This window comes from Triticum aestivum, chromosome 4B (assembly GCF_018294505.1).
Source record: "Triticum aestivum cultivar Chinese Spring chromosome 4B, IWGSC CS RefSeq v2.1, whole genome shotgun sequence".
NCBI classification, from domain to species: Eukaryota; Viridiplantae; Streptophyta; class Magnoliopsida; order Poales; family Poaceae; genus Triticum; species Triticum aestivum.
Genome location: NC_057804.1, coordinates 427,393,728 through 427,456,985, shown reverse-complemented (window position 1 = coordinate 427,456,985; position 63,258 = coordinate 427,393,728). Strand labels below are relative to the sequence as shown.

Here is a 63,258-nt window from a genome sequence, read left to right as displayed (position 1 = left end):
TTTGTCCAGGCTTGTCCTTTGCTACAAAAAGGATTGGGCCACCTTGCTGCACTTTATTTACTTTTGTTACTTGTTGCTCGTTACAATTTATCTTATCACAAAACTATCTGTTACCACTTATTTCAGTACTTGCAGAGAATACCTTGCTGAAAACCGCTTATCATTTCCTTCTGCTCCTCGTTGGGTTCGACACTCTTACTTATCGAAAGTACTACGATAGATCCCCTATACTTGTGGGTCATCAAAACTCTTTTCTGGCGCCGTTGCCGGGGAGTGAAGCGCCTTTGGTAGGTGGAATTTGGTAAGGAAAAAATTTATTTATTGTGCTGAAATTTTCTGTCACTTGTTACTATGGAAAGTAATTGTCTGAGGGGCTTGTTCGGGGTATCTTCACCCCGTCCAGTAGAGCAAAGAGTTGCTCCTCAACCTACTCAACCTACTGAACCTATTGAAAATGAAACTCCTTTTGAGATTCCTTCGGGGTTGATGGAAAAACTGCTAGCTAACACTTTTACAGGAGATGGAACAAAGCATCCTGATGAACATCTACGCTATGTGGATGGTGTTTGTGGACTATTTAAGCCTGCAGGTATACCCGATGATGTTGTTAAGAAGAAGGCTTTCCCTTTATCTTTGAAGGGAGACGCATTGACATGGTATAGACTATGTGATGATATGAGATCATGGAACTATAAAAGATTGAAATTGGAATTTCACCAAAAGTATTACCCTATGCATCTTGTTCATCGTGATCACAATTATATATATAATTTTTGGCCTCGCAAAGGAGAAAGCATCACTCAATCTTGGGGGAGGCTTAAATCAATGTTATATTCATGCCCCAATCATGAGCTCGCAAGAGAAGTGATTACGCAAAGTTTTTATGCTCGGCTTTCTGATAACAATCGCACCATGCTCGATACTTCTTGTGCTGGCTCTTTTATGATGAAGACTATTGAATTCAGATGGAATTTATTGGATAGAAATTAATGCAACTCTGAAAATTGGGACCTCGACGAAGGTAAGGAGTCAGGTATGACACCTAAGTTTGATTGTGTTAAATCTTTTATGGATACCGATATTTTCCGTAAGTTTAGCACTAAATATGGACTTGACTCTGAGATAGTAGCTTCTTTTTGTGAATCTTTTGCTACTTATGTTGATCTCCCCAAGGAGAAGTGGTTTAAATATCATCCTCCCATAGAAGTAAAAGTAGCTGCACCTATTAAAGTTGAAGAAAAGACTGTCACGTATAATGATCCTATTGTTCCCACTTCTTATGTTGAGAAACCACCTTTCCCCGTTAGAATGAAGGATCGTGCTAAAGCTTCAACTGTTGTCCGTAAAAGCAATATTAGAACTTATACACCTCCTGAGCAAGTCAAATTAGAACCCAATATTGCTATTGTTAAAGAACTCTTGTCTGATAATATTGATGTGCATGTTATTCAATTCCAGGGTGAAACTGCTAGAATTGCTAAACCTTGTGATAGAGATAAACATAGACCTGTGGTAGGCGTGCCTGTTATTTCTGTTAAAATAGGAGATCATTGTTATCATGGCTTGTGTGATATGGGTGCTAGTGCTAGTGTTATACCCATTGACTTATACAAAGAAATTATGCATGATATTGCACCTCCTGAGTTAGAAGATAATGATGTTACAATTAAACTTGCCAATAGAGATACTATATCTGCAATGGGAATTGTTAGAGATGTTGAAGTCTTGTGTGGGAAAACCAAATATCCCGCTGATTTTCTTGTTCTTGGTTCTCCTCAAGATAGCTTTTGTCCCATTATATTTGGTAGACCCTTCTTGAATACTGTTAATGCTACGATAGGCTGCAAAAAGAATGTTGTTACTGTTGGCTTGGATGATATGGTTCATGAGTTTAATTTCTCTAAATTTAGTAAACAACATCGTGAGGAAGAATTGCCTAGTAAAGATGAGATTATTGGTCTTGCTTCTATTGTTGTACCTCCTAGTGATCCTTTAGAACAATATTTGCTAGACCATGAAAATGATATGTTCATGAATGAAAGAAGGGAAATAGATGAAGTTTTCTTTAAACAGGAACCTATTTTGCAACACAATTTGCCTGTTGAAATTCTAGGGGATCCTCCTCCACCCAAGGGTGATCCCGTGTTTGAGCTTAAACCATTGCCTGATAATCTTAAATATGCTTATCTTGATGAAAAGAAAATATATCCTGTTATTATTAGCTAACCTTTCAGAGCATGAAGAAGAAATATTATTGAAAACTGAAGAAGCACCGTGCTGCTATTGGATATACACTTGATGATCTTAAGGGCATCAGTCCCACTCTATGTCAACATAAAATAAATTTGGAAGCTGATGCCAAACCAGTTTGTGATCCTCAATGACGTTTGAATCCTAAAATGAAAGAAGTGGTAAGAAAAGAAATACTCAAGCTTCTGGACGCAGGTATAATTTATCCCGTTGCTGATAGTCAGTGGGTAAGTCCTGTCCATTGTGTCCCTAAGAAGGGAGGTATTACTGTTGTCCCTAATGATAAAGATGAATTGATTCCGCAAAGAATCATCACAGGTTATAGGATGGTAATTGATTTCCGCAAATTAAATAAGGCTACTAAGAAAGATCATTACCCCTTACCTTTTATTGATCAAATGCTAGAAATATTATGCAAACATACACACTATTGCTTTCTAGATGGTTATTCCGTTTTTTTCTCAAATACCTGTGTCGGCTAAAGATCAATCAAATACTACTTTTACATGCCCTTTTGGTACTTTTGCTTATAGACGTATGCCTTTCGGTTTATGTAATGCACCTGCTACCTTTCAAAGATGTATGATGGCTATATTCTCTGACTTTTGCGAGAAAATTTGTGAGGTTTTCATGGACGACTTTTCCGTCTATGGTTCCTCTTTTGATGATTGCTTGAGCAATCTTGCTCGAGTTTTGCAGAGATATGAAGAAACTAATCTTGTCTTGAATTGGGAAAAGTGCCACTTTATGGTTAATGAAGGTATTGTCTTGGGGCACAAAGTTTCTGAAAGAGGTATTGAAGTTGATAAAGCGAAGGTTGTTGCTATTGAAAAGATGCCATGTCCCAAGGACATCAAAGGTATAAGAAGTTTCCTTGGTCACGCCGGATTTTATAGGAGGTTCATTAAGGACTTCTCAAAAATCTCTCGGCCTCTGACTAATTTATTGCAAAAAGATGTACCATTTGTCTTTGATGATGATTGTGTAGAAGCATTTGAAATACTTAAGAAAGCATTAGTCTCTGCACCTGTTGTTCAGCCACCTGATTGGAATTTACCTTTTGAAATTATGTGTGATGCTAGTGATTATGCTGTAGGTGCTATTCTAGGGCAAAGAGTTGATAAGAAATTAAATGTTATCCATTATGGTAGTAAGACTCTAGACAGTGCCCAAAGAAATTCTGCTACTACCGAAAAGGAACTTTTAGCAGTTGTATTTGCTTGTGATAAGTTTAGACCTTATATTGTTGATTCTAAAGTAACTATTCACACTGATCATGCTGCTATTAAATATCTTATGGAAAAGAAGGATGCAAAACCTAGACTCATTAGATGGGTTCTCCTGCTGCAAGAATTTGATTTACATATTGTTGATAGAAAAGGAGCTGAGAACCCCGTTGCAGACAACTTGTCTAGGTTAGAGAATGTTCTTGATGACCCACTACCTATTGATGGTAGTTTTCCTGATGAACAATTGAATGTCATAAGCACTTCTCATAGCACTCCATGGTATGCTGATTATGCTAATTATATTGTTGCTAAATTTATACCACCTAGCTTCACATACCAACAAAAGAAAAAGTTTTTCTATGATCTTCAACATTACTTTTGGGATGACCCACATCTTTATAAAGAAGGAGTAGATGGTGTTATTAGACGTTGTGTACCTGAGCATGAACAGGAACAGATCCTACGCAAGTGTCACTCCGAAGCTTATGGAGGACACCACGCTGGAGATAGAACTGCACATAAGGTATTGCAATCCGGTTTTTATTGGCCTACTCTCTTCAAGGATGCCCATAAGTTTGTTTTGTCTTGCGATGAATGTCAAAGAATTGGTAATATTAGTAGACGTCAAGAAATGCCTATGAATTATTCACTTGTTATTGAACCATTTGATGTTTGGGGCTTTGATTATATGGGACCTTTTCCTGCCTCTAATGGATATACTCATATTTTAGTTGCTGTTGATTACGTTACTAAGTGGGTAGAAGCTATTCCAACTAGTAGTGCTGATCATAACACTTCTATTAAAATGCTTAAGGAAGTTATTTTTCCGAGGTTTGGAGTCCCTAGATATTTAATGACTGATGGTGGTTCACACTTTATTCATGGTGCTTTCCGTAAGATGCTTGCTAAATATGACGTTAATCATAGAATTGCATCTCCATATCACCCGCAGTCTAGTGGTCAGGTAGAATTGAGCAATAGAGAGCTCAAATTAATTTTGCAAAAGACTGTCAATAGGTCTAGAAAGAATTGGTCCAAGAAACTTGATGATGCATTATGGGCCTACATAACTGCATATAAAAATCCTATGGGTATGTCTCCGTATAAAATGGTTTATGGAAAAGCTTGTCACTTACCTCTCGAACTAGAACATAAGGCATACTGGGCTATTAAAGAGCTCAACTATGATTTCAAACTTGCCGGTGCGAAGAGGTTATTTGATATTAGCTCACTTGATGAATGGAGAACCCAAGCTTATGAAAATGCCAAGTTGTTTAAAGAAAAGGTTAAAAGATGGCATGACAAAAGGATACAAAAGCGTGAGTTTAATGTAGGTGATTATGTATTGCTATACAACTCTCGTTTAAGATTTTTTGCATGAAAACTTCTCTCCAAATGGGAAGGTCCCTACGTTATCGAGGAGGTCTATCGTTCCAGTGCCATAAAAATCAACAACTTCGCAGGCACAAATCCGAAGGTGGTAAACGGTCAAATGATTAAACACTATATTTCAGGTAATCCCATAAATGTTGAAACTAATATTATTGAAACCGTAACCCCGGAGGAATACATAAAGGACACTTTCCAGAACGTTCCATACTCCGAAAAGGAATAGGTATGTGGTACGGTAAGTAAACTGACTCCAAAACAATTTTTAAGGCAATATTTCTCCGTTTTAGAATATTTAGAAAAATAGAAAAATAAGTAGCAGTCCGGGGAGGACACGAGGCCTCCATGAGGGTGGAGGGTGCGCCCCCTACCTCGTGAGCACCTCGTGTGCCCTCCGGACTCCGTTTCCTTGCACTATACGTATTTTGGTCGGTAAAAATTCATTATATATGCTCCCGAAGGTTTTGACTCTCGTATCACGCAAATCTCCCCTGTTCTTGTTTCGAGCTATTTTTCTAACAAGTCTAGATCATCATGACGACCCCAAGTGCTTCCAAGGACAAGTTCTTCGAGAAGGTGATCAACCCTTACCTCGCGGAGGTGCTGCGACACCCTCAAACCATTGAGATGCGTGAGGGGTTGCTGCACATCCGTGATGTTGAGGGACCAAAGGGAATCGGAAGCGTGGAGTCGAGGCTTGAAGCAATGGAGCAACAAGTTTTCAAGTGCCAGGGGATGGTGGAGCGTGGAATCAACACTAGCCACAAGATGCTCGTAGAGTTCACCAACAACTACGAGCTGGATGCCAAGAAGACCGAGGAGGCCATCTTCAAGCTACATGAGAAGATCGATCCCCTCCAAGCCCAAATCTATGATCTGCAAAACCAAAACTGTGAGTATGAATATAGATTCAAAAGGATGAGTTTGGCTGCAGATTTGAGGATTCCGGAGACTCGATCATCCTTCTATGATGGTGAGCCTATGCCATGGAAGGTGGACGACAAGCTCGCATCATCAACAACACCTCCACCGCCAACAACAAAGAAGGAGACATAATCACATGGGTATGGGCACTCCCCTTGGCAACTGCCAAGCGTGGGGGAGGTGCCCTGGTATGGTATCACCATCACAACTCCTATCTTTACCGTTTTCTTAGTTCGATCTATTTAATAGTATCTTGATTTAGTAGAATAAAGTCATGGCATGATCTAGTTTTGAGTTTTGCTTTATGATCCTTCTTTGTAATCGAGTCCGTGAGCTATATAATAAAGATTAGTGTTGAGTCAAGGGCTTGAGTATTTTGCCATGATCTTGGGTGATTAGAAGAAAAAGAATAAAAAGCATCAAAGAGTTCATATTGATCTTAATGAGAGTAATGACTTCACATAGAAAGAGTATGATGATTAAAGGTTGTTGGGAGTTGGCAAATATAGCTTTGGTCATCGTTGCAATTAATAGGAAGTAATAAGGAAAGAGAGATTTCACATATAGATATATTATCATTGATATCTTTTATGATTGGAAGCACTCATTAAAATATGACATGCTAAAGAGTTGATGTTGGACAAGGAAGACAACATAATGAGTTATGTTTTCTTACATCTGAGATAAAGTATGTTGTTATGGATCCTCTAACGTGTTGAGCTTGCCTTTCCCCCTCATACTAGCCAAATTCTCAGCACCAAGTAGAAATACTACTTGTGCTTCCAAATACCCTTAAACCAGTTTTGCCATGAGAGTCCACCATATCTACCTATGGATTGAGTAAGATCCTTCAAGTAAGTTGTCATCGGTGCAAGCAATAAAAATTGCTCTCTAAATATGCATGACTTATTAGTGCGGAGAAAATAAACTTTGTACGAACTTGTTGTGGACGCAATAAAAGCGATAGACTGCATAATAAAGGTTCACATACAAGGGGCAATATAAAGTGACGTTCTTTTGCATTAAGATTTTGTGCATCAACCCTAAATGCGCATGACAACCTCCGCTTCCCTCTGCGAAGGGCCTATCTTTTATTATTATCCTCTACCTTATGCAAGAGTCATGGTGATCTTCACCTTTCCTTTTTCATTTTATCCTTTGGCAAGCTCAGCATGTTGGAAAGAACATGATATATATATCTAATTGGATGTGGGGGAGCATGAATTATTATTGTTGACATTACCCTTGAGGTAAAAAGTTGTGGGGCAAAATTATAAGCCCCTATCTTTCTCTGTGTCCGATTAAAACTCCGTAACCACAAGTATTGCGTGAGTGTTAGCAATTATGAAGGACTAAGTGATAGTTGAGTATGTGGACTTGCTTTTAAGCTCTGACATAGACCCTTTCCGATGTTATGATAAATTGCAATTGCTTTAATGACCGAGGTTATAATTTGTTGGTGCACAATAAGGTTTCTGATTCATGCTTTTGGCTTTGTGAAAAGATCATCACTTGAACATAAGTAATCATATGACAAAATCTTTATATGTTGCTGTTATGGAAACAATCATGATGCCTTCATGCCCGTATTTTATTTTTATTGACGCCTCTACCTCTAAACATGAGGACATATTTATTGTTATCGGCTTTTCGCTTGAGGACAAGCGAGGTCTAAGCTTGGGGGAGTTGATACGTCCATTTTGCATCATGCTTTTATATCGATATTTATTGCATTATGGGTTGTTATTTCACGTTATGTCACAATATTTATGGCTATTCTCTCTTATTTACAAGGTTTACATGAAGAGGGAGAATGCCGGCAACTGGAATTCTGGGCTGGGAAAGGAGCAAATATTGGAGGCCTATTCTACGCAACTCCAAAAGTCCTGAAACTCCACGGAATATCTTAAAATAAATAAAGAAAAATCGTCGCCAAAGATGAAGGCCAGGGGGCCCACACCCTGCTCACGAGGATGGGGGGCGCGCCCCCCCTGGGCGCGCCCCCTACCTCATGGGCCCCCTGGTGGCTCTCCGACGCCCGTCTTCTCCTATATGAAGTCTTTCGATGAGAAAAAAATAGAAGGCAACCTTTCAGGACGAATCTCCGCCGCCACGAGGCGGAACCTTGGCGGAACCAATCTAGGGCTCCGGCAGAGCTGTTCTGCCGGGGACACTTCCCTCCGGGAGGGGGAAATCATCACCACCATCATCACCAATGCTCCTCTCATCGGGAGAGGGCAATCTCCATCAACATCTTCACCAGCACCATCTCATCTCCAAACCCTAGTTCATCTCTTGTATCCAATTCTTGTCTCCAAGTCTGGGATTGGTGCTAGTAGGTTGCTAGTAGTGTTGATTACTCCTTGTAGTTGATGCTAGTTGGTTTATTTGGTGGAAGATCATATGTTCAGATCCTTTATGCACATTATTACCCCTCTGATTATGAACATGAATATGCTTTGTGAGTAGTTACGTTCGTTCCTGAGGACAAGGGAGAATTCCTGCTATTAGTAGTCATGTGAATTTGGTATTCGTTCGATATTTTGATAAGATGTAGTTGTCTAGCCTCTAGTGGTGTTATGTGAACGTCGACTACATAACACTTCACCATTATTTGGGCCTAGAGGAAGGCATTGGGAAGTAATGAGTAGATGATGGGTTGCTAGAGTGACAGAAGCTTAAACCCTAGTTTATGCGTTGCTTCGTAAGGGGCTGATTTGGATCCATATGTTTCATGCTATGGTTAGGTTTACCTTAATACTTTTGTTGTAGTTGCGGATGCTTGCAATAGAGGTTAATCATAAGTGGGATTCTTGTTCAAGTAAGAACAACACCCAAGCACCGATCCACCCACATATCAAATTATCAAAGTACCGAACGCGAATCATATGAGCGTGATGAAAACTAGCTTGACGATATTCCCATGTGTCCTCGGGAGCGCTTTTCCTATTATAAGAGTTTGTCCAGGCTTGTCCTTTGCTACAAAAAGGATTGGGCCACCTTGCTGCACTTTATTTACTTTTGTTACTTGTTGCTTGTTACAATTTATCTTATCACAAAACTATTTGTTACCACTTATTTCAGTACTTGCAGAGAATACCTTACTGAAAACCGCTTATCATTTCCTTCTGCTCCTCGTTGGGTTCGACACTCTTACTTATCGAAAGTACTACGATAGATCCCCTATACTTGTGGGTCATCAGTCACCGATCCTTCTATCCCGCAGGGAGTTGAGGAGAAGCCCAAATGACCCTGGAAGAGAAAAATTTACCCTACGTCAGCGGTACGCAGAAGTGCCAGAGTTAAACATAAAAAAATCATGATGACTTATGAAAGGAATTTTTTGGAATAGCAGAGGTCTAGCAAACTTGGCTAGACAACGATTCTTAGCAGAAACAATGATAGAACAACAATTAGACTTTACCGCACTTTTGGAGACCGGACGAGATAATTTCACATCACAATATCTTCAAACTCTCTCCAGCGGTATTGATTTTGATTGGCACATCTTACCTCCTAGAGGTCGATCCGGTGGGATTTTACTAGGTGTACGGTGTGAGACTTTAGAGGTGCTCAATGCAGTTCATGGAGATTTTTCGGTCAAATTCAGGGTGCGATCAAAACTAGACGGGTTTCGATGGTCCCTAGTAGCAGTCTATGGGGCAGCACAACCTGAACTCAAGCCTGATTTTTGGCCGATTTGGTGCGGATTTGTGGAGATGAAAACCTGCCTATACTAGTTGGGGGGATTTTTTAATATAATTAGGAGAAGAGATGAAAAGAACAATGACAATTTTGACGGACGATGGTCCATGATGTTTAACATGATTATCGAGAGTCTAAATTTGAGAGAAATTGAGCTCACCGGTAGACAGTTTACATGGGCCAATTCGTTACCCATTCCGACTTATGAAAAGTTGGATAGGGTTCTTGCCAGTGTGGAATGGGAACAAAAATATCGGTTGGTGTCGGTCCATGCGATGCAGAGAGCGATCTCGGATCACACACCACTTCTTCTTGACTCGGGGGAAGCGACACATGTGGCAAATAAAAATATCTTTTCCTTCGAGCTCAGTTGGTTTGAGCGAGAAGGCTTTTTGGAGATGATTACATGAGAATGGGCTAAGTCGGTTAGTGGAAGGACTCATGTTGAGCGAGGGCAAAACAAAATTAGACATCTCCGACAATTTCTGCGCGGTTGGGCCAGAAATGAGAGTGGGATTTATAAACAAGAAAAAGAGCGTCTGACTCAATTGATTGAGGTTTTAGACTTAAAGGCAGAGGTCACTCTGCTCTCTGTGCTTGAGCAACAAACGAAGTCCCAGGCTGAGCAAGGTCTACGGGCCCTCTTGAGAGAAGAGGAGCTGAAGTGGGCATTGTGTGCGAAAACAATGAAGGTCATCCAAGGGGATGACAATACACAATTTTTTCATATGGTTGCAAATGGCAAGCATAGGAAGAAAAAATTTATACAGCTTGATCAGGACGAGGGGACAATAGTGGGACACGAAAATCTGAAGGCTTACATCTCTAACTATTATAAAAAACTGTTTGGTCCCCTAATTCATCGAAGGTGTCCCTGGACGAATCTGTGATTGATGATATTCCTCAACTACAAGCAACAGAGAATGATGTTCTCTCTGCACCGTTTACTGAAAAAGAGGTTTATCAGGCAATTTCCCAAAAGAAACCAAATAAAGCATCGGGGCCAGATGGATTTCCTGCTGAATTCTATAAGAAATGTTGGCATATTATTAAAGATGATCTTATGCCTTTGTTTCATGATTTATTTGACGGTCATTTGGAGTTGTTTCATCTTAACTTTGGGACGATCATGTTGTTACCTAAGAGAGATGAGGCTGTTTGAATCTAACAATTCCGCCCCATTTGCCTACTGAATCTGAGTTTCAAAATATTCACAAAGGTAGGAACTAATAGATTGACACAAATTGTTCATTCAGTAATCCAACCGAGCTAGACAACGTTCATGCCGGGACGACACATACCGGAAGGGGTGGTCGTTCTACATGAAACGCTTCATGAGATCCACTCGAAGAAACTAGATGGTGTTATTTTAAAAGTGGACTTTGAGAAGGCGTATGATAAAGTAAAATGGCCTTTTCTTCAACAGGCAATGCGCATGAAGGGTTTTACTGAAACTTGGAGGAAGCAAGTAGATACCCAAGTCCAGAAAGGTAGTGTCGGAATCAAGGTGAACGATGACATCGGTCACTATTTCCAGACACATAAGGGGTTACGACAAGGTGATTCCATGTCTCCTCTTCTGTTCAATATTGTGGCAGATATGCTGGCCGTCATTATTGGCAGGGCCAAGCAGCATGGCCACGTAGAGGGTCTCGTTCCTCATCTTGTCGATGGAGGGGTTTACATTCTACAATATGCTGATGACACTATCCTCTTCATGGAACATGATATGGCTAAGGATCGTAATATGAAACTTATCTTATGTCTCTTCGAACAATTGTCTGGCCTAAAAATAAATTTTCATAAGAGCGAGGTGTTCTACTTTGGGAAGGCCAAAGACGAGGAACACAAATACAGACAACTGTTTGGGTGCGAGTCAGGTGCCTTACCATTCAATTACTTGGGTATACCGATCCATCACCGTAAACTCTCCAATAAAGATTGGAAATGTATTGAAGAACAAATTGAAAAAAAACTAAGCTGCTGGAAGGGTAAGCTTATGTCATATGGAATTCGGCTAGTCCTGATTAACTCAGTACTGACTAGTATGCCGATGTTCCTTCTGTCGTTCTTCAAAGTTCCGAAAGGAGTTCGCAAGCGTCTTGATTTCTTTCGATCTCGTTTCTTTTGGCAGTCCGATGAGGCCAAGCGGAAATACCGTCTCGCGCGATGGGATATCATTTGCCGACCTAAAGACCAAGGGGGTCTCGGCATTGAAAACTTAGAAATCAAGAACAAATGTCTTATGAGCAAATGGCTCTACAAACTCGAGACTGAGCCGGAGGGTATGTGGTCTCAAATCTTGCGTAATAAGTATCTGCATTCGAAAACGCTAGCCCAGGTTACCATGAGACCGACTGATTCGTCGTTCTGGAAGGGGCTTATGCGCACGAAGGACCTATTCTTTCGTAGAGTAAAATTCTTAGTTGGCAATGGCATGTCAACAAGATTTTTGGAAGACACATGGCTAGGAGAGACGCCCTTAGCCATCCAATATCCTACACTCTATAATATTGTACAACGTAAGGAGGATTACGTGGGTACCGTCCTTCAAACAATTCCCTTGAACATCCAATTCAGACGAGTGTTAGTTGGTGAGAGATGGACCGCCTGGATGCACCTGGTTCGAAGATTGATAGAAGTTCAACTCTCCGATCAACCGGATTCAATTCAATGGAAATTAACTTCGAATGGGAGATTTACGGTGAAATCTTTTTATATGGATCTCGTTAACTTCAACCCCCTATCTCGGTCGTTACACATTTGGAAAGTTAAGATTCCTTTGCGTATTAAAATTTTCATGTGGTTTGTTCACGAGCAAGTGATACTCACCAAGGACAACCTAATTAAGAGGCGATGGGTAGGTTCTTCGCGGTGCTGTTTTTGTGATCATGACGAAACAATACAACACTTATTTATTGAATGCCCACTTGCCAAATTACTTTGGAGAATGATTCATATAGCTTTTAATATTAATCCACCAGTCAATATTGCGTCTTTGTTTGGGACATGGTTAGCTGGGGTGGAGCAGATTACTGCGGCTCGTATTCGGATTGGAATATGTGCGCTATTATGGCCTATATGGAACTGTAGGAATGATATGATTTTTAATAGACAACACACTTTAAGTTTTTTGCAGGTTATCTTCAGGGCTACAGCTTGGATCCGTACGTGGTCCTTACTCACTCCTATGGACTCCAGGGAGCCTTTGGTTACTGGTGCAACCAATGGGAGATGGTAGCTCAGGTTATCTTCAACCGGTTCGGATGACGCTCACATAACAGGATAGGAGTCTAGAGAGCTTATCCTATTTATCTTCATTGTGCCGGTTGACTTTGTTCGCATGTAATTTTCCTTTTTTTGGATTTTCTTGGCTGCTCCGTTTTGTGAGCTGTAAGACTTGTTCGACGATTTTGGTTTGTTAATAAGATGGCCGCATGCATCATCATGGTGCAGAGGCCCAGGGTACGCCTCCATTTCCAAAAAAAGACAGTCTGACTCAATATCTATGGAAATGTTACTCCACTGCAAAGCCAAGAGAATCCCTTCCCAAATAGCAAGCACTTCAGATTCCAAGGAATCATCACAATTTGCAAGGTGTCTACAGGCGCAGAAAATTATCTTGCCGAGGTGGTCTCTGAGAACCACGCCCGTCCCCGCAACTCCATCATGGACAAGAGCCGTCTGTGTTTAGTTTCACTCGACCTTGGCTTGGAGGCAGCCAAGAGATGCCACCAGGCTCAGTGATATCACGTGGTTGTTGAATCAACGGGAAGGTAGGGGTTGCAATCATCTTCCCTTTAACAAAATCTGCGTTGGGGTCTAGCTTCAGAGTAGTTAGTGAGTCCAAGTAGCTCGACAAGAATCGGACTGAGACATCAACGGGAGGTGCTGGTTTTGCATGCACTATTTCATTTCTCACATCCCAAACTCTCCATAGTAGCATCAGGACACGAACACGCACATGTCCTGAAACATCTCGCAGTAGCTGCAGGAACCAGTCATCATGCTGTTTTATGTTTGACAGAGGTGGTAGCTCCCATGTACCATAGTATATATAGTGTGATGTCCATGTTCAATGCACTATGTACTGTGATGAGCATGTTTGTAGTTTAGGTTTTTGCTAAGATGACCATGTTTAGTGTTTAGTTTACTGTGATGTTTTGTTTAAATTTCAGTAATAAGTGTTGGGAAATGTAGCATGGAAAACAAAAAGAATTCTACGCACACGCAAGATCTATCCATGAAGATGCATAGCTACGAGAGGGGAGAGCATCTTCATACCCTTGAAGATCGCTAAGCGGAAGCGTTTATCAGCGCGGTTGATGTAGTCGTACACCTTCACGATCCGTCCCGATCAAGTACCAAATGTACGGCACCTCCGCGTTCAGCACACGTTCAGCCCCGATGACGTCCACGCCTTCTCGATCCAGCAAGAGAGGCGAAGTAGTAGATGAGTTTCCGCTAGCATGACGGCATGGTGACGGTGGTGGTGAAGAACAATCTCCGCAGGGCTTCGCCAAGCACAACAAAAACTATAACGGAGGATAAACTAGAGGGGACGGAGTTGCCGGCACACGGCTTGGTGAATCTTGATCTTCTTTGAATGCTAGCCTGCACCTCTATTTATATGTTGAGCTCTGGGATCGAAACTTGAAGTGAAAGACATCTCAAAGTCGGTTTTGCCTGGAAGGGGAGGCGGCCGAGTGCAATTATTCACGGCAGGGTAGGCATCAGCAGAAATGTGGACTCGAGCACTAGCTGGATGGGCCTCACCTCGACGCGATCATGGCGTGCATGAGCTCATCTCAACCTTCCACGCAACGTGTTTCACGCGGATGGCATCTGCACGCCGTACACTGAGGTTAGACCAACTCCAGCGCATGACCCCAAACGGACGTCCGTTTTATCTGGATTTCGTCGGTTTGGGGTGGCGATGGATGGCAAAACGGACATCTATGTCCGGCTGTTATTGGACGCGCCCAACGCGGCCAACTATCCCAAAACGTCCGCCCACGTCATGCGCCCGTGCTTGCCTCCGTGGTCGCCCTGTAGCCGCACCAGCTCACGCTCACCCGCGGCTACCCGCCTGCGCGTGCGCGCTCGCTCGCCTGCCGCCGCCGCAACCCACTTCGCCTCGCCACCTCGGCCGCGCCCGTGCCACTGCCTGCGGGCTCGCCCGGCCCCTCCTGCCGCCGCCCCGCTCGCCTGGCCCCGCACTCACCCGGCCGCCGCCGCTGCGCCTGCTCATCCGACCCCTCCTGCTGCCGCCCCGCTCGCCCGGCCGCTCCCTCCCAGCGCCGCGCTCTCCCGCCCGCTCCCCTGTGACGAGCCCCGCAGCCGCGTCCCGTCGACGCCGCACCCCGTCTCTGCACTCACTGCCGCGCCCCCGCGCCCGCGCACGCCGTTCCATGCGTGTGCGCCCTCGCCCTGGCCGCCCCGCCGTGGTCGTCTCGCAGCAGCGCCGGCCCGCGTCGCCGCCCACCTCCTCGCCCCGTCGCGCCCGCGCCCCGGTGCTGCAGCTGGCGCTCGCCTTTGAGCTCCCGCACGTGAAACACCGACGTGCAGGACCGGCACTAGGAGGCGGCGGCCACAGAGCCGGTGCCCGGCACGAGAGCATGCATGGTTGGGTTGGTGGGGAAGAGAGAGAAAAAGGGAGAGAGAGAAGGATGGGTGGGTGGACAGACGGGCCCATTTGGTTTCAATGACACGTGGGTCAGGGGTCACATGCAAAGGACACAGTCGGACGAGGACCACGCAAAGAATCGTCCGCTCGTGTCTGTTCCAGACGCAAACCCGACCTAAGTTTGCTCGCAGGATGAGGTAAAACGGACCAAAAACAGACACTTTTTACGAATAGGGTTGCGCGTTGGGTCGTCTCATCTGTCCGTTTTACCTCAAGCGGACACGAGCGGACAGGATATGGTGGTGCGTTGGAGTTGGCATTAGGTCCCAGGGACCGATGCAGGCTGGTAACTGATGAAGCTGGAAAAGGGAATGGTCACTCACTCCCGTGTGGCAGTGTCTACAGGGATTACTCAACCTTGTATTTTTTATCTGAAAAAAGCAAATGTACATAAATTAATTAATATGAAAAGAAAAGCAAAGCCATCAACCTACGTCAGTTTTTGGGAACTCCATGACAAAGTTACAAGTGTTGTTCTATCCACTTCTTGATCTTGATGGCCCTTGCTGGTTTAGCTCTTAGTTCAGCCATGGCCAGCCCTTCTCTTAGGAGTTAATTGCAAGATTAGCGAAAGATTTTGTCATTTCTCAATGACCAAATGCTCCAGCACCCAGTAAGAACAATATCGAGGCCAATGTCTTGGGGTAAGGAACGTAGAGCAAAGCATATTTCAACATATCTTGATTAGCTTTGTTTTTGGTTGGGATAATGAGATATTGAGATTCCTGTGACCAGTCTAGTGTTGGACTTGGTTTTTCTAGTAGCGTGGTGTGGATGTGAGTCAAACTTTGTTTCTCTGCTTTGCTTCATTCTATAAAAATGGAGCAGGAGGAAACCCTTTTCTTTCAAAAAAAAAAGGTATTGGGATTCCAACAATTGAGAGCAACGGAGCAGTCCCAAAATAGACGAAGTATCTTGATTCCACAATAGTAAATAATGCACGTTGATATTAAACAGAATATTAATTGCATGCATATACTAGGTAGGATAATTGATATTATGCAGTATATTAATTGCACGTACATACTCACAATATTGTACACTGTCAAACGACAATCACAGAACGCCTAAAAAGACTATAATCACAAAACAACCACTTAATTTTTTCTCAAAAGGCAGGGCCTTAGTAGCATGCATCTTTTTATTCAAAGTATAGTATATTTAAGAATATTATAATTGGGCACCCTATGAGCTCCCTCATGCCATCAGCCTTTGGAGCCGTCAAATTTCAAGATACGTCCGTCTCTAGACGTTGGATGTGTAGTAGAATTTTCCTTGTTCCCGTCCCCGCAGCTTCCTGAGGGCAGCTACTCCTGTAACTATTTTGAACCAACGTGGTTAATTGGGCCGGATAGCCCATCGCATAGCAGGCCGAAGCGAGGGAGCATTCCCTGATCTGAAAAGCAGCGAACCAATCAGTCGTGGGCGATTAGAGTGCTCGCTAACCCTAACCAACTCTAGCGGTGACAGCGGCGGCAGCGAGCCGAAACGTCTTGGAAGCAGGGGCGGCGTGCCGTCGGTGTCGATCTCCACCTGGATTGATTCGAAGCGCGGCAGCGTAGTGCTTGACGAGGGGCGCGACGTCCATGGCGCTCAAGCTTCGGCGACCATGCTGGTATCAGTTTTCGGTGTTTGAATTTGTTGTACTAACCGAACTGTACTATGCTGGTAGCCATGGCGTAGTGAGTCAACAAGTCTCATGTTTCTCCGCAGTTCAGGAACAACCAACTTACTCCGCAACGACGACGACCACCATCCCTCTGACCACCATGCCTTTTTACCACTGTACGTCAAACCATCTTCACTCATCCTAGAAAAACATACTGTATAGAGCTAAATTCGAGACATAAACATATGTTTTGTCTAATAGCAGATGCAGATGCTAGAGGCTAGGCGTCGACACCTCCGGCCTCATGGCACTCCGTGCAAAGCCAAGGCAGGTGACACTCCTTGCAATTGTTTGTATGCTTGCATTGGAGTAAATGGTCATGTGATTTCTGCTGCATGGTGATGCTATTTTAACAATCTTGTTCAGTTTGCAGTACCAAGTTGGCACCCTCTTATCCTCTACAGGTACTATATTGGTTAAGCAAGAGGTATTGTCTTTCCTAGCCATCAGCATTATTTTGATCTCTATGCTAGCATAATACAAATCAAAAGTTAAATCAATTGATAATGTTCTTCTTCTGACTGAATAAATTCATTTTTAGACAGTTAGTGGCAGGGGCAGTTGGTCAGATATAAAGCCTTCTGGTAAACCTGGCCGATTTGATGGTCGAAGTAGCTACTGATTTGCTAACGGTTCACTGCTTTGCAAGATGAAACTGGCCCATATTCGTCCCGCACATAGCTGACTCGTGCTGGAAAGACTGGATTCCCTCAAAGAAAAAAATATTGAGACTGATGGCGGCAGAATGAAAAAGAAGCTTGGCCATCTCTTCTATTACTGTTGCTGGCATTAGGCCTCAAGGTGGTTTGGCCTATCAATGTGCGATTCCCTGCCTTGATCCGTATATATCCACGATCTCATTGGCTTCAATCCTTTTGATTTTATTTTTTCTGTTATGCATGTAGCGTCTGGATGATGATTATGGTGTGGAGGCTGTCGGGCTGCAGTCCCATGGAGTTCTATGCCTCCATAGGAAGTGGATACAATTGAAGCGCCATATACAATTCACCGACCTCGCCGTGATGAGAGTAAAGCACCGATCACACCTTCAATATTGGTTGGGAATTGTGAGTTTAGGTTTGCTCAGTCTGTTGGTGGATTGTTTCTGTTGGGATATGACAGGAGAAGGTGGCCACCAATAGTAGATATTCGAGCTAAGGAGTAACACGACACAAAGGACTGTTGGTTGATAAGATTCATCCACATACCATGTCAATATTCTTGGACAAGTACGTATAGTGTTTTCTACCCTCTAGGACTTTGGTAACTTATTATTAGGTTGATTTTTAGTCTTTGGGAGTTTGATAGCAGATTATTAGTTTGATCTTTAGTCTACAGATCCAAAGGAGATCATATGCATATAGAGTTTTACTTCAAACTTTGTAAAGGATACTCAGATGTGTACACATTAGATGGCCACTTGCTATAAAAACATAAGCCGTGGCTGGGAGATAAGTTATTTTGTCATACATAACAAACTCCCACTTCCACTTTAGGTCGAGGAATTGCATAAGCATTTGGAATATCATATAATTGCTTGCTCAAACATGACATGAATGTAGTAGCATTTATGTTTGATATTTAGATTTGGGGATGAAATGACGAAATTTGAGTAGCTTAATTTGATGTGATTTTGTGAATGCATAAGTATTTGTGATGCTCATGGTCACTCTTGAGAAGATATGACAAAATCGATATGACTGTGCTACTTGGCAATAGGCCATAAGTTCATTAGTTTCATTATTAGATGAAACTGATTACCTCGATTCATGCTGGGTATTTAATTATTTTACATGCATGGCACATCTGTCTAAGGACAGAGCTTGCATTACTTTAGTCACTGATATTTGTTCGCTTTAAAATAGCTCATGCTGAAACAAAATGATGGCCAATGATGAATTATTTGTTGGTTAGAGGACAATGTACTATAATTCATTTGTCAATACGGTTCTGATTGGCAGTGGAAGTGATGAAGTTCCATAACTTGAGAAAGAGACATGTTTTAAGAGAAGGTGATTCAACTAATATGGCAGTGATAGAATCAAACCAATATCTCTCATTTCTTAATTTTACTTAATTTATGTTAGATATTCCTTCTCAGATTTACATTGAATTTTTGGCGCTTCCACTTTAATAAATTTAAGAACTATCCTACTGATGTTTTTAATAAGGTGCCCAAGAGTTTCAATGTAACCATCTCCAGAAAATGCATGTTGGACTGCTCAGAAGATACTAAAGAGGAAACAGTGAAAGGAACTAAGTGGTTGAACATCATGTACTAAATTTTGGCCAATAAAAATTTAGAAGGAATCTAGAGCCGTACTGCATTGGTACTAATAACCTTTGGCACTAAACCTGAGCGGACAATGAAATTCTGGCTTCAACTTTTATTATGCTTAAGTCTTTGAGATGACTTGTTTTTCATTTGAACCGTTGTTGTTCACCAAGGTCTTTGAACAATCGTTGTATTGTAATGACAACGGCATAAGCCTAATACTACTACATTGCTTTAAATTCCAGGTAAAAATGAAATTACACAAAATTATTTATAATACTAGAAGATCTAAAGTTTACATACAATGCTTCCGCACAATTGTGTCAAGCCTAAAATTTATTATTACCATAAGACGGGCGCAGCAACGCGTGCCTTTCATGATCTAGTAGTAGTAGCAAGCAAGCACACTCCTGAGTGTCTTCCTCTTCATCTTCCATGCTGCAGTAGTTCCCTGGTCTCTTGGTCATCCTTGGTCACATCTTCACTCAATCTGGAAGTTGAATTTTGTAAGTGCAAAATGGTTTGAAAATGATTCAAGGCTGAAAAATCAGGGAATATGTTGTTACCCCAAGCCGCTTCTTTGTGTGTTCAAGTAGAAATTGTGGGTCCAGTTTCGTTTGCGTGTACGCATCGATCTTGTTCACTTCCTGTAACATATCGATTAAGTTGCCTTCTCGACATCAAAGAATTGCAAAGGAAATTGATTTGCATTGGACTATCTACAACATTTGCAGAAAAATGTGAATTTACTTTAAACACAACAGAACAATGTGGTATAGTCACATCCCGCGACATTCAGACTTACCTCGATGAATTTCTGAATATTAGGTCTGTCCTTGGTGATATCATAGTTTTTGATACCAGAAAAGAATATCTGAAACCTTTCGATAAATGGCACATATGCAATGTCCACCTGTGCAGAAATGAACGTCGCAACAAGTCAACATGTCAACACAATTCTTCTGAAATGGAATTTAAAGGATTCCCGGATTGGTGTGACATACCAAACTGAACTGGCCAAGGAAGAAAGGGCCATCACTGAACTTTCCCAGGGCCGCTTCTATTTTATCCAGCGCAGCAACTAATGGAAGATAATGCATAAGAAGTTATAAATATGAGTTACATACTCTAGCCTGTAGAACTTATTACTCCCTCCGTTCGGAATTACTCGTCCAAGAAATGAATGTATCTAGATGTATTTTAGTTGTAGATACATCCATTTTTGTGACAAGTAATTCCGGATGGAGGGAGTAGATGATTAGACAAGTTACAGGTATCGCTCTGCTGTTTTACCAGTTTCCTCTGCCACATCTCCCTTGGAGGTTATGGATGAGTATAGTGCTTTATTGAACTCATCGATGTACACAAGCAGCTCCTCGGCAAACTGCTTCTTTGCAGAATCCTGCCAATTTATGAATGCAAGCGTTAAAACCACTGAGAAATTGCTTTCCCTGGTTACCATGAATCATGATGGTTAAAAATATTTACATCGGGGAGCAATGCTGGGCCATCGAAATTGCTGTCAATGTACTTGACCAAATCCAAGCTTTCTCCTTTCACCTCGTTGTTATGCTCCAGTGAAGGCACCTGTCGAAAATAAGTTAGTGTGGATGTATCACAGAGATGATGAACTGAAACAGTGTTAAGATATCGTACACGTGGAGCAGAGTTGAGATTCACCATACCTTGTTCTGTGGGTAAACCTTCTCCTTGTACCAAGCCGGCCTGTCTGCGAGATCGATCCCGACTATCTTGATCTTGTCTTGCAAACCCTGGAGAAGAAACACCATTAGATTTCATTCGGATGTAAACAATGATTCAGTGTTGCTTGCACAGCAGCAGCAAAAGTACGATTTCTGTTCGAAGAACATCAACAAATCAAAGAACAGAAGTTACCTTGTAGTTCCTGGCAATCCAAGCGCGCTGCGCATATGGGCAGTGATATGCAACATACAACCTTCACGAGACATGAAAAAAAGAATTGGCAGGTTAACCCTTGATTTATGCAGAGTGACAAGCCACAAGATGGTATCTGCAATGCAATTTGATCTCTCGTATGTCTTGTCCAAATTCACCTGGTGGTGCCGTCGAAGAGTGGAGGGGGCTCGGAGGTGGAGGTCAGCGAAGGGGGCAGATTTTCTTTCGGGGAGCTGCGCACGTTGGAGTAGAGAAACAAACACCAAGTTAAAAACAACACAACGGAGAAACGATTCGAATAATTTAATCGAGAATGAAGCGCAGTAGATTCTGCGCCGGGACTTGGCCTGCTCACATGACTGGTGCGGCAGCCATGGCGACGGTTCGGGGGGAACTCGAACTCCTGGCGGCGATGAGGCGGCGATGGGGAGCAGCTCGTCGCGAGCGGCGGATCTTTATACACGGCGACGGGACGGGAGGGGAAATGGAGGCGGGCGTCAGTGGTGACGAGCGGCAGGGGAAAGTGAGCGAAGTCATTGGTGCGAGCTTGTGCGGCAGTAAATGTGGATTCGACACGCCGATTCGGGTGATGCTCCATGGATGGATGGGGTCTGCCGGCCGGCCTCACCTGGACGCGAACGCGGTGTAGGTGCCATGGGGTTGCTCTTCCGGTACGTTCTGGAACGATGCCGACATGCGGTCATGCCGGTCGTTATTTTGTACATAGACACATTTTGCAACAACATACTCCTTCCGTTTTTATTTAATCTGCATATAGATTTGACAGAAGTCAAACTTCATAAAGTTTAATCAAATTTATAAAAATATATAAATATTTATCATAAAAAACTACATGATGAGAAAATACATTCAATAATGAATCTAATGGTATTGATTGATTATTGTACTAGTATAGTACTTCCTCCGTCCGAAAATACTTGTCATCAAAATAAATAAAAATGATGTATCTAGATGTATTTTAGTTATAGATACATTCTTTTTTATCCGTTTTGATGACAAGTATTTTTGGACGGAGGAAGTATATGTTAATATTTTTGTTTATAAACTTTATCAAAGTTTCAACGCTTACCTTTGATCAAAACTAATAGGCGGACTAAATAAAAACGGAGGAAGTACCTATTTTTTGTGTGGAGTGCAACTGCACATGTGGACAGGTCCCAACGGAGCGAGCCATTCATCTGACTAGCTACAGTCTGGATGCCTATAAATGCACGCACACATCTTTTACCTTCACCCATACAAGATTCTAAACCGGCACAATATTTTAGAATTAACGAAATTAACAGATGTTTCGTAGTCTATGAGAATCTATTTTCCCATCGAACGAAAATCACAAAAAAATCTAAAATAAATCCAGTATCACCACATATACCTCGTAGTCGATGAGAACATCTCCTCCGCTGAACGAACATCGCCGAAAAAACTAAAATAAATATAAAAAAAGGCGAGCACCGGTGCCAAGTGTAGGACTTAGAGCATAATTGATTTGCTATCAATATTTGGCTTGCCAAATGTTGGCATTGCCAAATATTGGCAACACCAAGACTTGCCAATTATTGGCAACTTTTTGTGAGATAGGCGAAACAACTCGTAGTCAACCAAATAGTTGTCAATATTTGGCACAATGCCAAACATTGGCATGCAAACCAATTATGCTCTTAAACTCCGGTGGCCTGGTTCCACCACAAGGACCTAACCATCAGAAGTTATTCCCACATGAACGAACATATGACCAAAGGACAAAAATTTACCTGGTTCTACTCTTCTGCCTCCTTACTTCAAGGGTAGCATTGCTCTTTTGTCAAGGGCCCTTCGGCTATATAAGGTCCCTAGAATAAACTCAAGAGGAATGTCACTCTCCCCTACTAGCTCTCTTCAGAGAGATACGGAGGACGAGATTCACAGTCCGAGAGACCTTCTAACACCCGAACCACACAGGGGCCGTGGGTCTGGAAGCGGCGACATTCTAACTTTTCCTTGCATCAGGCATGCCACAAGATGACCCTCTCATAGGATTGAACATATTTAAAAAACACCACCATGTCACTTTGTCGAATGTATGACGACCTTCATTATAAGGTCATGATGTCAGCTACGCAACTTTATTCTTGTAGACTTTGTTGGATCTTCAAGCGTAGAATTTTATAGGACAACAGCAAATTTTTCACGAGTGAATGACTTAAGGTTTATCAATGCGTGAGAGGTGTAGGATGAAGATGGTCTCTCTTAAACAACCCTGCAATCAAATACAAGAAATATCTTATGTCCCCAACACACCTAATACAATTCGGCGAAGAGATGGTGATACAAGTGTAATCTGGATGGCAGAAATAGTTTTTTATAGTCTGAACAAATAAAAACAGCAAGGTAGCAAGTAACAAAAGTGTGTGACAACAGTGTCTCAATGCTTAAAATAAGGCCTAGAGTTTATACTTTCATTAGTGCAATCTCTCAACATCATTAACATAACTAAATCACATAACAATCCCGCAAAGTGCGACAAAGAATCACTTTAAAGTCTTTATTCGTACCTGAGAAAGTAGAATGAAATCGTGTAGGTAGTAAACCACCTCAAAGTTGTGTTTTCAATCAATCTTATGAACCACCCCAAAGTTTCACGAACAGTTCTAGAGACCGTACTATGACAACAACATATAATACGCATCAATCAACTCTAATGTCACCTACCTACCCCAATGTCACTATGAGTATCTGTGAGTGAGACATGAATCAAGTGATCTCAAATCCAAGAGTAGTCAATCCAACATAACGAAACCTCAAAGAGCAAGACTCAATTCACTAGAAAAGAGATAGAGGGGAAGAACATCATGTGATTCGATTATATTAATAAAGCTCATGATACATCAAAAGCATGCCAAATCAAGAACCCCACAAGCTTGTGAGCTCGGGAGAGAGAGAGAGAGAGAGAGAGAGATCAAACACATAGCTATTGGTACAAACCCTCAACTCTGAGGATGAACTACACCCTCCTCATCATGGAAGCAGCGGGGATGATGAAGATGGCTTCTAGTGATGGCATTCCCCCTTCGGCAGGGTGCCGAAATAGGGCTCCGGATGAGATCGCTTCCGAACAGAGGATTGCGGCAGTGGGAAAACTCAACTAGGTTACTTTTCAGAGGTTTCTAAATATATGGGAATTTTCAGCGTTGGAATCGCGCTAGGGGAGTCTTAATGACCCCACAAGCTCACATGGTGCGCCCTAGAGGGCGTCACCTGAGCTTGTGCCCCCCGGGCACCTTTCGGCTCCCTGCCGAAGCTTCCTGGGTCTCTTTTCTTCCATAAAATTACCATAAATTTTTATCACGTTTGGACTTCTTTTGGTGTGGTTTTTCTGGAAAACAAATAAATAGGCAAAAAAACAGGAACATGCACTAGGCACTAGATTAATATGTTAGTCCAAAAACTAATATAAAGTGCATCAAAACCATGTAGAACTCATGTAAATATAGCATGAATACTTCATAAATTATAGATATGTTGCAGATGCATTAGGTCACCATATGCATCCTTGCCTATTCATCCCTAACCACGTTGCTAAGGATACCCATAGTCGAAACTTGATTCTTGAACGTCAACATTGGTGACGACCGTGGGTAATCCTTGCAATGTGAAAATTCATCGACCCATGAGGCTAGATGGCCCCACCTAAATCAAGTTTCGGCCAAAGCAGAAGGTAAGAATAGGTAAGGTGTGTAGTCGCCAAATGGTGAAGAACTCCTCGAATGTGCCTTGGAGTCGTCGTGGATCCTCAAGGTCACTCCAACTAGGAGTCGTGTGGATCCTCAATGCGCAACCCCGCACGTCTTCACCAACCTCAGAGTCACCGTGGATCCTCGGCGCCGCACCGATTAGGAGTCACCTGGATCCTCAACGCCACGACCTTGCACGTCTTCACCAACCTCGGAGTCATCACGAATCCTCGATGCCGCTTCGCTTAGGAGTCTCAGACATATCTATATTTTGTATTATTGTTTCATGCTATTATATTATCATTTTTGAATGCTTTTTATAGCAACTTTTATTATTTTTCTGGACTAGCCTATTAATTCAATGTGCAACGCCAATGTTGTTTCCTCCATTGTTTTGACTCTTTAGAAAAACAATATTTATGGAGCTCAAAATAGCCTAGGGTTTACGAGGATTTTTTCGGAGATAGAAGAATCCATAAAGTACCGGAAGGGGATAGGGGGAACATGGCCAGGTGGCGTAGCCAGGGTGCCTCCCTCCGTCCCTCGTGGGGAGGCCGTGTGGGGCCCCTGGCCTAACCCATTTCCCGTATGAATCCCATATTCCCGAAATCCCGTGTACCATTTTTTATGACTTTTTACACTGCCACAAGTTTTTGTTCCAGGGAGATCCAATCTGGAGGCCTCTTTTGGCACCCTACCGGAAGGGATCCATCACTGGAGCCATCTTCATCAACCTTGTCGCGACCATGACCATGTGTGAGTAGTTTTCTTAGGACCTTAGTATCTATATCTATAGCTAGATGGCATGCTCTCTCCCTTGTTATTTAATACAAAGTTCCCGTGAGTTGCCTCACATGATCATAATACATAGGATGTAATCAATGGTTGGGTTTGTTGGGATATGATGAATTGGCTCACTTTATGATCAAATGTTTCATTGAATTATATTGAATCTTTTGAAGTTTCTTTGTTGCATAATTAAGTAGTCATGTATACTCTCCGATCTATTTGTCTTCTTTGGCCAAGATTGATGGGTAGTTGTTCAAATGGAGTTGTGCATGGTAGTGAGTTCAATCTTGTGGTGATTCATCCACTACTACAGGATGCTGCTAATGCGACACTACAATCAGAGACCCTTCGACAAAACTGTGTGCGATGCATTAATCGCAAATGATGATGTAATAAAACCGTTAAAAAGAAACAAAACGTTTGCGATGGCGGAGACATCAAACACGATTAGATTGTAGTTGCGTGTGCGATGTGTGGCATACAGTTCACTCGAATGAACTTTTTGCGATGAGCATAACAGTAGAAACGGCTAGACAGATGAAGGTGTGTGCGATATACAACATACAGTTCACTCAGATAAACTGTTTGTGATTTGGCAACACAACAGAAACAGTCAGCCAGATCAATGCGGGTGCTATATACGACATACAGTTCACTCGGATGAACTGTTTGCGATTAGCCAACACAACAGAAATGATTCAACTTAACAAGATGTGTGTGATACGCGGCAAACATGTCAGTAATTAGAAATGTGTGGGCCAGATCGTTAACAACACAACTGATTCCTGTTAACAAGCCGTGTGTGTTGTGAGCAACGATTGCTTGTATACAATTGTGAGAGATTGATGAAATCATCACCGATGGGTTCCATTATTTAGTCCGTGTGCGATGTGGTTTGCTCTATCCGCACAACATCTATGCTCTGTCTATAGAACATCAACATATATACTTATAAGAACATCATTGCATAACCAAATTAAGCATACAATTACATAAGTGAGTACACACATAACATTTCCACACACCAAAGTAAGCTATTACATGCATACTAAACTAGGAGAACCGAGCATCTAATCATCTACTTCTTGTTGTGACGACGCTTGCCATTGCTCTACTTCTGGCTGGATCCCTAGCCATTTTAGGGAAGAAGGCACTTCCTCATGTCAATGATCCACCTATACATCTCGTAGCTCGTGTACACCTCCTTGGCCGCGTACATGATGTGAGCTTTGTCGATTTTCTCCATCCAGGTCGAGTGCCAGGCACGCTTGTCCTTATTATAGGAATTCTTCATGTCTTTGTAGTAGGGGTCGCTGATGGCCTCGACGAGGTGAACCAGTGAGTCCTTCTCATGCTTCTGGCTGCCCCAAGTCTTGTATTGGCCCTGGATGTTGACAAGATTATGGCAGGCGATGCCCGAATTCTTGAGCACCTTTACATCGTTGGTGATGTCCACCGTAGCGAACATGTGTAGTGGGGGCTGTTGACAAACCTAGCGAAATGCTCGCAAGGCCTTGTGGCCAGGTAGTAGTGGTAGACAAGGACGTGATTGCGCACGTACATCTGGGCTGACGACTACCTTGGGACAAGATCCGACATGAGTGTGGGTGTACTCGAGGTTGAACCCGACCACCTTGTACTTCTCCTCAACAAGCAATAGCTCCATGATGTGGATGGAGTGCTCCACCCAGACCGGGTTGTTGGTGTACACCACCGAGAGCTCCGTTAACCTTTTGTGGGTGTCCACCACGCATGCATGGTGAATTGCTCCTTGTCATCGGCAGCCGCTTGGAGCACCAGTTGAACCGCATAGGATACCCTCTAAGAATTTTTCATGGTGGGTGTGCTTCTTGCAATATTGGGGCGCGATCGAAAGGTTGAAGAGATACAAAGGTTAAATGGCCGCTATAATAAATGGGGGCCGGCCGACCTATAATTGTCGCGTCTTGTCACCACGTTCATAGCGGAGGATTCCAGTGCATGCTTAAGCACCCCACACGTGTTTCGTTTTAGCACGCGTGGGCTCGAAGAGGTGCCAAATGTATCATTGGTGAGCCTGTTCCCGCGCAACCGCACAATTTACCGCGCAAGCTTCCCGCTCGGCTAGTTTGGCCATGCATCGGCTAGAAGAGGGGCAAATTGTGGGCATTTATTGGCAAAAAGCTTTGCAAAAACGAAGTGTGTGGAATGACTTCAATCATAAGTTTACCCATGGATGATGAGGTCAAAGTTACACTGAAGGGTGATGATGGACACTCATGTGCGATAATTAATTATGCGCTCTATAGGGCACACGGTTGAAGAAACCAACTATGTGCAATAATGTCGAAGATCACAGTCGAGTTAGCTATACGGATCGTTCGCATGAGATCGACAAGGGAAACACATTCGAGAATGATTAGTAAAAACTAAGTCCATTGCATATTAAGGTCAAAATAGTACTACCAATATATGAATCTCATACGAGGCCATTTCAACGATTGTACAACAAAAACCCGAAATATTACAAGGTTCAAATTCCAGAGTTATATGGCTCAAATCGAAGATTACAAGGTTCAAACTGATATTAGAAATGAAATTCAGCTCATTCAGCTGCAAATGCCCGTGCTGATCAGCTGAACATGAATATAAGAGAGGTTCAAAGTAATATTACCACTTGTAAGGCTACTTTCGAAACCTCATCATTTTTGCAAAGAGATCAGCCACTGAGAAGTCATGTATGGGGTTGACACAATGACTTCCGATTACTCTGCCAGCTGAAGTTCCAAAATGAAATTCAGATTTTTTGGAGCCTTTTCCATTCTACCGCAACCATCGGCGCTAATCAACAAACAATTCATTTTTGCGAAATAAATGTAGGGCAAACCTCATTACCTTTAGCACCCTTGCTGTCATAACAAAGAACTTGGCGAATATGATCTCGGGTAAGGTCCCTCGGTAGGAGTTCAAAGTAATTTCTGAGAGATGCAGATCTAGCCATTCGATGTGATTGTTATATTGTATCACATTATCCACCACCGGGCCTAACCATATCTGCAATAGAAGAGAATGTATTAGTGCCTCAATGCAGTTTTGAACACTACTACATGCCTATTTGGTTTGCAGGATTTGTAAAATGCACTAACATGCCATCTTTGATCCGACATGATTAACATGGGCATTTGTTTACAATCTAGAAAAATGTAGCCTTCTTCACAAGAGGTTGGAGTGGATGAAAAATTCCCTAAGAAACTAGTACAGATGAATCCAAAATGAGAAATGCTTATGGATTGTAACCATATGAATCAAGCAACCAATATGGGGGGAAACATGTATGTACTGAAATCCTCCAAAATTCCTTCAGAAATCATAGTACATTGTCATTGTAAACTTGGGAAAAGGTGCCAAAAAGTGAACTCCCTTAAGGTTTAACATTTAACAGGAAAGGAACATCACCTCAATATATAGCTCTCCAGGCACGGAAAGCATCTCAAGAAACTGACAACTTGGTCTAGGTTGGGGCCGATAGATTCTAGTGCCAAGACCTTCACTGCGCTAGATTCGGGGTCAAGCTTGTCAGAATCATTTGTTGGATGACAGACGGACATACATCTTCAAAATTAGAAATAATGTTAATTTCTAGAAGGAGAGGTAGAAGACGACTATTGTACCTGAAAGGGTGTGGATCCAATAACAAGTTCAGTGTATTTGACAGACGAGTAGCCCACCACTATCAATTTTAGCACAAAAATGACATTGATTCTTGTTGGAACTTGTTGATCAACTAAAAGTAATCATTCAAGTGAACGTGTGTCCTCAATGACCATACTGTGGTACACCTTTTGTGATCTCTTTTTGCAGCACTAGCAACACACATAAATAGTCCGGGAGTCATGAAGGTGATGTGGAAGCTACTCAACCCATTGATCGCCTGAAGGCGAATGTACTCGACTGGAGTACAACCACAGAGTAGGTGCTCCATGTCATTCATTGGGATGCAGATGACGACGAGCTCGAGATGCTTCAGTTGTAGTAGAAAAAGAGTGGGCGCGTCATTAAGAGGGGAATGGCAGTTCATGAACTTGGCGAGGCGCAGCATGGGCGCGAGGCGGAGCGCGGACATTGGCAGTGAGCACATATGCCTATCATTAAAAGTGAGCTCCTCGAGCCGATCTAGGGTGGGGGATCGAAACCACTCATCAAGCTTGGCTTGGTCCTTGCCGTTGGAACGGAACTTGTCCGTGCTAATTAAGGCCTTTGATTGGGCCATGGTGACTGCCAAGGATCTGGGACAACGCGTCCATGCTTTTGCAATAGCCATGGCAGAGCTTGTGGGCGTCAATGAGGTTGAGAGGGGTGGAGTGCCATAGGGGGCTCCACCGCCGGGAAAGGACGGTTGTACGCGCCCCATATTTGATTGGGAGGAGGGAGATGAGGACTATCAACATATCACCGGGGAGGCTGCTGATGAAGTCTAGGCCTGCTGGAGTCGCTTGCAGTTCATGCCTGACCCGCCTTCGCTTGTTGGCAGCCTCGTTCTCCACCTCTGGAGTTTCCTTGTCAGCGACGCTTTCTGATAGAAATGGGAGTACATGGAATATTTAGTTAAAACTGGGCAATAGAAAAGTGTATTGGTAACTAGAAGTTATTAGGTAGGAATACAGTAAGAAAAGGAAATAACAATTGGTTGCTTAAATACTACATAATTCATTTGACATTGCTGGGTAAGTCAACATGCAGATAGTTGGAAAGAAAACTTACTTCGAACAAAGTCTGGATGGATGATTTTGTCGGGGAAGTTAGCATATATCTCATGACCAGGCCCTTTTATGTGTAGTGCAATTTTAGTGCCAGCTTTCAGTACTTAAAACATAGAAATTTCTGTCCAAAAGCCAGTGCCAAAATAGGAGTCACCACGTTCATCAAGTCTTACAGTAGCAACGATTGTAAATCCATGGTTTGTGTGCAATATGACATCCCTGCAATCTTGATTTATGTAAAGGTAAAGATTGTGCACTACATATTCTGTTGCATAGCAAGAGACGCGCTGCAAAAAATGGTAGGGTTGTTAAAGAAAATATGGTAACATGCAAATATGGGCTCAAATTGAAAGAACTGTACATGATTTGCAATCGAAGGACAAAAATTTATAATTAAACAGATAAGGTAAACATGATGACATGGAAATATGAGAGTAATCAAAAAAACAATACGTCATTAATTTGCCTAATTTAAAACAAAACAGAGGCTGGGCAACTTGCTCCCAGGGAGCTCCCCCGATGGCTTCCTTTGCTGGCCGTTCGATGGGGGTTCGATCTTGGTCAACGAGGTCCTTTTTTCACTGCTGACCGTTGGATGCTCGATGGAAATTCATCAGTCTCGTTTTGACCGCGCGGTGAGTTCGTTGGGGCGATGACTTGTGGGCTCAGCCTCCTGCGCTATTGGCTGGGTCAATTCTTTTTGGGTCGCGGGCGGCCTCTCCTTGCCCGTCGCGTGCGTGTCTCGCATCGCGCGTCGTGGGCTAGTGCGCGCCTTTGGAATGACACGTCTACACCCGCCGCTACCCTTCCATGCAATGACGAGTGGGTCAAGATGGCCGTTGGTTCCATGTGTAAGCGACTTTCTGTTGTTTTCCTCCGTGTTACGTCTGTGCAAATGTTTCTCGGTGGGAGCGTATGGGCAGAGAGGCATGGGGCGGTGTGATGCAGGTCAGCCGACGCGTGCACACCCGCGTCTTCCTATCACACAATGATGGGTGGGCCAGATTGCCGATGGTCCTACACGTCGATTGGTGGGCTTCGTGCAATCCATGTCGCTTCAATTATGCCAGGGTTGGAGAGAGTTGTTGGTTCCTGTGCGCGTCGTGCCGAGGCTGACCTCCACGCACTACCGCGTCCACTGACGCGTCGTTTCTCCAGGTCGTCCGGTGCCTTTGTTTAGTTTTACAAGGCCACTGATGCTGGGCCCGTGTTGAGGGGCGGGGCCAGTGGTCAGTTGCGCTATGTTCGATAGCTGTTGGGTTCGTGTGGCCAACGCATTGCTGACAACTGAACGTGCGAGCGCCGCACGTTGGGTCCCTCGTGCGAGGCGTCGCCCATGTGCTGGTGGCAAACCCTTCCCCAATCACAACAGCCGCCAGAGCCGCCGCGCCTCTCCTTCCTCCTCGCCGCCCCCTGCCGCGGCGCGCATCCCTCGGATCATCGTGCCCAACTCCCCTTCGTGTTTCTCCTCCTCCCAGAACCACATCTCGTCGCTTAGGCTCCTTGGTGGCGGCCGGCTCGAGGCGAGCCTGGCGCAGGCGGGGAGAAGCAGCGGGGCGGCGGATGCGGGCGGGAGAGTGCCGGACGGCACCGTCATTGTCGCCCCGCCAAGACGCATCGAAGAAGGACCAGGATCTCACCCTCGTCCCTTCTGGATGCACCTCCCCAGTGAGTTCCTCCTGCCCAATTCAGCTCCCTTTTCCATCTAATTTCATTCTTGTTTCACATGTTGGTTTGGTTGGCAAGAGACGTTGCGCCGCCGACTGCAGTAGCCAGGGTTGGCGTTGGTGATGTCTGTAGTATTTTCGTCCTCGCCAGTCACACAATTCCTAGGTTTGGTCAATATACTTATCTTTTGATTTCTCCTATATTTTCCTTCCTGATTTTGTTTGATGATTTGCTAGGTTATGGGACTGGATCTCCATTTCCAAGATTCTTAGCTGATAAGTATATTGTGCGGAAAAATCTCTACTGAATGACAAATCCAAGCAATGTAAGCGACCTAACATTTCACTGGTTGTATGGTACATCTCATACAATTTCTGAATTCCAATACCTTTCCTGTGTAGCTGGATACTCCATGGGACAAAGTTGAAGCTTTGTACATCACTTCTCTACCTGTTTATTAATGTTTCTTCATGTTTGGCAGTGATCTGGGTTTCCATGTACTTGATAGATGCATTCCTTATCTTTATGTGTTCCATCTATGTATATATGTTTCTGCCCATAAATGTATTTATGAGCTTGCTCCGTTTTTACTGCTTTCCTATGTCAATTTGAAAAGTACCCTTTATTCCCCTAAAAAGGGCTATACATGCATTTAAACGAGTGCACATTTTCTATAAACATAAGCATTGTCTTTACCCCACTGCTCTCTGGTGTGCAGCGACGAAGATTTCATGCTCAACCTCCCTCACGGCCCCAGGTTCGGCTACTTTCTAGTTTTGTTAGTTTTCTTCTTGGTAGCACTGAACACCATGGAAACATGGGTGTCGTGGCCACACACATGCATTTTGTCGTCCTCCTTAAAATTCAATTAGGTTATATGCAAACATGCAGCCGTGTTTACTTAAGATCCAATTAGATGAATGCTGTTTATTTTTTCATATAGTTTTTATTTAGAAAGGCCTCATATGCAAGTCGGGGACATGCCGTGAGCATATGGTTTTGTGATCTATGGTCTTGAGTCATATGTTGGATGGGTGATAATGGAAATTTTCTTGAGGATAAACCCGTGCATAAGTTTTGTGAGAGTTAAACATGTTTTATGAAAGGTAAAGCTGTTTTTTGAGAGTTAAACCCGTGCATACGAATGTATTTTTTTAGAACTGGTCAAACTATTTTTTGTGAGAGTTAAAGCTGTTTTCTGGAGGACAAACCCGTGAATAAGTTTCTCATCTGTAGAGATTAATTAATAGGATGGCAATTTAAGTTTATTGGAGCTCTTTTTAAGAAGTGGGGGTCTGCTTTGGTTTCTTGCTGTTTGCATATTCTCTTAAAAATACTTGACTGACTGTAGCTGACTGTTTATACATCAATAATATGGGCAGTTGAATATGGCGTTTTCAAGTGAAGGATTTCAAAAATCTAATATGGCATGCCTATTTTTCATGAAAAACAAATGGTACCTTATTTACTATTTAGTTTTTAAGCTAGACTAATTTGACTACACGCGTCCTGAGGTGCCTTCTGTTTTGGAATAGTCATAGAATGCTCCTTATTACGAGATGTTCCTTTGTCACTATTTGAAGTTCTGCCTAGGGTGGCCTTTGTCTTAGTTTACAGCTTCATATGGCTACCTATGTATAACATATGTATGTTCTGTTTGAACCGTCTCAAATCACATAGAGATGTTAAATTTTCAATTTGTTGCCTCGCGGTCGTGTGCCATCACCATGTTTACTCCAGAAAATGGAATGTGCAGAGTTTCTGTGTTGATTAATCAAATATTTGCTTTGCCTTAAAGACTGTCCCCATCTATGTTCCAGGTTGTGGCAACGCTGCAGATATGCCCATTGCCATTGAGCATTTCTATCTATATGCTTCTATAGAGTATTTGGTTTTTGTACTATACGCTTGATGAAATAATTTCCTTATAAGCTGGGACAAGGCGTTTGTAGTTGATATTTGTACTATAAGCTCAATTTTTTTGGTTCATCTCATCTCTGGTTATTTTTTTCGTTTTTTGTGTTTCTGCAGCACATTATCATTAGCATATAAAACCTCTTATATTTCTTGTTTTCAACAATTATTCTTTGGCAGGGAAGACTATGATAACACTAAGATTATCAAGAAAGGATTCAGGGCTTTTTTTGAATCCAGATTATCACACATGATGCAAAATTAACAACCACGACTTTGAAATATGGATGATGATGCTTATTATGTGCTAGAAATCAAATATGTAAAGGAGAAGATAATGTTTGCGAAGGTGTGTATGCTGAACAAGCATCCTGATTGATGTGTTTTTCTGTTGTTTCTTGATGTGCCCTCATGCAGCTGTGTCCATATATACCGATTGTTATACTTATTGTTGTGTGAGTTGCAGGAGAGGGGAGAGAGATACAGGTTGATTCTGGGTAAACTTTGCTTAATTTATTGGAGAAAATGCTCGATAGATCTCATGGATGGATGAGGTTGTGGCAGTAGTTCTCGGGTGCAATATCTACCTTGATAGAGTGATCAACCAGGGCACATTAGAAGCAGAAGAAGAGGAAACGTTTGGGCCGTCTATGGCGTTGAAGATTCAGTGTTTCTGTCTTGTGTACATGCACGGCCAGTTCAGTAACTAGATGGCCTTTTCTACTGTACTGGTGCTGCTACTTTTCACATGCTAGCTTCTTTGGAAAGCGCCAACAGTGTGTACAACATGTAAAGAGTCCATCTTGAAGGAACAGAAGCAGAAGTATGGAGCTGATGTATTAATGGTCAATCAAGGAATTCAGTCTCGAGGATCTTAACTAATGATGTGTGAGTTGAGCCTTAGCTCATTTTCAAAGTAACGGAAGTACAAGAGATTACTTGAAAATACACATTTTTTCAATGCGACATGGTCTTAAGTGCGATTTTATACCACCAAATTAAAATATCATTGTAGACAACAAGCCTACATTTTTATTTTATTTTATTAAAGGGGTTAAACTTGTTATCGTATGTGTTTGCCCACAACTAAATCAAAACATGATTTTTTTTCAATGTGAACATGGATTCAATGGGTCTATGCGCCATTTGACGCTGGTCCTTGCAAAATGAAACTATTTTCATCGACAACATGGTTTCAGCAGGTCTCTGCGCCAATTGGCGCAACTGGTCAACTAGTATAGAAAGAAGAGGGGGAAAATCCCCTTTGACGTATATGGTGCATGTGGCACCTTTTATCCAAATGTAGCAATATTTAGAATATGTTCAGGAAAGTAGGACATGCCAACTGATTTAGGGTGAGATTGAACATACCACATGCATCCTCAGGTACGATGACATGGAATCTCTGGCGGAGGCCGCAAAGTCCTGATGTGTTGGCGCACTGTACACTCTATGAATGAAAGAAAACCCTCAAATTAGCTCGAATAAAAATGAATTCACAATGATTTCCGCCGGGTGATTAAAGGAGGCAGATGAACTAGGATATGAGATGATATAATATCTCATTAAATTAGGTACCTTGTCGTCCATGAGAAAGAACCCTCAGTACGGCAGATTCCCCAACCGAGCGGAGCTGGGTCGACCGCGAGCAGTGTCGAGAAAGTCGATGGCGATAGGCGACGGCAAGCGGAAGTGGCGAAATGCGGTGGGGTTTGCCAGCAGCCTGGCGGCAGCGGCAGGCATCAAGCTAAGTGGTTACTGCCGCGATAGGTGGTGCCATGCATAGAAGCGGAGGAGCTTGTGCAGGTGTGCATGGGGACCAGAGGGGGTGGCGGGCGGGGGTGAGTGTTTTTGTGACATGGGGATGGCGAGGGTTTTCTTTTTTGTTTTTTGAATTGGGTGGTGAGGGTTTTCTGTCCCACAAAGAATTTCGGAGGCAACGGTTTGCTAGAGCCAACCGTGTGTGATTTACGCAACAGGCAAAATAAAAGTCACTGCACATGGTTCCAATTTTGGGAACCGTGTGTGATTGAAGCAACAGGCAAAATGAAAGTCATTGCACACGGTTGCAATTTTGTACCAAATTTCGATCAAATATTTAACTAAGAAATGTTTATGCATGTCACCAAAAATTATATCATTGAACACTATGTTCAAATACGCATCCAACAATATATTTTTTGCTGACCTGCACTAACATTTTGTCGGTTAAATCTTTGGTTAGTATTTAACACAAATTACAAAGGGGACCAATAAACGAGGATGGAGGTAAATTCCATCAACCGAAATGATTGCATCCATATCCCACAGCTAGACATAAGTAAACATAGATTAAACATACTCAGACATAGATAATAAGCGTACACGTACACAAGCATAGGTTAACCATCATTAAGCATGCTCAAGCGTACATAGTTCGATCCCACATCTCATCTCACATGTCGGCACGATCCTGAAGCTTCTCTAGGTACTCGGCATACACGCCGTGCGCCACCCTGCGAGAATACTTCTGCTTGAAGGAGCCAACGGCCCGTCCTCTTGCATGCGCCAGAACACTTTGATACGCATCATGAAGCTTGTGGTTGCAGAATGGGCATCCATAGCCGCCGTTCCAAGTCCTAATACACCTGTTATACATTCCCGTATAAAGCTCCCTCAGGATTTGACTCTTGTACCTTCTCTGAACATCTTCATCCTCGCTGTCCACATCGTCAGACAGCACCTATACAAATAGTAAAAAATGTGGCGTCAAATTAATGGTTACAAACTAATCTCTAGAGAACATTTGGCAGTTACTAAAAATTGGCATCAAATCAATGATTACATGCCGTGAAGTAGGATTAGGAATTTATGGCTATTTATTTCTACATATCGAGAGATTATGGTTCGATTTTAAGCACATTTGTCAATGTACAGACCAATCTTGAAGAAAATAACAACACAAACATATGTAGGTCATACAAAATCAACTGTCAAGGTCTAGCTAGGAATTATTAGCACGAACACTAACCCTTGTCGGATTACTAGCAGAAATCATTTCCACGGATCAAACAACTAATCACTTATCATTTGTACCATTCAAACAATCAATAAACTACACGGATCTAACGAAACTTACTCGGATTTCATGGATTGGGAGAACATAACCATAGGATTTCTATTCCAAAAAGGGGGAGGCAGGAGTAACTAGAGAAACCCTAGGATCTATTTGACACATAAATGGGTATAGATGACTAACCAGTTGTCTGTCGTCGTCACCGGAGTGGTCGTCGGAGTCGTCGCCCGAGTCGTCACCGGAGTCGGTGTGGAACTCCGCCTCCGGCTGAGGAAGCTCAACGTCGTCGATGATGTCAGGATGCAGCAATAACTCGCTAGCGGTGACGACAACCTTTGTCTCCATATCCACGCCGTGCTCCGGTGCTTTAGCAGCCCCAGCGTCGCCACTCCGTTTGATGGGGCGCTTTGGCGGCATCCTCATACACTGACGGCTTTGAGGACTGAGAGCGGCATCGAGGATGAAAGCGGAGAGAGAGGATTGTGTGTGTGGAGAAGATGGGGGGTGCGGCCGCTCGGGCGGACCATTAATATGGAGTAGTGGGAGAGAGGCGGGCGGCGGTCAAACTGCTGGCTCGCCTCCCGGTGAGTCTGCGCACCGGACTGCTGGCATGCCTACCGTAGTTTCACATAGCCACTCGCACGCCTCCTGTTGACACTGCGCAACGAGCACTCCTCCATCAATTCACACACCTGCACACACGCCTCCCAGTCTGCCTGCGCGGCGGACTGCTCGCATGCGTCCCATCAACTCACGCCTGCTCGCACGGCACACGGGTCGCATGGCGACACATATTTTTTTTTCTATTTGGATGATTAATGGTGTCACTTTATTGTTTAACCGAAGCATGACACGTATCCATTGTTGGTCTAACGCTCATGGTTCAAATAAATAATCCGTTTGGGATATTGGTTCCCAATTATCAATAACCTCCCATTTGTAATTAGATGAAGATTACATCAAAACTGGTCTCAAATTTGACAAAAAAAAGTACAATGCAACTTTGTATTGGTGTCCATATGACAACACGATAAGTTTCATGAACTTCAAATAAGTTTGGATGTACTAGAATTAAAAAGCAAGATTCTTAATGTTTGAAATTTGTTGCACGGGGAGTAAACATGCACCCAATGAAACACATGTGTTTTTGCAATCCGTTTAGGTCCAGTGTCACATGTGCATGTAGCTCGAATTTGAATTTTGCACATTATATAGGTCATGCTCTTGGATGACATGCATGATACAGTTTGAGCACACACACATGCATGTGTACGCACGAAGTGGCTAGGACAATGACACGTCATGAACCGATCTCGCCCTGTGTGGGGAGTGTACGATTTTCGACGCACGCGCCACATTAATGTTGTGAAATGGTATTCAAACATGCATGCATGCATCACGTCCATACATATGCATGTAGTGGTTGTCCTCGAACAGTACACTCCCTCGCGTGGTTATCGGTGACAACCCTATATATTCGTGGGACTGCGTGGACATCCATGATCACCTTGACCGACAACAAGATAGGTTACCATGGCAGATTCTTCATTTGGTTCTTGTTATTGTAGTATAGGTCATGGTGAGATTCAGACCTAATTAAGTTTGAGCGCATATACTATGCACACATGCATGCATGAATCCCCATCGTTGGCTTGAAGTGTGGTGTAACATATATATACATCGTCAACCTAACCCTCACTCAATGTTGGTATTTCTAGTTTGAAATCACGATGCCACATCAAAGTTGTTCCATTGTGTACTCAAAAACACACCTCTCCATACATATGTTTGGGCCACGCGCATGCAGTGGTTGTCTTCGGGGACTAGCTACTTATGTGATTATTGGCGAGCTAGCCTATCTCCGGGGTCGCATGTGAGGGAGTCCTAGACTAGGGGGCCCTCGGGCGTCCGGGCTATGCAATATGGGCCAGACTAATTGGCCGCAAAGATACAATACATAAGGCCCTCCCTCGTGTCTGGGTGGGACTCTCCTTTGCGTGGATGGCAAGCTTGGCGTTCGGATTTTGCATCTTCCTTTCTCTGTAAACCAACTCTATACAATCCTACGTCCCTCCAGTGTCTATATAAACCAGAGGGTTTAGTCCGTAGGGGCAGAACAATCATACAGGCTAGACATCTAGGGTTTAGCCATTACGATCTCGAGGTAGATCAACTCTTGTAACCCCTATACTCATCACAGTCAATCAAGCAGGAAGTAGGGCATTACCTCCATTAAGAGGGCCCAAACCTGGGTAAACATCATGTCCCCCGCCTCCTGTTACCTTCAATCCTTAGACACATAGTTCGGGACCCCCTACCCGAATCTGCCGGTTTTGACAGCGAGCTTTCATTGAGAGTTCCACTGTGCCATCACTAGAAGGCTCGATGACTCCATCGATCATATACAACAATAGCGCCCCGAGGGAGACTTTTCTCCTCGGACAAATTTTCGTATTCTGCGGCTTCGCATTGTGCGCCAACTCAATTGGCCATCTGGAGCAGATCGACAGCTATGCCCCTGGTCATCATATCAGTTTTGGAAGTCTGAACTATGTCGCTGACATCCGAAGAGACTTGATCTTCCAAGGGTTCGCGGCCCTAGCCTCAGCTCCGGCCTTAGATCTGGCGCACATCACTAGGTCTGAAGACGGGAGTTTAAAGCCCGCCGGACTCTCTGCAACTATAGAGCTTGACACCGGAGAACTGGAGGGGATCACATCACCGGCAGGCCTGGAGCTACGCTAGGCCCCCTCTATCCTCATGAAGCCGGACTCGCCTCCGTACACTAGCTCCAAGCCCTCGAGGTCCGCATCATGCGAGCTCGGCCAGGGAACTTCTGTCCCGCCCATCTCCACGGACTCTTGCTTCCCCGTCCAAATCTCGCTTTTAAACGAAACCCTGGACTTAATGCGTCTTCTCGCCATTACAGAAGAATCACTGCCGAACTACGCCCAGCCCATACTAGGGGCTGAGAGAGGGGAACTTTACGTCCCACCCACCACCCACTCCATAGCCACTGACGAAGACTTGACCGACATGCTCGACTACGCCTCTGAAGACATCGACGGTATGGACGAGGATGCCGAATAGGAGCAAAGCTAGAACCCGTCATTCACTGGACGCTGGACGGCCACTTCCACATATCATGTGTACATGGTGGACACACCCAAAGAGGATGATGTCGATGGTGGGAAGGGTCCCGTCGAGGACAAGCCTTCTGAGGCACCACCAAAGCATCAACGTCAGCGAAAAAGACAGCAATGCCGGCACCGGAGACAATAATACCCGGATAACGCCGAAGACCAAGAAGCCCCTATCGAGCCAACATCCGAACATGACGATTGGGAGGATGAGCAAGTTAACCCCGACGATCCCGTCGGGAACGAGGGCTCAGAGATAGTAACTACCTACCGATCTCCGGAGAGGATGAGAGCCTCGGCGATGAAGACTTCATCGTACCAGAGGAACCCCTCGAACAAGAGCGCTTTAAGCGCCGGCTAATAGCCACGGCAAGAAGCCTGAAAAAGAAGCAGTAACAACTTCAAGCTGATAAGGATTTACTCAATGACAGATGGACTAATGTCCTGGCAGCCGAGGAATACGGCCTCGAGCGCCCAACTAAGAGTTACCCAAAGCGCATGTTGCTATCCCAATTCGACGACAAGGTCCCGGAACCTATACCATAGCACGTAACGCCACAGATGGACCCGACCGACCACCTCGTGACCGGGACAGAGCGGCAACTCAACCCGAACACCAGATCACACCACCTCGCCCTAGAGGCAGAGAGACAGTGGCTGCAGGATACACATACGACCTATGACAGGACCTGGACAATAGAGCCGATCATACCAGATCAATATATGGATCAAGGGGGCGTACACCAGCGCGAGAAGACGGCCATCAGGCCTGGCGCAACAAGCACAACCTCACTCGGGCCGAAAACCGCATACGAACTTCATCCGAACTGCGTCGTTACGTCGCCCGATACAGAGGCGCCGTACACCCCCTATGCTTCACCGATGAGGTAATGGAGCACCAGTTCCTAGAAGGGTTTAAACCCGTGAACATTGAATCATACGATGGCAAAACAGATCCTGCAATATGGATTGAAGATTTCCTTCTCCACATCCACATGGCCCATGGTGACGACTTACATGCCATCAAGTACCTCCCTCTAAAACTTAAGAGACTGGCACGGCACTGGCTGAACAGCCTCCCAGAAAACTCTATTGGTAGATGCGAAGACTTGGAGGACGCCTTCAGAAACAACTTCCAAGGTACCTATATTCGGCCCCTAGATGCCGATGACCTTAGTCACATAATCCAGCAACCTGGCGAATCAGCCCAGAAGCTCTGGATCAGGTTCTTAATCAAAAAGAACCAGATTGTGGATTGTCCGGACGCCGAAGCCCTCGCGGCCTTCAAACACAGCGTCTGAGCTAAGTGGCTCGCTCAACACCTCGGCCAAGAGAAACTGAAGTCCATGGCAGCCCATACCGCACTTATGACCCACTTTTGCGCGGGAGGAGATAGCTGGCTAGATCGTAGAAGCAATAGCACCAGTGACCCAGGCACCTCTGAAGCCAAGGACAGCAATGGCAAGCCACGACGCGACAAGCACAAGCGTCGAAACAATAACAAAGACACGATGGTCAATGCCGGATTCAGTGGCTCCAAATCCGGTCAACGGAAGAAGCCATTCAAAGGAAACAAAGATGGTCCATCCAGTTTGGACAGAATACTTGATCGGCCTTGCCAGATTCATGGCACCCCCGATAAACCTGCCAATCACACGGACAGAAACTCTTGGGTCTTTAAACAGGCTGGCAAGCTCAATGCTGAACACAAGGGGAAAAGGCCGCCCAACGAGGACGACGGTGAAGAACCTCGCCGACCGAACACAAGGGGACAAAAGAAATTTCCCCCGAGGTCAAAACGGTGAATATGATCTATGTCACCCACATCCCCAAGCGGGAGCGCAAGCACGCATTAAGGGACGTGTAAGCCGTAGAGCCGATCGCCCCAAAATTCAACCCATGGCTGGCTTGTCCAATCACCTTCGATCAAAAGGAACATCCGACCAGTATCCGTCATGGAGGTTTGGCAGCTTTGGTCCTCGACCCAATCATCGACGGATTCCACCTCACACGAGTCCTCATGGACGGTGGTAGTAGTCTTAACCTGCTTTACCAGGACACCGTCTGCAAAATGGGTATTGATCCATCAGGAATCAAGCCCACTAAAACTACCTTTAAAGGAGTAATACCTGGTGTAGAAGCCCGTTGCTCAGGCTCAATAACATTGGAGGTCATCTTCGGCTCGCCCGACAACTTCCGCATTGAAGACTTGATCTTTGATATCGTCCCCTTCCAAAGTGGCTATCACGCAGTGCTCGGACGGACCGCTTTCGCTCGATTCAACGCGGTCCCACACTATGCATATTTAAAGCTCAAGATGCCCGGCCCACATGGCGTCATAATAGTCAATGGAAACACGAAACGCTCCTTCCGTACTGAGGAGCACACCGCGGCCCTCGCGGCCGAAGTGTAGAGCTGCCCTATGAAGCCGCACACCTCATTGGTCATCAAGCCGCCAGACTTTGTTAAAAGAGTCCGGTCAGTCCCGCAAGCTAACGGCTCGGTACTTCCAGAGCTAGACTAGCAGTTACGCCTACGTCGATCACCGCACACACCCGTAGAATTCGTACCACGCATGCATAATTACGCACTCAAAATACCTTGGGCATCAAAAGAGGCACAATACGGACAGGTCTATAGTATGGTTCGACCCTGTATGACCTTCCACCTTTCTTTGATTAGTTTTTCTCTCCTACCACAGATGCATTCGAACCTATATATCCTATGGACTCACAAGGAATCTCTTCGAGCCCGGTTCGTGTGGATAACCAAAGACCATTCCTTTTAAGGAACCCCTCTCTACAAGGCGAAAGCGGCGCAGACGTGCGGCAGGATATCCAAAGGACTCTTCAGACCAAACCTTATTCAAAGGACCTGTATTGAGCTTTTCTCTTTATTATTAGACCCCGACATGTAAGATGGCTTTGGTGCTTATGGTACCCTCTGTAAGATCACTTTTGACGTATCAATCATATCCTAGTGAGGACAATTTTTCGGTATCAACTTTATTCATAAAATTGTACTCCGTCTCCCAGTTGTCTCACTCACATACCTCAACATCCATTGCCACGGGCTCTATATGGACACATATGTGTCGCCAAACAAAAGCCCGAACAGCTTTGAGCACACTTTGGCGTCCCAAACTTGGCATTATATGCATCGGCTCTGAATCATGTCTTTGGTCAATAGTTGGGTTGCCCGGCTCCTGTGTTTGCTACCTTACGTTCCATTTGTTCGGCTAGGGTAGTAAAGGGAGAACTACTACGATTGTGTTTCTGGTTCGTCCGGTCAAGCACCTTAGTAGAGAAAGCCGAAAACTGACAGTCCTGATGCGGCGAGAGCTGGTCAGCCACTCGGCGACTTACTAAATCTTTAACGTTTTTTCCGTATTAAACGAAGGACTGTTTTTCCGGTCATGTACGTAACGCATCCGCATTCGGATAGCCGCATACATAACATGGTCTATTTTATAGCCCCATCGTCAAACTCCTATGGCTAAGTGAGAGGGGTAAAGCCATATAGTCTGATTGCCTGGTTCGCCGCACTGACACCACCGTTACGGACCAAGATGTTGGGATAAGAGTGTTGGGATAAGAGTGCTCATGTGCCATTCCGAACACCCCCGTAGCATCTACATGGGGGCCGAAGCCGATGACTGGAGAACTCTTAGGAATACAAAAACGGTCGCACAGGAGGAAAGAACTTTCAGACAATGGCACAAATATATCACAAAGCCTTAATATATATAATAAACACGTCCGGGTCGCTCGGATACATTCATTCAAATATAATGTCCTTTGAGCATTGATCCTCTATCAAGCGAGCACCCTCTAGGACGTCGTCTAAATAGCGCTCCGGCGTGTGGTGGTCCTTGCCTTCGGGAGGACCCTCAACCGCGATAATGGCAGCCTTCATCTTCGCCCAGTGCATCTTGAGGCGGGCGAAGGCCATCCGTGCACCTTCTATGCACACTGACCGCTTGATTGCATCAATTCAGGGCACAGCATCGACGAGTCGCCACACTAGGCCAAAATAGCTGCTCGGAACGGGTTCGGCTGGCCAAAACCGGACTATGACCTCCTTCATGCCGCTCCGAACATCTTATGCAGCTTGGCCCACTGTGCCATTTGGTCTTTCAGCAGCGCTGAGCACTCCTGTGTCGCGAACTATGAGCAGAACAGCTTCTCCGTCGCATGCCCCTCCTGGGCTCGATAGAATTGCGCAGCGTCAGCACCTCTCTATGGAAGATCCGCAAAGGCATCTGGAGAACTCCATAGTCGATTAAGTAAGGCATACCTCTGATTGCCAAACTTAGACTGTAAAAGAAAGGGCTTACCGGCCGCTATCTGTTTGGCCTGTCAGATCTCCTCGCGAGCCGCTCGGGATTCGGACCTCGCCTCTTGGGCTTCCTGAAGGGCCTTGGCGAGTTCGGCCGCCTTAGCTTTATTCTCCTCCTCAAGGAGCTCGCACTTGCGAGTGGCGTCCTTGAGCTCTTGCTCAACTTTGGATACTGATGTCTACTACACAACCTTCTTCTTGTAGACGTTGTTGGGCCTTCAAGTGCAGAGGTTTGTAGGACAGTAGCAAATTTCCCTCAAGTGGATGACCTAAGGTTTATCAATTCGTAGGAGGCGTAGGATGAAGATGGTCTCTCTCAAGCAACCCTGTAACCAAATAACAAAGAGTCTCTTGTGTCCCCAACACACCCAATACAATGGTAAATTGTATAGGTGCACTAGTTCGGCAAAGAGATGGTGATACAAGTGCAATATGGATGGTAGATAAAGGTATTTGTAATCCAAAAATATAAAAACAGCAAGGTAACTAAAGGTAAAAGTGAGCGTAAACGGTATTGCAATGATAGGAAACAAGGCCTAGGGTTCATACTTTCACTAGTGCAAGTTCTCTCAACAATAATAACATAGATAGATCATATAACAAGCCCTCAAAATGCAACAAAGAGTCACTCCGAAGCCACTAATAGCGGAGAACAAACGTAGAGATTTTGGTAGGTACGAAACCACCTCAAAGTTATTCTTTCGGATCGATCTATAAAAGAGTTCGTAGTAGAATAACACCTTAAGACACAAATCAACCAAAACCCTAATGTCACCTAGATACTCCATTGTCACCTCAAGTATCCGTGGGCATGATTCTACGATATGCATCACACAATCTCAGATTCATCCAACCAACATAAAAGTACTTCAAAGAGTGCCCCAAAGTTTCTATCGTAGAGTAAAGAACGTGTGCCAACCCCTATGCATAGGTTCCCAATGTCACGAAACCCGCAAGTTGATCACCAAAACATACATCAAGTGGCACATGATATCCCATTGTCACCACAGATAATCACGTCAAGACATACATCAAGTGTTCTCATAAAAGACTCAATCCGATAAGATAACTTCAAAGGGGAAACTCAATTCATCACATGAGAGTAGAGGGGGAGAAACATCATAAGATCCAACTACAATAGCAAAGCTCGGGATACATAAAGATCGTGCCATAGAGGGAACACGAGAGAGAGAGAGAGAGAGAGAGAGAGATCAAACACATTGCTACTGGTACATACCCTCAGCCCCGAGGGTGAACTACTCCCTCGTCATGGATAGCGCCGGGATGATGAAGATGGCCACCGGTGATGGGATCCCCCCCGGCAGGGCGTCGGAACAGGCTCCCGAGAGGTTTTTGGTGGCTACAGAGGCTTGCGACGGTGGAACTCCTGATCTATCTTCTGTTCTAGAAGTTTTACGATACGTAGGTATATATGGGTGCAGGGGGTACGTCGGTGGAGCTACGGGGGCCCCACGAGGCAAGGGGGCGCGCCCTAGGGGGGTGGGCAAGCCCCCCACCCTCGTGAGCACCTCCCGTATCTTCTGACATGGAGTCCAAGTCCATCAGGTGGGTTTCCTTCCAAAAATAACTTCTCCAGTTGATTTTGTTCCGTTTTGACTCCGTTTGATATCCCTTTTCCTCGAAACACTAAAATAGGCATAAAACAGCCCAATATTGCCCAAAATAGTAGATAATATAGCATGGAGCAATCAAAAATTATAGATACGTTGGAGACGTATCAAGCATCCCCAAGCTTAATTCCTGCTCGTCCTCGAGTAGGTAAATGATAAAAAAGATAATTTTTGATGTGGAATGCTAGTTGGCATAATTTCAATGTAATTCTTCTTACTTGTGATATGAATATTCAGATCCGGAAGATTCAAGACAAAATTTCATATTGATAAAAGAAATAGTAACACTTCAAGCATACTAATCAAAGTAATCATGTCTTCTCAAAATAACATGGCAAAAGAAAGTTCATCCCTACAAAATCATATAGTTAGGCCATGCTTCATTTTCGTCACACAAAGATGTTCCCAACTTCTATACCCCCGATGACAATCCAAGCAATTGTTTCATACTTAATCTCAAACTTTTTCAACCTTCACGCAATACATGAGCGCGAGCCATGGATATAGCACTATGGGTGGAATAGAATATGATGATGGGGATTGTGTGGAGAAGACAAAAAAGGAGAAAGTCTCACATTGACGAGGATAATCAACGGGCTATGGAGATGCCCATCAATTGATGTCAACATGAGGAGTAGGGATTGCCATGCAACAGATGCACTAGAGCTATGTATGCTCAACAAAAGAAAACTAGTGGGTGTGCATCCAACTCGCTTGCTCATGAAGACCTAGGGCATTTGAGGAAGCCCATCGTAGGAATATACAAGCCAAGTTCTATAATGAAAATTTCCCACTAGTATAAAAAGACAACTTATGAGACTCACTATATGAAGAACAAGGTGCTACTTTGAAGCACAAGATATGAGACTCACTACATGAAGAACAAGGTGCTACTTTGAAGCACAAGTGTGGAAAAAGAGATAGTAGCATTGGTCTTTTTTTGGCCTTTCTCTTTTTTTTGGGCAATGCTCTAATAATGATGATCATCACACTTCTATTGATTACAACATAAGGATTACAACTCGAAACTTAGAACAAGATATGACTCTATATGAATGCCTCCGGCGGTGTACCAGGATGGTGCAATGAATCAAGAGTGACATGTATGAAAATTATGCATGGTGGCTTTGCCACAAATACAATGTCAACTACATGATCATGCAATGGCAATATGACAAAACTAATGTATGTCATGCTGATGATGATGGAAGTTGCATGGAAATATATCTCAGAATGGCTATGGAAATGCCATGATAGGTAGGTATGGTGGCTGTTTTGAGGAAGATACAAGGAGGTTTATGTGTGATAGAGCGTATCGTATCACGGGGTTTGGATGCACTGGCAAAGTTTGCATCAACTCTCAAGGTGAGAAAGGGCAATGCACGGTACCGAAGAGGCTAGCAAAGGCGGAAAGGTAAAAGTGCGTATAATCCATGGACTCAACATTAGTCAAAAGAACTCATATACTTATTGCAAAAATTTAGAAGTCATCAAAAACCAAGTACTACGCGCATGCTCCTAGGGGGATAGATTGGTAGGAAAAGACCATCGCTCGTCCCCGACCGCCACTCATAAGGATGCACAAGCCAGGTACACTTCATGTTTCAAATTTGTTACACAACTTTAACCATACGTGCATGCTACGGGACTTGCTAACTTCAACACAAGCATTCTTTGAATTTATAATCACCCAACTAGCTTGACTTTAATATCACTACCTCCATATATCAAAACAATTATCAAGTATCAAACTTTTCTTAGTATTCAACACACTCATAAGAATTCTTACAAATCTTTTATGCTTAGCATATTATGATTATTTAAACAAATTACCATGCTATTTAAGACTGTCAAAATAATATAAGTGAAGCATGAGAGTTCATCTATTTCTTAAAAATAAAACTACCACCATGCTCTAAAAGATATAAGTGAAGCACTAGAGCAAACTATTCCGAAAGATATAAGTGAAGATCAATGAGTGGTCGAATAATTATACAACTATGTGAAGACTCTCCCATTTAATAATTTCAGATCTTGGTATTGTATCCAAACAGCAATCAAAACAAAAGAAAACTACAATGCAAGGATAGCACAACTCATGTGAAGAAGCAAAAACTTAGGCTCAACCGATACTAACCGATAGTTGTTGAAGAAGGAAGGTGGGATGCCTACCGGGGCATCCCCAAGCTTAGATGCTTGATACTTCTTGAAATATTATCTTGGGGTGCCTTGGGAATCCCCAAGCTTGAACTTTTGTGTCTCCTTAATTCCTCTTATATCATGGTTTCTCTTTTTATCAAAAGCTTCATTCACAACAAACTCAACAAGAACTCGTGAGATAGGTTAGTATAAACCAATGCAAAACCTTATCATTTTCTACTGTAAAAAATCACTAACATTATTATTCAACATTGCATACTAAATGCCTCTGCATATTTAATACTCCTATCCTCAAATAGAATCATTAAACAAGAAAACATATGCAAACAATGCAAACATAACAGCAATCTGCCAAAACAGTACAGTCTGTAAAGAATGCAAGAGTATAAATACTTCCCTAACTCCAAAAGTTATGAACGAAAATTACCACTATAATAAATTTATCAGAGCTCATTATGCAAAAGGTTTCATCATTATATCATTCTCTGACTTTTCTAGGTAATTTTTGCAACAGCGGCAAACTTTCTGTTTTCAAACAGCAACATGTATACTAGCAAAATAAGCATGGCAAAGGCTATCCTTAACTTTTTATTGAAACTAAAGATGCAAAACATAAATCTAAACAACAGCAAGAAAATACTAACAAGAGAAAATGACACTCCAAGCAAAACACATATCATGTGGTGAATAAAAATATAGCTCCAAGTAAAGTTACCGATGAACGAAGACGAAAGAGGGGATGCCTTCCGGGGCATCCCCAAGCTTAGGCTCTTGGTTGTCCTTGAACATTACCATGGGGTGCCTTGGGCATCCCCAAGCTTAGGCTCCTGCCACTCCTTATTCCATAGTCCATCGAATCTTTACCCAAAACTTGAAAACTCCACAACACAAAACTCAATAGAAAACTCGTAAGCTTCGTTAGTGAAAGAAAGCAAAACCACCACATAAGGTACTGTAATGAACTCATTCTTTATTCATATTGGTGTAATATCTACTGTAATCCAACTTATCTATGGTTCATACCCTCCGATACTACTCATAGATTTATCAAAATAAGCAAACAACACATAGAAAACAGAATCTGTCAAAAACAGAATAGTCTGTAGTAATCTGTATCAAACGTATACTTATGGAACTCCAAAAATCCTATCAAATTAGGAAGTCCTACGATATTCGTGTACAAATCCAGAGCAAAAATAATCAGATCGTAATCACGTTTCTGTGAATTAACAAAACTAGTTTACTGGGTGCAAAAGTTTCTGATTTTCAGCAGGATCAACACAACTGTCACCGTAAGCTATCCTAAAGGTCTTACTTGGCACTTTATTGAAACAAAAGCTATAAAACATGATTACTACAGTAGCATAATCATGTGGACACACAAAAACAGTAAGGATAAATATTGGGTTGTCTCCCAACAAGCGCTTTTCTTTAATGCCTTTCTAGCTAGGCATGATGATGACAATGATGCTCACATAAAAGATAAGAATTGAAACATAACAGGAGCATCATGAAGCATATTACTAGCACATTTAAGTCTAACCCACTTCCTATGCATATGGATTTTGTGAGAAAACAACTTATGGGAACGATAATCAACTAGCATAGGAAGGTAAAACAAGCATAGCTTCAAGACTTGAAGCACATAGAGAGGAAACTTGATATTATTGCAATTCCTACAAGCATATGTTCCTCCCTCATAATAATTTTTAGTAGCATCATGAATGAATTCAACAATGTAACCAGCACCTAAACCATTCTTTTCATGATCTACTAGCATAGAAAATTTACTACTCTCCTCATAAGCAAAATTCTTCTCATGAATAGTAGTGGGAGCAAACTCAACAAAATTACTATCATATGATTGAAAATTAAGATCAAGATGACAAGTTTCATGGTTATCATTATTCTTTAAAGCATACATGTCATCACAATAATCATCATAGATAGGAGACATGCTTTCATCATAGTAAATTTGCTCATCAAAGCTTGGGGGACAAAAAATATCATCTTCATCAAACATAGCTTCCCCAAGCTTTTGGATTTGCATATCATTAGCATCATGGATATTCAAGGAATTCATACTAACAACATTGCAATCATGCTCATCATTCACATACTTCATGCCAAACATTCTATGTAATTCTTCTTCTAGCACTTGAGCACAATTTTCCTTTCCATCATTCTCACGAAAGATATTAAAAAGACGTAACGTATGAGACAAACTTAACTCCATTTTTTGTAGTTTTTCTTTTATAAACTAAACTAGTGATAAAACAAGAAACAAAAAGATTTGATTGCAAGATCTAAAGATATACCTTCACTTACCTAGCCTCCCCGGCAACGGCGCCAGAAAAGAGCTTGATGTCTACTACACAACCTTCTTCTTGTAGACGTTGTTGGGCCTCCAAGTGCAGAGGTTTGTAGGACAGTAGCAAATTTCCCTCAAGTGGATGACCTAAGGTTTATCAACCCGTAGGAGGCGTAGGATGAAGATGGTCTCTCTCAAGCAACCCTGCAACCAAATAACAAAGAGTCTCTTGTGTCCCCAACACACCCAATACAATGGTAAATTGTATAGGTGCACTAATTCGGCGAAGAGATGGTGATACAAGTGCAATATGGATGGTAGATAAAGGTATTTGTAATCTGAAAATATAAAAACAGCAAGGTAAATAAAGGTAAAAGTGAGTGTAAACGGTATTGCAATGATAGGAAACAAGGCCTAGGGTTCATACTTTCACTAGTGCAAGTTCTCTCAACAACAATAACATAGATAGATCATATAACAAGCCCTCAACATGCAACAAAGAGTCACTCCGAAGCCACTAATAGCGGAGAACAAACGTAGAGATTATGGTAGGGTACGAAACCACCTCAAAGTTATTCTTTCGGATCGATCTATAAAAGAGTTCGTACTAGAATAACACCTTAAGACACAAATCAACCAAAACCCTAATGTCACCTAGATACTCCATTGTCACGTCAAGTATCCGTGGGCATGATTATACGATATGCATCACACAATCTCAGATTCATCCAACCAACATAAAAGTACTTCAAAGAGTGCCCCAAAGTTTCTATCGGAGAGTCAAGAACGTGTGCCAACCCCTATGCATAGGTTCCCAATGTCACGAAACCCGCAAGTTGATCACCAAAACATACATCAAGTGGCACATGATATCCCATTGTCACCACAGATAATCACGGCAAGACATACATCAAGTGTTCTCATAAAAGACTCAATCCGATAAGATAACTTCAAAGGGGAAACTCAATTCATCACAAGAGAGTAGAGGGGAGAAACATCATAAGATCCAACTACAATAGCAAAGCTCGGGATACATCAAGATCGTGCCATAGAAGGAACACGAGAGAGAACACGAGAGAGAGAGATCAAACACATAGCTACTGGTACATACCCTCAGCCCCGAGGGTGAACTACTCCCTCCTCGTCATGGATAGCGTCGGGATGATGAAGATGGCCACCGGTGATGGGATCCCCATCCGACAGGGCGCCGGAACGGGCTCCCGAGAGGTTTTTGGTGGCTACAGAGGCTTGCGGCGGCAGAACTCCCGATCTATCTTCTGTTCTAGAAGTTTTACGATACATAGGTATATATGGGTGCAGGGGGTACGTCGGTGGAGCTACGGGGGCCCCACTAGGGGGGTGGGCGCGCCCCCACCGTCGTGAGCACCTCCCGTATCTTCTGACATGGAGTCCAAGTCCATTAGGTGGGTTCCCTTCCAAAAATAACTTCTCTAGTTGATTTCGTTCCGTTTTGACTCCGTCTGATATTCCTTTTCCTCGAAACACTGAAATAGGCATAAAACAACAAATCTGGGCTGGGCCTCCGGTTAATAGTTTAGTCCCAAAAATAATATAAAAGTGGATAATAAAGCCCAATATTGCCCAAAACATTAGATAATATAGGATGGAGCAATCAAAAATTATAGATACGTTGGAGACGTATCAGATACCCGCTCCTTGAAATGGCGCCGGGTGGCCTGTTTGGCCTTCAAATCAGCAACCGTTTTCTCAGTGGCCGCATCGCTCACCCTTGCCTGCTCCTTCGCGCGGGCAAGGTCACTCTTGAGGGTCTCGACCTTAGTAGTGCCATCTGCAATTATGCATATAGCAGCGCGTAAGCTTCAACTTAGTATTTGCAAACTAATTCAATTATTTATGGAGTACTTGAAACATACCATACACCTCGTCGAGCCGCTTATTAATACGGATATTGTCCTTGTCGACCATCTGCAGTTTCCGCTTCAGTTCGGAAACTTGGCGGCCTGAGCGGTCACTGCTAAAAGTGAAGCCTATTTTTTGTCAAAAAAATAAGTAAGTTATTTCCTGCGAATATATATAGATCCTCTGTTCGCCCTCCTTCATTGGCCAAATAGAGTCTCAGGGGCTACTATCTATATACAGGCAGATTTTTCATATGGAAAGCGGCTAAAGACATTACATCGCATACCTCGAAGCCTGTTAGTAGGTTCGTGAAGGATTCATTCAGCCTGCTCTTAGCGGACTGAACCTTCTCAACCACCGTACCCATCAAGGTACGGTGCTCCTCCAAGAAGGACGCACTTTGCAGAGCATCCATTAGCATGTTCGGCGCCTCTGCATTAGTAGAGGTCGCCGATGGAATAGCCGTCTCCCCATCCCACAGAGGGGGATGCTGATTCAATTCCGTAACCATTTGTGTCTCCGGAACAGTATCTGGCCGGGGGTCGGATGATCCAGGACCCCCGTCGCCGGCCTCCATGAGGGCTACGCCCCTCATGTTCTCGGCAGCCAAGGCGTTATCCTCTAGCGTCGTCTTGGTCCCCTCCCACACTTCTCCGGAGCCCGGAGAAATCCTTTGGGACGACACCTCGGTGTCGTCTGCCCTAGGAGGTAGGGAAGCTTGTGGAGGCGTCTTGCTCTCCATCTTCTCTGGCGAAAGATCCCTCGATGACGACGATTCTTTAGGGATGTCACAGGCCGGACTGAAACATGAAATTTGATATTATTCTTATAATTTATAAAAAGATTGGATGTACGTAAGGCATCCTAAGGTACTTACGATTCGGCAAGGGGCTTGGATCGAGGGCGGTGCTTGGGGACAGCTTCAGTGCCCGAATCCGAATCATCCGAGAGGGATATCTTTCCGCTCTTGGATGCCCGCTCCTCCGGATCTATGGAGGCTGCCCTATTTTTCCCTTTGAGAGGAAGGTTCTCTTCTTCTTCTTCTTCCTCCTCCTCCTCCTCGTCCTTGTCTTTGTCTCCCTCGTGAGAGGAAGGAGTCTCGGTTCCTCCGGACATAGCACCCGAAATATCTTCGTGATGGAGGCCACCTTTGGCCTCCTTGCTCTTGTTCTTCTTGTACTTCTTCGCTGACGCCTGGTAGGGCGCCGGGACCAGCATCCTCATCAATAGAGGCTAGGCTGGGTTTTCGGGGAGAGGGGCCGGACACTTAATCCGCTCCGCCTTCTTAATCGGGGAGATGGAATTTTTAGTACCCCTCCCTAAGATTGACGAGCTAAGTAATGTTCAGAAATATGATACTTACTGGGGATGCCGGATTGTTGCAGTCGAGGCTGGTGTCGTCAGACGTCCTTGGCCACGTCTTCTACTTCTTGAAGAGCAGCTTCCAGATCCCTTTGTGCGTCGTGCCGAAGAGTCGCTGCAGGGTCCATGGCCCTTCCGGATTAAACTCCCACATTTTGAGAGGCCGTCATTGGCAGGGAAGAGCTCGACGGATATGCATCTCCTGGATCACATCAGCAAGGGTGATGTCCTTTGCTATCATGCTCTTGATGCACTTTTGCAGCGTCGATACTTCGTCAGGTGATCCCCAGTCTAGACCCTTGTTGGTCTAGGACGCGAGCCACAGCGGAGGTCCAGATCTGAAAGCAGGAGTAGTTGACCACTTGGTGCCACGGGGTTCGGTGATGTAGAACCACTCCTGCTGCCATACCTTGAAAGTATCCACAAATCTCCCTTTGGGCCATGTAACATGGTTGAGCTTGCTCACCATGGAGCCTCCGCACTCGGCGTGTTGGCCCTCGACCACCTTCAGCTTCACATTAAAGACCTTGAGCCACAAGCCGAAGTGTGGGGGGACACGAAGGAATGCCTCACACACGACGATGAACACCGAGATGTGGAGGAAGGAATTCGGGGCCAGATCATGGAAATCCAGCCCATGGTAGGACATGAGACCTCAGACGAAGGGATGAAGGGCGAACCGAAGTCCTCGGAGGAAGTGGGGGATAAATACCACCCTCTCACCGGGCTCCGGGGTGGGGATGACCTGCCCCGGGGTTGGAAGCCTATGTTTAATCTCCGCCGTCAGGTACCTCGGCTCGCGTGGATCTTTGATGTCCTTCTCCGTTACGGAGGAGGCCATCCACTTGCCCTGGAAACTGGATCCGACTATTGCTAGAGAAATTGGGGCGAAGGGAAAGGTTAGAACTTAGGCGCTGGAGCTCGGGGACGGAAAGGCAGAGGAAGAAGAAGGAGTGAGGTGAACAGATGTGTCTTTGTTCTCTTATAGAAGTAGTGAATATCAAGCGCCCCCTCATAAGCCTTAAACCTCGCCTATTCCCAAGGATACGTGCGAACGACATGGTTCGATTACCCAAACCCGCATTAATGAAGATACCGTGATAAGGGGCCACGATCTTTGCTTTGACAAGATGTGTCAATGGTCGTGCCTTGAAACGCAAAACGGGGGCTATAAAACGGTTTAGAATAATAACAAGGCCAGAACATAACGTCTCACCGAAAAGGTTGCCCATGGACGTTACTTATTTTGTTTTAAGTATTGTTGCTTTTATAGCTTAGGGATGTGAGCAGGGTCGGATACAGCTCTTATGTGCGGAAGACTGCTTTGGAGTATTCGGATAAGGAACCCTCCTTGCAATGCCGAAGACAATCTGCACGCCAGATACATCATCATTGAAGCCTAGTTCAGGGGCTACTGAGGGAGTCCTGGACTAGGGGGTCCTCGGGCATCTGGGCTATGCGATATGTGCCTGACTGATGGGTCACGAAGATACAAGACAGAAGGCCCTCCCTCGTGTCCGGGTGGGACTCTCCTTTGTGTGGATGGCAAGCTTGGCGTTCGGATTTTGCATCTTCCTTTCTCTATAAACCGACTCTGTACAACCCCAGGTCCCTCCGGCGTCTATATAAACCGGAGGGTTTAGTCCATAGGGGCAGAACAATCATACAGGCTAGACATCTAGGGTTTAGCCATTACGATCTCAAGGTAGATCAACTCTTGTAACCCCTATACTCATCAAAGTTAATTAAGCAGGAAGTAGGGTATTACCTCCATTAAGAGGGCCCGAACCTGGGTAAACATTGTGTCCCCTGCCTCCTGTTACTTTGATCCTTAGATGCACAGTTCGGGACCCCCTACCCGAGATCTGCCGGTTTTGACACCGACAACATGGACGACCATCACTTTGACCAACAACGAGAGAGAGGTTGTACGACCAAGGTGGATTATTCTTGGTACGTTTTACGATCAATCTTGGTGAGATGCCTCTCTGGCCCACTAACTGAAAGTGTGTGTGTGTGTGGGGGGGGGCTGCTACTTTGCACTTTGCTAGGTGAACCTCCGCTGGGGGGGGCATTGATGTCTACTATGCAACCTTCTTCTTGTAGACGTTGTTGGGCCTCCAAGTGCAGAGGTTTGTGGGACAGTAGCAAATTTCCCTCAAGTGGATGACCTAAGGTTTATCAATCTGTGGGAGTGCTACCTCTTGAGCACTGCGTTGGATTTCCCCGAAGAGGAGAGGATGATGCAGCAAAGTAGCGTAAGTATTTCCATCAGTTTTTGAGAACCAAGGTATCAATCCAGTAGGAGACCACGCACATGTCCCTCGTACCTACACAAAACGATAGCAACTCGCAACCAACACTTAGGGGTTGTCAATCCCTTCACGGTCACTTACGAGAGTGAGATCTGATAGAGATAATATTTGGTATTTTTGATAGATAGATGCAAAGTAAAAAGTAAAGGCAAAGTAAAAGCAAAGCAAGTAAATAAAGTGATAGAGATTGATATGATGAGAATAGACCCGGGGGCCATAGGTTTCACTAGTGGCTTCTCTCAAGAGCATAAGTATTCTACGGTGGGTGAACAAATTACTGTTGAGCAATTGACATAATTGAGCATAGTTATGAGTATATCTAGGCAATGATCATGTATATAGGCATCACGTCCAAAACAAGTAGATTGAAACGATTCTGCATCTACTACTATTACTCCACTCATCGACCGCTATCCAGCGTGCATCTAGAGTACTAAGTAAAAACAGAGTAACACCGTAAGCAAGATGACATGATGTAGAGGGATAAATTCATGCAATATGATAAAAACCCCATCTTGTTATCCTCGATGGCAACAATACAATACGTGCCTTGCTGCCCCTTCTGTCACTGGGTAAGGACACTGCAAGATTGAACCCAAAGCTAAGCACGTCTCCCATTGCAAGAAGTACCAATCTAGTTGGCCAAACCAAAAAGGATAATTTGAAGAGACTTGCAAAGATAACTCAATCATACATAAAAGAATTCAGAGAAGAATCAAATATTTTCCATAGATAATACTGGATCATAAACCCACAATTCATCGGTCTCAACAAACACACCGCAAAAAGAAGATTACATCGAATAGATCTCCACGAGAGAGGGGGAGAACATTGTATTGAGATCCAAAAAGAGAGAAAGAAGCCATCTATCTACTAGTTATGGACCCGAAGGTCTGAAGTAAACTACTCACACTTCATCGGAGGGGCTATGGAGATGATGTAGAAGCCCTCCGTGGTGGATGCCCCCTTCGGCGGAGCTCCGAAACAGGCCCCAAGATGGGATCTCGTGGATACAGAAGGTTGCGACGGTGGAATTAGGTTTTTGGCTCATGTTCTGATCGTTCGGGGATACGTAGGTATATATAGGAGGAAGGAGTACGTCAGTGGAGCTCCGAGGGGCCCATGAGGTAGGGGGGCGCGCCCAGGGGGGCGCGCCCTCCACCCTCGTGACCTCCTCGGGCACTTCTTGGAGTAGGGTCCAAGTCTCGTGGATCACGTTCAGTTGGAAAATCACGATCCCGAAGGTTTCATTCCGTTTGGACTCCGTTTGATATTATGTTTCTTCGAAATACTGAAAAAGACAAAAAACACCGATTCTGGGCTGGTCCTCCGGTTAATAGGTTAGTCCCAAAAGTAATATAAAAGTGGAAAATAAATCCCAATATAGTCCAAAACAATAGATAAAGTAGCATGGAGCAATCAAAAATTATAGATACGTTGGAGACGTATCAGGCATCCCCAAGCTTAATTCCTGCTCGTCCTTGAGTAGGTAAATGACAAAAAAGAATTTTTGATGCGGAGTGATACTTTGGCATAATTTCAATGTAAATCTTCTTAATTGTGATATGAATATTCAGATCCGAAAGATTCAAGACAAAATTTCATATTGACACAAAAATAATAATACTTCAAGCATACTAATCAAAGCAATCATGTCTTCTCAAAATAACATGGCAAAAGAAAGTTCATCCCTACAAAATGATATAGTTAGGCTATGCTTCATTTTTGTCACACAAAGATGTTCCCAACTTCTATACCCCCGATGACAAGTCAAGCAATTGTTTCATACTTAAATAATCTCAAACCTTTTCAACCTTCATGCAATACATGAGCGTGAGCCATGGATATAGCACTATGGGTGGAATAGAATATGATGATGGGGATTGTGTGGAGAAGACAAAAAAAAGAGAAAGTCTCACATTGACGAGGCTAATCAACGGGCTATGGAGATGCCCATCAATTGATGTCAACACGAGGAGTAGGGATTGCCATGCAACGGATGCACTAGAGCTATGAATGCTCAACAAAAGAAAACTAATAGGTGTGCATCCGACTCGCTTGCTCACGAAGACTGTCGGTGTACTAGAGTAGGGGTACCCTAGTACCCTGAACTTGTGCACGGGCAGTTGCAGCACACCGCGGCAAGGCTTGCCGGGCGACCGCCAAGGTCCTCCGTGGTTCCTTTGGAGCCATTCAAGAACAAAGTATTCGAGCTAAGGAGACAAGGCCCCGACAAGAGGAGCTTGCCAGGAAGGCCAACCAAGGCATCACAAGGAACTTGCCGCGACGCGCCACGCGTCCCGGCAAGGCCCGGTGAGCGACAAGCTTCCGGGCGCGACAAGACAATATCCGCGGCAAGGCGCTTGCCGCGACAAGCTACCACTCAGTACCCGCGCTCCAGCACATCCACCAACGTGTCGCCCTGAGGCCTTTCCAGACGCGCGTGGCAAGAGGCTGTGCAGCCAGCAGTGCGCGGTGGCAAGCGACGCTGACAAGACTGCCATCATGGCGAACGGTGGCGTCCCTGACAGTCCTTTTTGCACTGTTTGGTTGACGCAGACGGGCATTTAATGCCTTTGTCCCCTACCGTCAGGGTTAGGTAGGATACACTGTACAAGTAGTTGTACCAACCACAATTCCTTTTCCATTTTTGCCCTTGTCTACGTTGCCACCTGTCGGAGACCCCTTGAGCGTATAAAAGGAGGCCCATGCGCAACGTAGAGGGGGTTGGGTTCGAAACCAGAAAACACTCACGCTCGGTCTCGTTAGCAGCTCAAGTGTACTGTAGCACTCAGCGCTCCCGAGCAAGAACACAATACAATCAGACAAGCAGCAATAGGAGTATTATCTCTTCAGAGAGCTCCGAAGCTGGGTAAACTGCTCGTGTGCTTCGCCTCGATCCGCTCTTCGTGCGACCTCCGCCCCCCGCCGAACCGAAAGGGGCTCGGTCCGCCGGTCCCCATAGGTGTTCGTGGATCAGCTTCCCCGACATCTTTGGCGCACCAGGTAGGGGGCGTCGAGGTTGTGTGAACCTGATCCCGCGTTCACACGAGCTAGATCTTCATCTTCTTCATCGACATGCCACCGAAGAAGAAGACTTCGGCGGCAGCTGTTCCGTCCACGTCGATCCCACCACCACCGGAGCAAACGAGTGGTGGGGTAGACGCCGGCGGAAGAACGGACATCGACGAGGGAGCTCACGGTGCTGCCAGGTCCAAGGACAAGGCCGCGAAGACCTCGGCGTCCGTACATGTACCGCGCCCATCTCAGGAGGCGCAGGATCGACAGCGTCATGGTATTCGCAGTGCCATACGTTTGTTGGACCAAGATCGAGCTGGTGGATCTCGGGGTGCTCAAGACCAGCATGCATGCCAACGTGCTGGCACGAGCGAAACACGGTCGCCTGGACGGGATACTGCTCCTTCTAACATAGTTAGAAGTCCGAGCATATCCCGCTCCTCGCACCGTTCGCCACTGCCACCCACCACTCCAGCAGAAGCTTTGGCGCGAGCTCAACTGCTCCTGGATTACCCTCCAACGGAAGACAAGATCGATCAATGGAGGGCCACCATTCAGAGTCTCATCGGCTTCGCCAACGGCGACACTCCGCAGCAGCTGAGTGCGTCGCTGCCGCGGCAGGACTGCCAGGCACGAGCCGGTGGCGACGAAACCGGTGGGGGTGCAACCACCATGCACTCTCCACCCCGAAGGCCAAGATCGCCGACTCGCCGGATCCACCTCGACAGCGACTCCACCGCATCATCAGATCCACGAGCTCGTCGCGATCAGCGCCAAGTTCTTCACGAACGACAGCAAGAAGACGCTCGTACTCGCATCGAGCGCCGAAGAGAAGCGCGGCGTCAATCGACCAGCGCGCTGGGCCCTCTGTCGACATGCATGCGCCAGGGGAACCAGGCGACTTGCCGTACGCGGTAGGTTGCCCTGCGTTCACTCGTGAGCTGCGGCAAGTCCAGTGGCCCAGCACGAAGAATTTCAAGCCAGATGTACCAGAGAAGTACGACGGCAAGTCGCATCCGTCGGAGTTCCTCAGCATCTACACCATCGCGGTGCAAGCTGCCGGGGGGCGGGACGACAAGATCCTGGCCAACTACTTCCCGCTGGTGCTCAAGCCCAATGTCAGATCCTGGCTCATGCACTTGCCGGACAACTCCATATCCTCCTGGGCAGACCTATGCCATCAGTTTGTCGGCGCCTTTACAGGCGGCCACAAGCCTCATGGCCAAGAGAGCGACCTTCATCTGCTCGCCCAGAAGGAAGGAGAGCCCCTGCGCAAGTACATTCAGAGATTCAGCCGCGTACAGCACAACATCCCAGATGTCCACCCTGCCGCGGTAATCAGCGCGTTCCATCAGAACGTGCGAAACCGCAGGATGCGGGAGGAGATGGCGATGTGCAAGATCAGAGACGTCAGTGAGCTATATGCCCTGGCCGACAAGTGTGCACGTGCTGAGGAAGGGAGGAAACTCCCCGGAGAGAATACAGGAGCAGGAGGATCTGATAGTGAGGAGACTGCCCCGGCAAAGAAAAACCGGCGGCGGAACAACAGGAAGAAGAAAGGCAAAGATGTGCTAGTCGTTGAGCAGTCCGGCAACGGAGGTGGCGCCAAGAAAGCCAAAGCTGGTAGCTCCGGCAAGGAGATTGCCGCAGGCACCAACTACCAGGCTGTGGCGGTCGCCGACAAGCAGGACGGCACCAACAAGCAGTACTGCAAGATCCACCGCACCAAGGGCCATGACCTCCAGAGCTGCAAGAAGGTCGAGCAGCTTGTCGAGCAGCAAAAGGCTGAATACGAGCGACGCGACAAGGAGAAAGCCCAGGAAGGTGCTGGAGGAGCCGGCAAGAAACGCCCCGGCCGAGGAGGACGCCGCGGCAAGGCCAAGCAGCGGCAAGGAGACAGACCTCCCCGCGGCCGCGACAAGGATGAAGATGACGACGATGATGAAGATATGGATGATGACGAGACCGATGAGAAGGAGTTCCAGAAAGCCACAGAGGTCCTGTGCGTTGACGGAGGTGCTTCTCTGCATACTTCACACCGCCAGCTCAAGCAGTGGGTGCGGGAAGTCAATGCGGCAGAACCACCCGTCGAGTCACGCAAGCCTCTGAAATGGTCCAGCACGCCTATCATCTTTGATATTGAGGACCACCCTGATCGCATAACTGCGGTCGGGTGCTTGCCGATGTTGGTTTCACCAACTATCCGCAACCTCAAGGTCACTAAGATGCTAGTTGACGGTGGGGCCGGCTTGAACCTGATCTCCTCCGCGGTACTCCAGAAACTCCAGATCCCTGATGGCGAGCTCGAAGAGACCGGCACATTCCAAGGAATCAATCCGGGAAGGAGCAAGCCGAAGGGAAAGATCACGTTGCCGGTGACATTTGGCAGCGAGTTGAACTTCAGGACTGAGAGGGTCACTTTTGACGTTGCTGACTTTCCATTGCCTTACAATGGGATACTCGGCCGTCCAGCACTCGCCAAATTCATGGCAGCCTCTCACTATGCATACAACATGCTGAAGATGCCAGGCCCGATAAGTGTCATCTCTGTCCCTGGCGACAAGAAGGATGCTCTTATCTGCGCCGACAAGATCTACCGGGAAGCAGCAGCCGCAACAGATCGCAAGTCACTTGCCGTTGAAGCTCCCGGGGCGAAGAAGAAGACCAAGTCCGGCAAGAGTTCTGATGCCCACTCCGGCAAGCGCACCTCTTCGGAGTGCTGCGCTACCGTCGAGGACGCACCATCGAGCTCCACCGGCAAGTGTAAGAAGACAATGGCAGCTCCACCAGAGACCAAGAAGGTGTCCGCCAAGGAGGATGGCACTGGTGGTACCTTCACCATCAGTGCCACTCTCGACCCTAAATAGGAAAGCGCGCTCGTTGCTTTCCTGCGGGCGAACGTCGACGTATTTGCGTGGCAACCGTCTGACATCCCCGGTGTTCCCAGGAAAGTAATCGAGCACCATCTTGCCGTCTGTCCTCATGCGCGGCCCGTCAAGCAGAAAGTCAGGAAACAGGCAGTGGAGCGCCAAGAATTCATCGCAGAAGAAATCAAGAAATTGGAAGCAGCAGGCCTCGTCAGAGGAGTGCTCCATCCTACGTGGTTGGCCAACCCTGTAGTCGTGCGCAAGGCAAACGGGAAATGGAGGCTTTGTATCGACTTTACCGATGTCAATAAAGCTTGTCCCAAAGACCCATTTCCCTTGCCGCGCATCGACCAGATTGTTGACTCCACGGCCGGATGTGACTTGCTTTCATTTCTTGATGCATACTCAGGATACCATCAGATCTTCATGGCAGAAGAGGATGAGGAGAAGACCGCATTCATCACCCCATGTGGCACATACTGTTTCGTACGGATGCCTTTCGGTTTAAAGAATGCTGGTTCAACATTTGCAAGGGTAGTCCATGACGCTTTTGAGCCGCAAATACACAGAAATGTGGAAGCCTACATGGATGACATAGTGGTCAAGAGCAAGGACAAGGCGACTCTGATTCAAGATTTAGACGAAACCTTTGCAAATCTGCGCAAGATCAACCTCAAGCTTAACCCCGAGAAGTGTGTGTTTGGAGTCCCCTCCGGCAAGCTTCTCGGGTTCTTCGTGTCTCAGCGGGGAATTGAAGCCAATCCCGACAAGATCAAGGCCATTGAGCAGATTGAAGCACCAAAGCGCGTCAAGGATGTACGAAGACTTGCCGGTTGCGTAGCTGCTCTCAGCAGGTTTATCTCTAGGTCTGCTGAGCGCGCCCTGCCATTTTTCAAAATATTGAAAAAGGCAGGTCCAATGAAATGGACTCCGGAAGCGGAGGCTGCGCTGCAGGACTTAAAGAGATACCTGTCCTCCACTCCAACACTTGTCGCACCTAAGCCACAAGAGAAGTTGCTGCTATATATAGCGGCAACCAATCAAGTGGTTAGTGCTGCGTTAGTAGCGGAGAGGGAGGCGGATGATGAGCCAGCAACCACGGCAGATGCATCCAGCGACAAGCAGGGGACTTCACCGGCAAGCTCTGGTCCCGACAAAGATGGATCTGCGCAGGCGCGTGAGAAGATGCAGAAAAGAATGGTGCAGCGCCCAGTTTACTTTGTCAGTTCCCTTCTGCAGGGGGCTAGGTCAAGGTACTCTGGTGTGCAGAAATTGCTTTTCGGCCTTCTCATGGC

At 44.9% G+C, this 63,258-nt stretch overlaps 2 protein-coding genes and 1 long non-coding RNA gene across 10 annotated transcripts; 2 read left to right on the top strand and 1 right to left on the bottom strand.

The window, feature by feature from the left end:
• Positions 1 to 16,629: 16,629 nt before the first annotated feature.
• On the top strand, positions 16,630 to 19,301 carry LOC123092523 (uncharacterized). Of its 8 annotated transcripts, none has more exons than XR_006444705.1 (7): positions 16,630 to 16,798; positions 16,897 to 16,968; positions 17,057 to 17,123; positions 17,219 to 17,279; positions 17,398 to 17,671; positions 17,758 to 17,880; positions 17,975 to 18,530. It is a non-coding gene; the product is annotated as an uncharacterized lncRNA (long non-coding RNA). The 8 variants fall into 8 exon arrangements; XR_006444702.1 differs by having other exon boundaries at positions 17,394 to 17,671; XR_006444701.1 differs by having other exon boundaries at positions 17,219 to 17,671.
• Positions 19,302 to 21,690, bottom strand: LOC123092522 (protein IN2-1 homolog B). The gene is made up of 10 exons (XM_044514325.1): positions 21,400 to 21,690; positions 21,203 to 21,277; positions 21,024 to 21,084; positions 20,813 to 20,899; positions 20,616 to 20,714; positions 20,421 to 20,529; positions 20,132 to 20,208; positions 19,933 to 20,040; positions 19,694 to 19,774; positions 19,302 to 19,617 (listed from the first exon to the last, which is right to left on the bottom strand). The coding sequence occupies exons 1-10, from the start codon at positions 21,579 to 21,581 to the stop codon at positions 19,609 to 19,611; spliced, it is 888 nt and encodes a 295-aa protein (XP_044370260.1). The 5' UTR covers positions 21,582 to 21,690; the 3' UTR covers positions 19,302 to 19,608.
• Positions 21,691 to 31,544: 9,854 nt separating this feature from the next.
• On the top strand, positions 31,545 to 34,763 carry LOC123090153 (uncharacterized). Its single transcript, XM_044511580.1, has 3 exons — positions 31,545 to 31,971; positions 32,690 to 32,728; positions 34,066 to 34,763. The coding sequence occupies exons 1-3, from the start codon at positions 31,545 to 31,547 to the stop codon at positions 34,137 to 34,139; spliced, it is 540 nt and encodes a 179-aa protein (XP_044367515.1). The 3' UTR covers positions 34,140 to 34,763.
• Positions 34,764 to 63,258: the final 28,495 nt, after the last annotated feature.

What these genes read in the sequence shown, in the direction of transcription:
- LOC123092522 (XM_044514325.1), bottom strand. Translation starts at nt 21,581, where the DNA reads ATGACTTCGCTCACTTTCCCCTGCCGCTCGTCACCACTGACGCCCGCC. An exon ending in AGGTTTACCCACAGAACAAG is followed by an intron (nt 20,715 to 20,812) that starts GTATGGTGAATC and finishes TATTTTCGACAG; the next exon opens with GTGCCTTCACTGGAGCATAA. An exon ending in ATATTCAGAAATTCATCGAG is followed by an intron (nt 19,775 to 19,932) that starts GTAAGTCTGAAT and finishes GATATGTTACAG; the next exon opens with GAAGTGAACAAGATCGATGC.
- LOC123090153 (XM_044511580.1), top strand. Translation starts at nt 31,545, where the DNA reads ATGTTCGATAGCTGTTGGGTTCGTGTGGCCAACGCATTGCTGACAACT. An exon ending in CTTCTGGATGCACCTCCCCA is followed by an intron (nt 31,972 to 32,689) that starts GTGAGTTCCTCC and finishes TCTGGTGTGCAG; the next exon opens with CGACGAAGATTTCATGCTCA. An exon ending in AACCTCCCTCACGGCCCCAG is followed by an intron (nt 32,729 to 34,065) that starts GTTCGGCTACTT and finishes ATTCTTTGGCAG; the next exon opens with GGAAGACTATGATAACACTA.